The sequence below is a fragment of the Accipiter gentilis genome, chromosome 8, assembly GCF_929443795.1.
Source record: "Accipiter gentilis chromosome 8, bAccGen1.1, whole genome shotgun sequence".
Taxonomy (NCBI): Eukaryota; Metazoa; Chordata; class Aves; order Accipitriformes; family Accipitridae; genus Astur; species Astur gentilis.
The window spans coordinates 37,319,115-37,380,062 of record NC_064887.1 but is presented as its reverse complement, the minus strand read 5'-3'; the positions used below and the strand labels follow the sequence as shown (position 1 = coordinate 37,380,062).

The 60,948-nt window shown below is 53.3% G+C and overlaps 1 protein-coding gene across 1 annotated transcript; it reads right to left on the bottom strand.

The window, feature by feature from the left end:
• Positions 1-1,412: 1,412 nt before the first annotated feature.
• TMEM121 (transmembrane protein 121) lies at positions 1,413-38,626 on the bottom strand. The gene is made up of 2 exons (XM_049808142.1): positions 38,523-38,626; positions 1,413-4,163 (listed from the first exon to the last, which is right to left on the bottom strand). The coding sequence occupies exon 2, from the start codon at positions 3,529-3,531 to the stop codon at positions 2,593-2,595; it is 939 nt and encodes a 312-aa protein (XP_049664099.1). The 5' UTR covers positions 3,532-4,163; positions 38,523-38,626; the 3' UTR covers positions 1,413-2,592.
• Positions 38,627-60,948: the final 22,322 nt, after the last annotated feature.

Genomic DNA, 60,948 nt, shown 5'->3' with positions numbered 1-60,948 from the left:
CCTCTCCTCCCACTCCGGCTCCTAACACAGGGCCTGAGGGCAGCCCGTCCCTAAGGACACCCCTCTCCACAAAGACGTCAACCCCATGTCAGCCGTAGAAAGCAGGGTCTTGCAGTCTTGGGAAGAAGGTTGTGGGGACTCCTAAGCCTGCTTGGAGGTTATGGCACCAGGGGGATAAAGCACTATTCCCTTTCCATGCAGGCTCCACCCAGGGAGCACAGCCAGACACCCCCCCCCAAGCAACCTTAGCAACAGATCAGGCCCAAGGGAATATTAACTTATTCCAATATAAGGCATGGCTGCAGAGCTAGCTATCAGGCTGCGACAGAGCAAAAATACAACAACCTGTCAGAGTAACCCCGGAGTAATTTATTTTATCCCCAGGATAAAGTACCGCTGCGGGTGCAGCCTGCTGCTGGGCGCTGCCTGAGCTGGCACGTCCCAGCCCTGCGCTGCGCAGCACCGCGCTGCCAGCACCTGCAGGTTTTCCTCCGCTCAGTTCTGGGGAAGAGCTGTAAAACAAAGGCTCATAAATTAATTACCTAAAAGAGTGGCAGAATGTTATTAGATACTTGGGAGTTAATTGTACTGATGGTAATCGCATGTATTTTAATGGCACCAGTAGAGATGTAATATGTAATTCCATAGGTATTCCAGAATAATTTAGCAATTTAATTAATTTCTGCTAATACCTTTTAAATCACCTGCCCTCTTCCTCTCATGTTCTCTGAGGGAAAGGAGGAAGAAACTTTTCCAGTTGGCTAAATCTATTGCAAACTCACTTTTGTTGGCAAAGATATCATTATATTTCTCAGCGGATTTATTCCCGGTAGAGAAACCCCCCAAGGTCATCCTTGGGCGACAGAGTGACCAAGCAAGGCTGTGATAGCCTGGTGCTAAATTTGGAAGGCTGGATCAGGGCTGGGTGAAATGTTTTGGACAGATCATGATGGGCTGAAAAGATGGAGACTAAAATGATTTGTGGATTTAGGTCAAATTCAGCGAGCAGAGCCAGGAGAAAATGTGGAAGAGAAATGTAAACAGCATCAGGCATTTTATTCTGTCTCCGCAAAACGAAATGTTTGGTTTAGAAAAAGCAAAAATATCCCGTTTCAGCATGTTTGAGATGCAGCTTTTCTGCTTGTCCCCTCGCGCCACCCCCCAGGTGCAGGCAGCTGAGAGGCGCCCAACCCCTGGGGCAGCATTTCAGCTGGAAAAAATGATTTATTTGCTTTCTGTGCCCACCGCTGGATGAGTGCAGGGCACAGCATCTCGGGAAGGCACTTGGGGATCCAGGGGAGGTGGATATAGGAGGAGAGAAGTGATTTGGACCATACGGGAGCTCATTCCCAAGCTGCCCCCCTCCCTCCCCACGCTGGCAGAAAAGAGACCACCAGAAGCCATTGCTCTCACGGGGCTTTTATTGTCCGGCTGGCCCTCGCCTCCCACCCTGCTGCCCACGGGCGGCCGAGCCCCTCGCCACAGCACCCACCGGCGGAGGAGACCCCTGCCCAACCCCGAGCCCAGCCGCCTGCCTGGGGCAGCACATCCTTCCCGGCTCTTTTTTGGGATTTTTTTTTTTTTTTTTTTTGGAAAGATTTTATTTTAAAAATATAGTAGCTGTGGAAAGCAGCCCTCTTTATAAACGCTCGATGCCGGAGTGAAATGCATCGTCGCCATCCTTATTACTAAGCCCTCCTGGGTGCCCGTGCCTGCCTGCAGCGGTGCCCGTGGGGCCAGGGTGGCTGTACCGGCTGCCGCAGGCAGGGAGGCTTGCAACGGCAGGGAGAGAGACAGAGAGACCCTTCTAAAAATAGAAATATTGTGCTGAGTTGTTTGGAGTGAACGAAAGACATAAAACACCAGCATTAGATTAGCTTTAGCTTGCCAAATATTGCTCCCGGCAGAGTCGGCGTAGCGCGCTGGTGGAGGCGCAGTCCCCCTCGTCCCGGGGCAGGGGACCCGTGCCGGCCACTGGCCCTGCTCCTCGCCACAGGGCTTGCTGCTCTCGCCCACCACTGACCGCAAGGACACCGGCCCCCGGGGCAGCCCGGGAGCTCCCGGGAGCCGTTATAAATAGGAAACTGTAAACACAACCATTGGAGATAAGAGACATCTACAATCACAGGGTTTACTGGTTCAAATGTCCCACCTTCCCCCCCCCCGCCCCCCCCCAACCCGTACACCTATGACCCTGTCCCCACTCCATAAAAAGGTCTCCGGTAACAAAATCTTCATTCCAGGCTTGGAGTAAAGGTGAGGTGCTCGAGGAGTAAAAAGGGACATTGCAACCTTAGTGGTCTTTGCTCAGGAGGGGAGATGGTGGCAGGAGGGAGAGAGAGGGTTAGCTGGTTCAGGTCCTTTGCAAGTTCATTTGGTTTGTCTGGAGGGCTCCTAGGGTTATACCTGAGATGAAGACGTCTAGGGGACACTCCATAGCTCAATTAAAACATGGTCGGTGTTTTGTGCCTAGAAGAGCCCTCGCTGCCGGGATTTTGTCCATCACGCTCACCCCGCGCAGCAAGAGAGCAGCATCCCTCCTCCGCTCGGCGCGGGGCTATCTGAACCAACGCTCGGCTGGGGGGTGATCCCTCATGTGTCGAGGATCTCGCTGGTGGGCGACGGCTCGTGGGGGATGCCCTGCACGCTGTGGATGGTCTGGTTGTGGGAGAGGGAGTTCTGCTGGAGCTCCAGGGCGATGGCATTCTGGGGGAACTCCTTCACCTGCCGCTTGTACTCGAGGAAGGTGCACGCCTTGGTGGCGATCGCGATGATGTTCTTGCCGATAAAGATGGTGGAGACCCTGCTGTCCTGGAACAAGACCATGTTGATGGCCCGGATGAAGATGGTGACGATGTTAATAGTGACCAGGCTGAGGACAGGGTAGAGCATCATTTTTTGCGGGGCAATGTGTTCCCCTTGCATGCTGATCTCACTGAGGGACACGCAAGGCAGGATCAGGAGGAGTATGTAGCAGTAGAAGAACATGAGCCCCTCTGCCCAGATGGGCAGGCCAGTCCTGTGTGGCTCCCACAGGTTGGCCTGGATGTCCAAGATATCCAGCAGGTCGAGAGCCACCCAGAAGAGGCGACCCCGCAAGTCCTCCTTCTTCCGAAAGGTCCGTATGTACTCCATGCTGTCCAAGGCCACCAGCACCAGGTAGAGCCCCGGCACGCAGATGGAGAGGAGCAGGGTCAGGGCTTTCCTGGCCACCGTCTCCAGGTTCTTCTTGTCTGCTTTGTAATTCTGAAAGATGAAGTACAGCTTGATCTCCAGCACGAAGATGTAGAGGAACCACAGGATCATGGCGTAGCCCCTCTTGGCCGTCTTCACCTCCGCCCCCACCCACACCGCCACGTAGCGCAGCACGATGAGGAAGCAGATGTCCCCCACTAGCACGATGATGCAGACGCCGATCTTGCGGGGCCCCTGGTTCTGCTCCACCAGGTAGGCGTCCATAAAGGCCATGCTGGTCATGATGACGATGGTGGTCAGACAGACGTGGCGCTTGTCGGGCGGCGGCAACACCATGGTGAGACGAGTGGCCCTCCCTCCGCGCCGGCACTAGGGGAGCGGTCCTGCCGGGGCACGGGGAGACATCTGCGGCAACCCCGGGCACCAAGGGCTGCTCCGTCCCCTAGCCCCAGGAACTGGTCCCCGGAGAAGCAGCGGCTCGGCTGGCAGCCCCGCTCTCCTGGGGCTCTGGGCTGCCCCTGCAGACCCTGTCCCCGGCTCTTCGCCCTTCGCTGGCCGTGCCCCGCAAGCACCACGGCTCTGCCCCCGGGCTGGCCGAGCAGCCCAACCTCAAGCAGCCTCTGCCACCAGTAGCCAGGGCTCACAGAAGTGTAGGGACTCCTCCAGGGATGTCCCTCCTCCGTGGCGGGTCCCCCATTGTTGTCAGGGTCTCCAGTGATCCTACAGCACTGGGCTCCGAGCCCCAAATCCTGGTACAGATCTCTGGAAACGCAGTCGGTGCCCGGGCAGCAGGCAGACCTGGCTGGCAGGGCAGGAAGGGGAGCTCTCCTCTTCCCAGTGAGACCCCACGCTCCTCTGGGGTCTGGGGGGGTTGCGCTTTGTCCTCACGGGGAATCACCTTCACACCTATCCCCGTGGGGCCGCGCCATGCTCCTGCTGCTCCCAGCTGTACGCGCATCCCTCCATCCCTGGAAAAGAGAGCAGAGAACGAGCGTTAGGGTCCCTCCACGTGCTGGCCAGGGGATGCTGAGGATGACAGCCCCCCTCAGCTCCTACCACACTGCAGCATGAGCTGGGCTCCCACCAGGAACTGGCCCACTGCCGGGACACCATGCCCTGTGCGTGGCTTAATGCGGAACAGCTTTTTATTGAGGATGAACACAGCCTAGGGTGTCCTGCGGGCAAACGTGGCGCGCTGCCCTTCCTCAGGCGCTCTCCATCCAAAACTCCGCAACAAGCTCAAGCCCTGGGTGCTCCTGCAGAGAAAGCAGGAGCGCAACCCAGGTGGAGACAGGCAGATCCACGAGTGTCCCCTAACACTGTGAATTCCCACTGGGGCTGTGGCACCCCCAGCTCCGGGTATCCCAGCCCGGCTGTGTCCCAGCTGCAGCGGGGAGAGGGACCCACACGCTCTGTGGAGCTCCCAGCCTGGGGGCAGTTCTGCTAAATTACGGCCGTGGGATTTTACCAGTTACTGAGGAAAGGAGCGCTCAGCTTCCAGCAAGGAATAAATAAAGGTGAGCTCTCCGGAGAGGGCTCTGGGTTTTTTTTTCTCACCGCTGGAGCAGCTGATGGGGTGTGAAGAAGCGCTCGGCACGACACGCTGCCAGACCCCTGCCCGTGGCTGCAGCAGGGGAGGGGGTAAAGCAGCTCGCAGGGTGTGGGGCACGTCCCTCCTCCAGTGGGGGTGAGGTTAGGGCTGGCACACGGGGCTTGGACTGTCCCCAGCATGGCAGGGGAGGGGGTAGCAAAGCTGTCCCCGATGTGGCATGAGATCCCAGCACGCCGTGTGACAGCTATGCCATAGCAGCTCCCTGACCCCAAGGACCCCCCCTATAGATCACCCCATCTCATCCTGCGGAGCCTGGCCACCACGGTCACATCTGCCCACGGATCCTCGTCTCTCATGTAACCCGTGCTTCGCCAGCCCTCGGCACCGGTCGGTGGAAAAGATAACATCTCCGGGGTGACGCAGCCAGGCTGCTGGGACTGAGAGCGTTCCTTACCCAGCCCGCCGGGGTTAGGCTGAGCCTAGACCTGGATTTGGAGGGCTGCAAAGGTGCTGAGCTGAACCCCGCAAATGTATGCAGTTTGGCTGCCCATCGCTTGGGGCCGGGGGGCATCCCTGCTTGCAGGAGGGGGACCAGGAACCGGGGAGAGCCCCGGGAGCTGTCTGAGGGACTCGGTGCCAGAGCCCACCCGGGACTCGGTGGCATTGCTTCTGCTCCCCACCGGCTGGCTTAACAAGGACACACACGCATCTGGGCTCTCTCATCTTTTAGGGAGAGAGACAGAAGTGGAGGTTGAAGGGAAGAAGCCAAGCCTAAGGAATTGTAAGCCATTAAAAACCTGGCCTACTTTGCACAGGGAAGTGTATTGCAGCTGCTTATGTTTATGGGGCCTCATTTAAATAAAACCTGGATTCTCTCCTGCTTCGGGGAGAGAAGAAGAACAAAGAAGAAAAAGTGGGAAGCCAGATGAGTCAGAGCCAGCCCCGACGTGCGCTTGAGTAGGGGGACACCAGGGATGCACGTACCTGTGCCCTGGTTCCCAAAGGATGTGGCAGGCAAGGATGTGGTGCTCAGCAAATGTTAGCAGGGAACTTAAAAACTGCCGCACCAGCCGGGACCCCGAGGCTGCTCTTCTGAGTTCACTGTTAGACTCGTGCACAGCAGGGAAAACCGGTGTGTTAAAATAATTGCTCAAGCACGAATTGCTCAGAAAGAAACCAAAAAGATGGGGGCGGGGGTTCATGTGTACCCCTAAACGGTGCTTCCCAGGCAAGACACTCACTGCAGCCCCGCTCTAACCAGCACGGCTCTCTGCGACGTCTTGTAGCTGCCATTTAGGGCTTCAATTTGTTCTTTCTTGAGGTTTCGGATAAAAATATACAGTCATTGCTGTAACTGCTTTTAAACTCATGCCAAGTTTTACAGGGGATTTATAGCCAAGGATGGATAATTCCAGATAAATTAGGTCTTTCAGGAGGGAATGGTGGTTTTTTTCTTTCCCCCTTAAGTATTTATGCCTTCAAAAGACAGCGGTTATTTAAAGGGCAGTGGGTGCATCACAGCACGTTAAGGTTAGGAAGCAGCTTGCTTGTAAATCATGCCCCTCTGCCCCTGTGCATTACATGTGTGGTCTGGGAAGCCAGGGGAAGGCACACGCTCCCAGCCCAAGCTATCCTCATGCCTACATGAAAGCACACAGAAGAACCCTACCCTGCCTCATGGTGAATACGCAGGGCACCAGACAATATTAATTCATGGTGTTTATATCAGCAGCAAATAAGTCTTTCACCACCAGTGCTGAGCAGAACGTTTTCAGCAAAATTGTGCTCAAATGGTGGATTCTTCCCTCCCGTCTGCTCCTGAATGATTTGCAGCAGCTTGGGATGGGTTTGATAAATATGTTCATTTATTATGGTGACCTTTTGGAGCGGAGGAAGGGGATCGCAAGGCTGAGCTGAATCACGGGGCTCGAGCGCTGCTTTCTCTTGGGTTAAATCCTGTATTACCCAGGGCGAGCATCTCTCTTGCCTTTTGCAAATAGTTTCCAAGCATTCACTGCAGTGCAAGCTCTTCTTATTTTCCAGCTGTGCAATAATTGGTATTTTCCCCACCTCTTGCAGCCCCGGTGCTGTATGGCAATATGGAGGTCTCTGCCTATCTGTGGAGCAGATCTTGCCCATTTGAGTGATGTGTGACCATCTTACCAGGGAGGGGGCACATAAAACTCTCCTCAGAGGGCTATCAAAAAATGCAGGTAGTTTTTAAACAACCATTACTCTGGGAAATCCTGATTCATACTTTTTAAGTGACTGCCTTTGACAGTACATTCAGAAAATGCTTGAGAAATGTGCTGGTTAAACAAGAAAATGAGCATGTCAGATAGCCACAAGAGCATACCTGAGGCAAATATTTGTTTAGACAAGAAATTTTTCTTCCTGCAGGAATTCTTGTAAATAAAAGGCAGCTCACCTTAATGTAATGAGCTCAGAGTGTTACAGATGCCAGTGAGCCAGGCTGGCAGCTTCCTACGGGAAGGGATCTAGCAGCCTTTGCATCCCACTTGATGCCAGGGCTCCCACGAGCAGGTATTGCAGCGATGCTTCACTCTCGGCAACTGTGGGCCTCCTTACTGGGACAAAATTCAATCCCTAATTGCATATTCTCCTCTACCACTATGCTACGCAAACAGCTCCGTTGCTTGCATTGAAGTGAGCAAATGCACTCGACAACACCCACAGCAGCTTGTGATCAGCTGGCGAGAAGCGGCCCAAGGGCAGTGTCCAGTCGCACCAGTGAAGACTGGCAGCACGCCACGGGGACAGGCAGCAGCGGCGTGTCCCCCCTCCATCTCCGGGGCTTGCTTGGGGACACCCCATTTCCCAGCCCAGCCTGCCCCTTCCCAGAGTCCCTGCAGGGTGGGAGAGGCTGTGGTGGGAATGGGGGGGCTGTGATTTCCAGGAGAGACTCGGGGTCCTGCCAGTGGGTCCAAACCCAACTGAAGTGCAGGGTTTGCACCCTCATCTCTGCCCTGCTTCCTCTGGCCCCGAGGGAAAACGAGCAGCAGAGGGGCAGCCAGCCCTGCCCTTATTACTCTGGTGCCTCTGCTCTGGCTGCGGTGTTATTTCTTGGTCTTGTACCTGTTTTTCCCAGCCCTCCCAGCTGCTATCCAGCACCTGTGGTTACCTGCGAACATGCGGTCACAGCCTTGCTTCACCATCAGCCCAGGCAGTTTGGAAGAAAATTAAACTGTGCTTCCCACCGCAACGCCCGTGGCTCGTTGCGGTGTGATTAATTACCGCTAGCTCTGCCGTTACCGGCATCTGCGACCCACAGCCACTCACCACCAGTGCTCTCCCGCATCCTTTCCCACCTCCGCTCGCATGGCACCAGGCACAGCACCCAAGAGCCGCCGGCATCGCCACGCACCCACACAAAACCCGACTCCCAGGTCTGGGGAGCAAGCAGCCGCAGACAAGCCTGGAGGGCTTGTGGAGCCACTGTCAAAACGCAGCCTCATTAATGCCAGCAGGCACTTCCCGAACCCTGGCTCTACCTGGCATATTAGTTTAAATTATTTAAGTGATTTGAATTCTGTCTATAAATAAAAGAGGGAGCGAGCAAGGCAAAAGTATACACAACGTGCTTCCCAGGTAGTTAGGATGCCGCATTGCATAAAGCTTCATTTGCACTTTAATTGCTTTGATTTATTCCAGCTTTCCTGAGTGTAAATCCAAAGCTCCCCTTCACTTAGTCCTTCAGCCCTCTGAAGAGCTGCTGCTCCACAAAGCCCTTTCCCCGGCTGGCAGCGCTCGCCCCGCCGTCCCCCGAGTCACGTCACGGTCCCCAGCGTGGCGCAGGGTGAGGCGATGGCCACGGCCACCTTTTGCGGGGACTAAACGCCGGCTGCGGCAGAGCAGCCCGGGCGATGGCATCGCTCCCTGGCAGCCGGCTGTGCTTCAGGGAGCGACCGAATTAACAGCCAAGCGACCTGCCCTCAGCAGAGGTCGGGGCTGGGAAGCGGCTGTTAATTGCTTATGCTTTTTTGTGACCCGCTGAATTATTTGCGAGGATAGGGTTTACAGGGAGAGCAAATTCTCCTCTGACTAAGAAACCGTAAATCATGTCGTCCCCGTGCCATTGCATTTCCCTGCCTCGCCTTGCTGAAAATTGGTGCCAGTGGGTGTCTCGTTCAGCCTCGCTGACCCGCAAGCTGGGGTTTTACCTGTCCCCCCCCCCGCCCTGCCCAGGGCAGTCCCTGGGGACTGATGGAGGGGGGGATGCTTGTACCCTGGGGAATGGGGAAGGTCGCTTCTGGGCAGCGGCTGCGCCCTGCCTCCTCCTTCAAGGCAGTACCGGCATCCCAAGTGCATCCTGTGAAGGAAATGAGATTGAGGAAGATTTTTCCGGACCCTGCCCACTAATTGTGTCTGAAGGAGGAAACAGCCCACTTGCTAATGATTACAGATAATTTAGCGTGTAGGCACATTGAGAAATGGGGAAAGAGCTGCAAACTGGTCCCAGAACCTGCCCAAAATAAACAATCAGCGGGGCTGTCGGACAAAACCAGCTCCTGCTTATACCAGTGACTGCATCCACTGCTCTCTCATGATGCAAACCCCCTCAGTTCCGTCAGGGGGTTCCTTTCACCTCCCTTTCCCAAAAAGAAACCTAAGCAGAAAGTATCAGACCTGTTGCCCAAGCAAGAAAAAAATAAAACTACCCTCTCAAGCACATCATTTTTATGATGGGATGGGGAACTGCTCCTTGCCCAAAGCAGAGCCCTGTGCGGGATGGATGGCCTTTTGTGTTCGCAGCCCTGTCCCCCACGGCCGTCCTGGCCAGGGTTCTCCCACCAATGCAGGCGGCTGGAGCTGCAGGGAACATGTCTCCATTCACAAACATGCCAAGTTTGATGATATTTGACAGCCATGTCAAAAAAAAAGAAGGCTTTTCAGATATTTCGGGTGTTTAAACATAGTGTTTAAAGAAGGTAAATGATTCATTTTGACTTGTACATAAAATGTTAAATTATCATACTATGTTTTGACACTACCAAAACAATTTAACATTTTCCCAGCAAAACGTGCTGTTTCTGTAGAGGAATTGCTTGGTGTTTCCAAGTCGGGTAGATTTTCAAGATTTCATTCTCATCTGGACCAAACCCCAGATTCAAAAGTGTCAAAATCCCCCACGGTTTGTTGGTTTGGGCGTGCAAAACAGAGTGCATTTACCAAACATCTGGTTGTGTGTGCATTTGCCACAGTGGGAGATGCACGTGGAGCTCAGTGCCCGTGGCGTGCAGGTCCTGGTCACGGAGGTGTCCCCACCCTCGGTTCCTTACTGCAGGCTCCCTGCACCCTCTTCTCACCCTTCAGCAGGGCTTTCCCCACAGGTCCTGGGGGAGCTGTGCCCAGCATTGCCTCTCCCAGTGGCGATATGAGTTGCCCCTGCCAGAGGAATTTGACGCAACTATACTTTTTTTTTTTGTTTTCCAGGCTGTTTCTCCACTTTTTCGAGACGCTGTTGGATTTTAAGTGTTGCCTCCAGCACGCTCCCAGCCCACCCCACAGTGTGCCGTCAGTAGATATAACCAACACCCTCGCTGGTCCCCCCTAGCCAGGTCACCCGTGACAGTGCCACTCCTTCTCCCCCTGGCACTGCAGGATTGACAGTATACCTGCAACTTGCATTCACACAAGTCATCTAACTAAAATACAGCAATACACCGCCAACTTTGACCTCTGCTGGTACTTTCTTGGACAGATAGGCCTAACTCAACTGGTCACCAAGTTTCACCTGCAAGCCAAGCACAGAGCTTTGATTTTCTCTGTCTTACAAACAGGCATAAATGCAAACACCAGGACCAAACCAGGCCAGGAGCGTAAAACTTGGATCCGATTTTGGTAGCTTGAGGCTGTACTTTTGTGCGTGAATCACTGCCAGATCCTGAAATAACCTCGCATCATCAGTATTAGGGGAAAGGAAAACATGGAGCCAGCGCACAGTCCTCACATGGACGCTTTCCCCCACTGCCTGCTGGAAATCCCTGTAGACGGAGGATGGAAAAGCTCCCTGCTCCTCCTCATCCTTGTCCTCACTCTCCTGGGTGCTGGCAGGGAGGCACAAATTTTCCTGGGAGCACTGCTCCCAGCACCCTCACCCAACGCACCAGAGCGCTCTCGGTGCTGCACTGGCAGCATCAGGTACCCGAGAGCCAAACAGCTCTGGCTGCCCCTCACCTCATCTAGGCGGGATTGAGAGGGAGTCAGCTAATTAAAAGAAAATGGAAGCTGGTGTGTGAAGCTATAAATAGGAGAGTGCTGGGAGTTTCCCGGTGCTGAAAGCATGCTTGTGGAGGAGGGGGTTGCTGAGAGCTCTGGGCGTTTGGGGCAGAACTTTAGAAACCTCCCAGGGAAGATGGATCTGAGCTCTGCAGGCATCCCCTACTTACACGAGACAGCATTTAGGTGGGAATGATTCTGCCACATGGCACAAGGAAAGGTTGCGGGCAGCAAGTGGGTGATGCATATAAAGCAGGGCAAACTTAAGAGGGAAGAGCTGGGAGGACAGAGGGGCCTGGCTCTCAGACTGCAATCCTGGAGACATCTGCTACTTGATGCTGAAGGTATTGAGCACTTTCTGCGCTCAATGGCTTTTGGGAGGTGCTGTGCCAGCTCCCAGAGGAGGGTCTGTGCTAGGGTGAAAGGATGGCAAGAAGAACCGCGTGTGTCCTGCTGCCATGAGAAAGCTCCCCACCTTGTCTCCCAAAGCGAGCGGAGTGTCTGTGTGCATGAGGAGTTAACTTCAGCATCACATCGGTGGGGAGGCACCTCTGGAGACCCACCAGCTGCCAGAGACAGCTCCTGAGCAAAGCAAGGGGTCATCTCTGCCCTCCCTGGGAGCTGCCTCGGGCTTGTCCCTGCTGCCAGGCTGTGGTGGCATATTGCGGCTGGGCAGCAATCAGAGAGAAACAATTATGCCCCTGTTATTTCCTCGCTGCCCTGAGCATGGGGTTAGTGGAGGTGGGATGAGCCAGGCAGTATGCAGAGCATGAGATGGGCAGGCTGCTGCTGCTGCTGCCATCAGTCTGGCCTTTGATTAAGAGTGATTGTTCTATTCTTAATTAACACAAGGCAGCTGCTGGCCACTCTGGTGGAATGAAGGAGCAGAGCCCAGTGATGGTGATAAAAGGAGAGTGTGTCTGCTGGCTCCCACCAAGCCTGGCAAAGCTGCCCTCTCGCCTGCCATGCACCTGGGCTGCATACGATGCTACCTCCAAACCTCGCTGGGGAGCTTTCCTCCTCCTGCGATGCCAGGATTCAGCTGCTGTATGAACTAGTGGCAGAGATGGGGGACTCGGTTAACCCCTGGGGTAATTTTGCCGCTGTCTGTTCTGCTAAACTACCTTGAGATGGTGTTGCTGACGATGCCTGGCTGGCTCCCACAGGGTTTATTCCTCCATCTACTCCTCAGAGGAGACCTTCCTGAGACAGAGCCTCTCCTGTGACAACAGGTCTCATCCTCTGGTGATACCTGGCGTGCTGCTGCTCACCCACGTCTAAGGCAGCCATCTGCCCTGTATGGGGCAAGGGGTCCCCCAAGAACAGGCGTGGAGGTGCTCAGCCTGTGGTGTCTCCAGCTGAGCCAGTTCATCACAAGCTGAGAGGGCATCTCAGCTATTTTTGTTCCCTAGTGAAGCGACTTGTGCAGCAAAGCTCACCTCAAACCTCAGCAATGCAGGGACAGCAAGCAAGAGAAAACTGGTGAGTGATATGCAAAATCAAGGAACCTTTGCCTTGCCACAGACTTGGTGAATTTATTTTGGCAAGGCTGGTCCAATGTTAATTATTGATGGCAATATCTCACTGCTGGTCGTCATGAAATCTTAGCAGGACAAGAACTCCCAGTGGCACATCCTCCAGCAGACAGCTATTAAGTTGTCTGGTCTTAAATCACGGTTGAGTCATGGTAGGGTGCTGGTGATACTGCAAAGCTGCAGTTGGGCCTCCGTGGACTCTGCTCTGTTTGCTCTCTATCATTTAAGTCCATGCCACCACCAGATCCTTTCTGGAAAAGCTGCTCTGCAGGATGGTGTGCCGGTGGGTCGCAGTGCTTTTTAGGGTCAGGAGGACAGCAGGCAGATGTGGTTGGCCCTCCGTGTAGGCACCAAGCTCAGGGTCACCCTCCCCACCCTGTGTGTGCATCAGCCTCTGGGGTGCGAGCAACTCTGGCATCTGCTGCTCTGACATCGTTTGGGAGATAAACATTGCACCCATCTCGATGCAGTGCAAGAAAAATAATGCCAGTCCCAGAGGTCACCAGGAGACATTTCTCTTCCTCTGGTTTCCAGCCTTCCTTCTGCCAGCCATCTAATAAATCTAATAAAATCTGTCTTGCTGGTGTCTAATTCAATTCCGGCATCCAGAGACCAGACTTCTTATATCACTCATAGACCTAACCAGCTACATCCTTGGCATACCGGCCAGACCAAGGGGCTGCTGCAGGCTACTCCAGAAGAGAGCGATTACCTGGGATCAGAACTTGCTTTCCCAATCAATTATAAGTTTATAGGTTCTCCTTGGGTCACACCTAATTGAATTATTTAGATGCTTGAACACCATGGTCAGAAGCAGCTGACAACTTCTAGCCTGAAGTCTGGGTGCTAAATGAGGTGCCTTGTACTTCATCTTGAGGACAACTCTCCACAGCACCTCCTGTTTATACCCTCATGCGGCACTTGGCAATCTGCAGTGTGTTCAGCCTAACACCACCTCCAGCAAGCGGCTGGGCTTTGACTTCTGCTCTAGAGGCAAAGGATTTCCAAGGTCGTATGGAGAGTTGTGACCAAGCCTGGTTTCCCAGATTTGCTCCAGCACCTGGAAGCACAGAGGCAGGAAGGTGGCTCTGGTCCATGGAGCATCCTCTGGTCCCTGGCCCCAGCGGCTGCAGGGTCACAATTCAGCAGAGCTTGAAGGCTCACAGAGCCAGGGCTGCAAATGCCCTGATTTTCAGCAGCTTTGCCACCTGTGGGGTAGGCAGTTTCTTCTTCTGGGAACGTAAGCACAGAGGCAGACGATACGTGGCTCAGAGTGATTTGCACTCTCCTGAGCTCCCAGGAACATGTCTGACAAAGGCTTCTGGTCTCATCATCTTCAAAGGAGGATCACCTGTGCTGCGTCGCGTGCTGCTGATAAACTAGCACGCAGCTCCCAGCCGGAGGGATTTGTGTTTCCCCAGCGCTGCCCTCCCAAAGGTCCTCCAGCCACCTCCCAGGCAGCAACACGACGATGCTCCAAGCCCTCCGGGAGCCAGACTGGAGCGGTGCTGGGAACTGCCGCAGCCCCTTGCACAGGCACCAGCAGGCACGCAGCCGGTAAGGGGTCGGGGTGGCCAGAGCGAGCGTGCATTGCGGGATTTGAAATAACAACCTGTGTATCTTGGTCAGAATCTCTGGTACCTTCTCCTTTGCATCTGTCCTGCAGCGCCAGCCAGTTGGGGACACTTTGTACGCCTCGGGCAGCTCAGACCACCAGTGACCCAGCCAAAACACCCATGTGGTGACCCCGCAGGGGTCTGAGCTGCTGGTTAGGCAGCACCCCATCCTGCGAGAGGGGTATGCTGCTTGTTTGGATTTAGCCGTTCGTTTGCACGAACCGTTCGTTTTTCAGGCTTTCTTTGCTAATGTAAATTCTTTCCCTCCTGCAAACAAAACTCTTCATTAAAAAAAAAATAAAAATTTGAGTCATCGATCCTTATTGAGGATCCGTGCTCGTAAGGACCCGCGTGTCACACCGGCCCGTGGAGCAAGGTGAGCCGGGGAGGGTGAGCAGGCAGGGGCAGGAGCCCCGTCCCCGGCAGTGGGAAAGCTCCCGGGCTCCTCGCTGCCGGGTCCCAGGCAAAAAGGGCGCTCAGCGCGGAGGCTGCACGGAAATTGGGAGATGCTGTGGCTTCCCCACGCGACAGCGTGAGCAGGCGTCCTCGCCCCCAGGAGGATGTGACAATTTGCTGTGCTGGAGCTCATTGCCAAGGATATAAAATATTTATGGCTGCTCTCTCTTGCTTCCCGTTTCAAGCCACGGTGACTTATTTGTTACAAATTTACATACATGTTTAAAGACATCTTTACCTTCCTTCGAAGTACAAGAGGTTTATTTCTCCATGTAGCGTTTTGCCAGTCAGAATCAGCTACCCCGTCTACTCTGTGCCTGCATTTGTCCCTGGCTTCAGTGCTCATTTTCCTCTTGGTAATGATTATCATTATACTAAGAAAAATGGGTCATTTAGAGTGGTTTCTCCCCAAATGAAAGGTTGTGGGATAGAGGATATCATTAAAATTCTAAACCTGACTTCCAACCTCAAAAGCAGGCTCTTGCTATTCGGGTATCTCTGCGGAGGGAGGAAGGGAGGGAGGGAGAGAGGGCGCACGATGAATGCGCTTTGGCCACAAAATGACTGGCTGAGTCTGCGTGGCCTGTGCCGCCGACATCTGCGCTGGCATTAAATGCCCGCGGGCTCAGGCCGTCGCCTGTGCTGCTGACACACGGATTCCCTGCCCGGCGGTGGAGGGCAGAGGCTGCCTGCCATCCTCTCCGAGGCTGCCTCCCGGCCGGCGCATCCGCACGGCTCCCGCTGCACCCGCATCCCAGCCACGCTGTGCAACCAGAGCAGGCGACGGGAGCTAATTCCTATCATAAAAAGGGCAATTTAGGTCCTGCCAGGAGGGATGTGGCCGGGTCAGGTTCCCTGCAGAAGGGGAGGCTGGCAGGCTTAAAAGCCCGTGCTTGGACGAGGGAAGAAAGCAGGCTGAAGTGCTCGGACGCAGCATCCCTGGAGGCAGCGCCTGCCTTGCCTTTACGCATTGCTGGGGCTTAAGTAACCCCCATCGGAGAGTGTCAGTGCTGTTCCATGGGCCAGCTGGCCACGGGCTAGGACGTGCCACCAGTCCCTCCGACACCCCTGTCCTCACGACTGCCGGTGCCTGGGGACGCAGGAGATGCTTGCCCAAGGTTTCTCCTCAACCCTGGCTCCTGGCTCCCAGCACCGGCATCCCTGCCAGGCTCTGGGCTGACTCCTTGCCTCCTGGTTTCCGATGATAGGAAAGCGTGCCCTGCCCAAGTTCAGTGCTAGCTTTGTGACAGCAGCTCTCCCACCTGCCTGGTGTTCTCCGCTCCCCGATTTCCAGCATGCTGCTGCCCCAGAGTCTCGTTTCTATCTCCTGGTATCCCCAGAAGGGGCTTCATGGGGAATGTTTTGCTTGGAAAGGCTATGCAACTTCTGTGCAAGCCTGAAATTGTTGTGTACAGAGCTGTAAGGCAAAGCTAATCCGTTTTGCAGCTTAGCCAGCTGCTGAAAGATGCTATTTAGGAGCGGGGAACTGCTAACTGTTTCTCTTCCCCCTGTGAAATGGGAGGGACAAGGGATATTCAGAGGATGAGAGATGGAGACTGACCCAAAATGGCTAATTTAGAAACATCTTTTAAGAAGGGAGACTTGCCCCAAATTGTCAACTTTTGAAGTCGTTTCTTTTAACCGTACTCAGAACGGACTAATTTTTCATTCTCTTTTTTCACATTTTAAATCAAAATGCACCTGGAAAGCCCTCTTGCTGCCGATCACAGCCAAGCAAACGCACGGCAGCTAACGCCACGTCTCGCACGCGGGGCGCGGGAACAACTGCATCAGCCCACTGCGGTGACTACATTAAGCAGCTCCACGTCACAACATTGACCTTGCACGGTCACAGCCATGGAGTTATTTAGCGTGCATCACTTCCAGGCTTGCCGTGCCTGGGTGTGCAACCCTCCCCGTGCTACGCAGTCCCCAGGCACCTGAAAATTGTGGCAGCTGCAGAGCTGAGAGTCCCACCGGGGAGGATGGAGGCAGGGGAGCGTGGGGGGGGATGCAGGGCAGGGAGAGCAGCTCTCCTCCTCGGGGCCACGTCTCCATTAGGGGTGTCTGACTGGTAAGTTAGTTTTGGTCCAGCAGACAGGCTGAAAATCCAACGTAAATTATTTCTGTTTGACCGCCATTTAATTATTTTCACTTGGGTTTTTGAGCGAAATAAAAAACTGGGAGGAATGGTCAGGAGTCAATCTGTGCTGTTTTGTTCAGCCTCAGAAAGATGTCCTTTCTTGCTGGGGTTATTTTACCATTCTCCCCCTCCTCTCTGCTGCTAACTTTAGATTTACTTTCAAGTAGTAAACTGTTTGGACTTTTCAGGAACAATAAAGAAGATAAACACCGTGTTGTGTGGTTTGCTAGAAAACATAGTTCCAGGGGAAGAGGATTCAAACCTCATTCCCAAGTAATGTCAGACAAGGAAAAGAACAGTAAAACCTCTTTCTATCCACTAACAGCCACAGAGCCATCAGGCACCTTTGCTCCTTCTCCCTCAGCAGGAGGGGAGCTCATCCCTGGGCAAGTGGCAAGAAAGTGTGGAACAGATCAGACATTTCCCAGTTTTTCAGAGAAAACATGTGAAATGTGGTAAATGCCTTTCTGGCAGGTATTTCTCACTGAATTTTCAACTGTAAGAGGCATGGGAAAATTGGTGTTTGTAGAGCAACAGGCATCCCTCCTGTACAAAACAGGCAATCATGAAACCCTGCTAAGAAAGCAGGGAGACTGGGGGGTTGCTGCAGCCTGGGTGATGGCTGAGCTGGCAGAAAGCCCACCAGGCTGCAAAAGCACAGCGGGTGCACTTGCAATCAGCTTTTATTTTAATTTGCATTCTGAAACTTGCTTCTGGAGGCCCTCCTGACCTTCCTACTTGAGCACTTCGCACAGATTTTGGCATGACCATTTTCCCTCTCCCACCCTTGCTCAGCCTTACCCTTTGCCACCCTCCGGCTGGACACACCACTGCCCTCCCACAGGGTTCCCCACAGTCGCAGCCCACCCCTCCTGCCTGATTTATCTCGTTAGGCAGCCATTTCTCATTAGGATTTCTGGCAGCGCACCTCCCAGCGCGGGGGTACCCAGGGGACTCTCCACCACCGCGACTCCAGGGGTGCTTGTCTGCTCTGCAGCACCGTGCATTACAACGACGCTTCCCTGTATTAACATATTTGCATGAAACAAGCTGTCTCCTGCTCTGGGTAGTTAATTCCTGTGTAATCAGGTAGCTAACATCTGTCGCAGCAGCACCACGAAGCCCACACCTCGTAGCCACCACCGCGCTCAGCTCCTGCCCACAGGGACGTCCCCATCTCCCGTGCAGCCTCTGGGCACAAGCAGCCCAGAGGGACTGGGTATGACCATGGAGGCCAACCATTGGACAGAAAACCACGAATTTCTGTTGTCCGAGGGATGCAGCAGAAATGTGCAATTGAGACCGGGGGTCCTCGCACCTCCCAGTCCTCGCCCGGTGCCTGGCTGGCCCCTCTCACCCGATGGAGCAGGCACCAGGCAAAGACTCAGCTCACCCCAAAACCAGCTGTCAAGCATTCCCCCCCTGAAAACAAGAGGTGCTAAGGACCTGGATCTGTGCAGCTGGGGAATGGCTTTCAGACAGAAAAGCCACTGCAGCTGAGCTCTTCTGGGGGAAATAGCAGTAGTAGTTCTTTGCTCTTCCCAGGCACAAAGCAGCTCTAGCACCCTGAGGGCTGATTGCAATGCAATTTCTGCTATTTCAGGCTTTGGTGAACCACCAGCGTGTTGCTGTAGGACACGGGGATGGTGGGACCCTCGTTTCGCCTTGGGCTGTGCCCTACAGAACCCTGACCCCCTCCTGATAAAAGCATGGCTCGAGCCGTTCATCACTTAGCTCAGCGTCCTGCTTACTCAACTGCGGGCTCCTGCCAAAGGAGGGACTGGCCTCCTGGGCTGCGCTTGGCTGACACCACAGCACTCGTGCTTCCTTCCCTGGGGACAGCCATTAGTGCCATTAGCTCTGTCCCGCTCTGCTGCTGTCCCCGACGAGCGCTGGCCCAGGGAGGGGACATTGCTCCGAAGAGCTCTTGGCCAGCGGGGATGTATCCCTGCTTCTGTGAGATGCTCTTTGGGCTGTTTCCCCCTGCGTTTTGCTTCAGCTCAATTTTGGGGGGTTTCTTCCCACCTTGGGAGCCCCACAGCCCTTCCCTGACCTCCCTTCTTTCCCAACCCCTCTTCCCAGCCCCATTTGGGTGTCACAGCCGTCACCCTACCCCTGTGTGACATGCTGGGGCTGGTGGCTGGCCACCTTGCCTGTAGTGATGGCCAAGTGTTTCTAACCACGTAGCTAAACCCTGATGTCCTGCTGCAGGAATGGATTGAGCTCACCCAGGCAGGACATGCTCCCTGTCTCCTGTACTGCTTTGCTCCCCAGAAATAAGGGCAGCTCCAGCTCATGGGGGCGCGTGGGGTGTGCAACCCCCTGCAGCGCCCAGCCCCGCTTCCTGGGTGGGGAGGTGGGTCCCCTGACCCTCCAAACCTCCCCTGGTCCTGGGACTGAGCTGGATGAGGAGCACGCTGATTTGAGTGTTCTTACGTGAATACCGAGCCATCTATGGCTTTTTGGGTGCATCTTTGTGTTTTCTTCCCATTGAAAGCTGATTTCTTTGTGCCGTACTCCAAAATAGCTCAAGTGTACTTGTAGGAGAAACTGTGGAGAGCTGGCTTTTCTTTCCCCTGAGCTGAAATATAAGTGCCATTCTGCATGATGCTTCTGTGAGCTGCATCCTACAGGATACCCTATAAGGCTCTGGCCCTGAGCAATGGCAGGATTGGGAGACACAGCTAGATTCAGGCTTGCACTAGTTTGACCTCAGGACAGCTTTAAACTGATTAGGACACACCCAGTGCAAATCCTGAATTAGTCCAGTTTATAACTAAATAATAACTATACACAGCTTCCCGTTGAATGAATCACATGTGCATAAATATACCCCTTCTGTAAATTTAAACAAGGTCTTGAAACGCAACTAGCCATTTATCACCATACACCTCTGCCACTGTCACATTGCCGCTAATGCTAGGATCCCCTTCTCTGAGGAGCAAGGAGTCAGCCCTCCGGTTCATACACGGTTTGGCCCACAGCAGTTGGCTGAGCATCTTCAGTAAGAAAACAATGCAGGTAAGGAGGAAGGAAGGAATGAATATCTTACAACAAACACAGGGCACATCTGTCCCCTTTCTGCTAGCTGACAGACATGCTACACCGAACACCAGCTCCTAGGAAGTCATCACTTATCCCCGTGTCTTGCTAGACAGCATCCGCTGCAGGCGAGATTATAGATGGACTGTTAGAAGTGATAGTAGATGCTAAGATCCCATTACAGGTGTCATTTCTTCTGTCAACACATGGGGAGTTTATATCTGCAACTTCTGTTCGGTGACGGTGAGCTTCCAGAGACAAGGAGGTTCCTCGGTGTCAAGCGATACACATTTCCGTGGGCTGGAGATAACCCGGAGTGACAGTAAGTGTTTTGGGACTCTGCAGTGAGAAAGAGCATTGTTTGTTTTGGGCAGTGCTCACCAGAGAAAGTCTCCATTTTTTGGTACAAATGCTACATACCAGGAACATGGAAAAGATTCATGAAGTCTAAGCTGAGCAAGGCCACCCCACCTTCCATTCCCTTAGTGCACTGAAAGTAATAGAAAACAGATCTGGTTTTTTTCATTATTCATTTGGAAATTCATCCAGTTGGGAAAAAAAAACCCACACCCAAACCTAAACAATCCATGCTTGGGTCACATTCGGATGCGAGCCCTGAACCTGAGCCTTGTACTCCGTCCCCAACTTAACCAGGAATCAGCTCGCCGCCTGAGAACGCCCAGCAGCGACAGGGTTTTGCCGGCAGCTGTTGCCTTTGGCTCTCTGTACCCCCACATACCAATACAAAGGAAAATGGGATGGGTAATTTAATCCTATCCCGCTAGAAGCAAAGCAACACACAAGCCTGCTCATCCTCTCCTCTAAGTTTAGCCCAACACTGTATTAAAGAGCTGCTACTGGATTCTCGCCAGCCCCTACTTAGCTAAACTACCTGACTCTGCAAAATAGCAGAAAATTCTCCATTCTGTGTCATTTCTGATCCTTGGGAGAATGACCCACGTCCATCAGGGAACTTGACCCCCCCTGGGCCTGCAGGAAGCCAGTGTAATTTGGGAAAATGGGTGGAGCGATGAAGGCTTTCCTGTGACATTGGGCATTTTTCCCGTGGACATAGTGCTGCCTGGAGCGGGGCTGCTGGAGTCTCAGCTCAGGGCTCCTTCTGTCCCTCCACTGTAAGCCCATGAACAGTAATGAATAAATCTGTCCCTGCTCACTTATAAATAGTTTATAAAAGGTTCATAAATGATTTCTAGATGTTTTAATGAATAGTTAATCAATTGTTGCAGGGCCCAATAGGTCAGCAGATTGCTTATAGCCATCAATTACAATGTCTGCTGATGAGCTTATGAGCATCAGTAGGACTCCACTGATGTCTGTGATGAGCTTGTAGCATCTATAAAGAGTTAATAAATAATTAATAAACGATGCGAGTGCTTTTAATTAAAAGCTGCAGAAGGTCATCAGAAAATGCATTCTTGGAAAGCTATGGGCAACACAGTAAGCAAACTTCTCTGCCTGAGTTTGAATCCCTGCCTCCGAGGAGCAAAGCTGGCGGAGACGTGCCAGCCCAGCCCGGCAGGCAACCCTGCTGCCCGAAAAGCAGCAAATTTCCTTCGCTCACGGCAATGCGGCTGATTCAAGAGAAACTCTGTGCCTGCCACGGGCTGGAGCAAGGCAGATCGCTCCTGATCCCCTCTTTGAGCCTGGCAGCGGGATGCAGCCGTGCCCGCACAGGGAAGCTTGGCCACCTCATCCCCAGCTGCTGCAGAAGCATCCTCCGTGCGCTGGCTGCCACAGGGAAGGCACTGGGAAGCCAGGAAATATGGATGCTAGGGAAACCGAAAAAAAATCCCAATTTCGTGGAGCTCTGGCCTGTGCCTCTGGAAACCAAAGCGCTCTACTCTCCTGGCCAAAGGGTGATTCGGGGTGAGCTGCTGCTCCCCTGGCCACAGCATCCCCCTCTGCCAAGGGGGGAGGATGGCACACAGAAATGCAGTACTGAGGAGCTGTGCACTGTAGCACCATGAGGCATAATGTATATGGTGTTTGGCCTCCTTCGCAGAAGTGCTTTATTATCATTAAACGCTGAATATTTCTGGATGATAAAAGCAATTAAGTGTAAAAAAAGGTAATGATCCATTCCATATTGCGTCCAAAAGATATGAAAATCCCTCATAAAATTATCACCCTAGCACGGAATTGGACCTAAATATCTTTATAATGTAAGACAGAGAACTTTGCTTACAGTCAGAACATTTATAAGGCATTCAATTAGCCACTGGAGGGTTTCTTAGTATTCCCCAATTCTCCATGAGCAAAGAAGCAATTACAGGAGATTCTAACTTTTTAAATTAAAGACAAAAGACAGGAGTATTTGGATAAAACCTGTTCCCAGGTTCACCCTGGAATGTACATGCGGAGGAAATTTCATGCACATCAGGCTTAATTTACTGCACAATTTAGTTCGGAGCCAGAGCGAGACTCTTCCTGCGCATTTGCTGGAAGATCCTTCTGCGTGGGAAGGGGACCGGTATGTGATGTACTGCTCCGCGAGCGGGTCCTCAGGATGCTCCAGCGAGGGGCTCGTCCCTCGTCCCCCTCCTGCTCCCTCCGCAGACCCCACCACCCCTGCAATGTCCCCGAGCCCTTCGGCAGGGGGTCCCATCCCCCTCGCAGAGCCAATCTGGGGGTGTCCGTCATGGGGACCCCCTCCCCCTTGCTCCTGGCCCGTGGGTGCTGGCAGCGGCCGCGCACATGTGGCAGTGGGTGTCCGTGCCTGCAGCCCGTGCTGCCCCGCTGCCGCTCAGCCCCTGCGTGCTCCTCCAGGCATCATCGCGTGGCGCAGCCATGCCCAGGGACTAATTTAGGTTGGAAATAAGGTGTATATTTGTAACGGGCAGTTAATGGTGAGGGTAATTAATCACAGCAGCAGATTAGCGAGGGACATGATGGATTTCCTGATTCTGACATCTTTAAATCACAATCAGTTTCTCCTTCCAGACCTGCTCAGGCTGAGCCAGAAGCGATGGGCTCAGCGATGCATCGCGCGGTCAAACGCCCCCACAAACTGGTGCTGCTGTGGTGGGTGTCCCCGTCCGCATCCACCCCGCTGCGGGGTACGGGGGCTCGCCCACCCTGGGAGAAGAAGAACCTCCCCCCGCAGCGGGGGCTTCGATCGCTTTCCCCCGATTATGATTTTGAGACCGTTTCAATGGATCGAGATGTCATATCTGTAGTGCTGCCAGGAAACACCGTTTTCTTTTCGTATGCAGCGAGGATCAGGTCGTTTCATCTCCTGTACCTGCTCTGCTCCTCCAGCAGAGAGGTAGGACTGCACCTTCCCAGGGCAGCAGCACCTCTCTGTTCCTTTCGGGGTGGCTCTGGCAGACCTTACCCCACTCACCGGGGGAGCAGCACCCCAGCACAGCCCCTTCCCCGCAGCTTCTGGGGATCCGCACCCTCCTACACATTTGCGTGGGCGTTTGCTTCTTCAGAGCTGCTCCGCACCGCGATGTGTGGCCTCACACAAGCACCGGGAGCCAGTCCCAAGCATCTGGGCCTCCCACGACAGATTTTTTCATGAGTGGCTTCACGATCACGGCAACACCTTAAAAAGGAATCCGAAGCCATGCCTTTCGCTTTGCTTTCTGGCTCCCGAGCCTGCAAGACTCGCTTGGCTCACGCGTAGAGCCTTGTTCTCCAGCCACCAGCGCTAGACTCTTCACGCCGGCTTCCAAGGGAAGCCAAAAACCTCCTGCAGCCACACGACAGCCTGCCGCCGTCCCAGGCGGTGAGGACCGCAGGGCTCTTAATGCAACCGTAAGGGTCCCCAGCCCCGCACCCCAACCTCCCCGATGGAGAAGACTGGGCTGTGCATAGGAAAAAGTGTGCAGGGGAAGGAAACGCCACTGAAAGGTGAAGTGAAAGTTAACACAGCTGCATAAATGAACTCAGGCGCTCAGTACAGGGAGGATGCAGGAAAGCATAATGCTGAAAAGTACTTTTTTTTTTGCTGAAAAGCAAAGCTCTCTGCTACTTTTTCCAGAGCACTTGAAAACCTGAGCACATCCTGACTCCCTCGGGGCATTCCCTCGAAACCTCTGGCATTCCCCCTAACGCTCTCCGTGGGTATCAGACAAAGGGCATGCGAACCATTTAATCCCATGCTACAGCGCATTTTTGACGCTGCCGTTTTTGCCAGAGCTGAGATCACTACAGTGGGGGCCAGCTGCGGCAGGCGAGGGAGGCAGAGCTGCAGTCAGCATCCCCTGCCAGCATCCCCAGGGCCTGATGCCCGTCAGTGTTTTGTTTTACCCAGGGCGGCACATTGATCCCAGCGACGCTGGAAGTCGGCGTTAAAGCCATGCTTTGCCGTCTCCCAGCTGCTGCTGCCCAAAGAAATAACGCTAACTGCGTGTTAACGTGGCAGGGATGGGCGCCCACGCTGCCTTCCTTGTGCCCAGGTGAGGAAAAGAAGGATTGCGGGCGTGCAGAGAGATTCCTCACCGAGAGAGCAAGTGCTGGCTCTTGGGGCACTTCCATTCAGCAAAAGAAATGGAGAAAAAAAGGAGTGTGTTTACAAATATATCTGTTTATATATCTGTATGCGTATCTATATGTATGTCATTATGCTAAGTCATGGTGAGACAAAGTGGATCGGCTACAGTCTTGACATTCTAAAATTTGGTTTTATGTAAAATAAGTATTTGCTTCATGTAGGGCAGTTGGTATTAAGATTTATTTTCATCCTGACTTGTATTACTGCTTGATATGATTGGGTAAAGCCCAGGGCACATGCATATCGTTGCCATTCATAACATATACATGGATTCATGACCTAGCTAGCAAGCGGAATTGCCTTGCAATCTTTTTTCCACTGCAGAAAGCTTAATAAGCATATAAGTCTTAGAGCAAAAAGAGTCCCGATGTATTTGCTCTGCAAGAAGAGCTCTTGAATGGAGTTGTAGGAGCCAGAGAAAGCATTGCACCAACTGCCTGACATTCATTACCCACGTGGACTCATTTCTAAGAGCAGGACCCATCGTGTCCATGGGACTAGCAGTAGGGGACAGGGCAGTAAAAGCGAGTGGAGCAGTGACTTCCCTTTCCCCAGAAGAAATTCCCAGTGTGTTTATTTACTTCAACTCTTTAACCAAATGCCTTTGGCAAAGGCACTTTACTGTTACTAAGAAAGCATAAATTGAATGCTTACAAACATATATGTGTGAACCCCATGCTCCTGCAGGAATAGAAATACGGTTACCATCAACAGGCAGAAATAGTGATTTTAATAATGACTTTTATGTCCCCTGGAGCTTTCCTGACACAGTGAGGAACGTGTCCTTGCTGTGGCTCAGGTGCAGGGCTGGGAGCAGTTACCCGAGCCCACAGGTGGCCGTCATGGGGATACGGCATTTATTCCATGGAAACAAAAGGTCCATCACCAACAGGAGCCAGGGAACTAAGGCTGCCCATGGAGAGTGAGGAGAGGAGACATGAACACGAGGGGAAGAAGTACCCGCTTATCCACCCCGGAGAGGAAAATGGCCACGGTTTGATTTCTGCCGCAGAGGAGCAAGGATGATGGGAAAGGCACTGCGTGCACCAGGGAACCTACTGAGAAACAGCCCTCTTCAAGAGACCTCTGCTAGTCCTTACAGAAAAAAACCCTGACAAAAGATGGAAAACCCACAGCCAGCTAAGGAGAAGGAATATTTCGGTTTATAGAAAGGTTTTCTCACAGGGAGAGAGAGATCCATAAAAGACTGGTTTAAAAGTCCTGGGTTTCTAGGGTCAAGGCTGAGCTGTGACACCCTGAGGGAAAGAAACAGCTTGATGCAAGCAAGAAGATGGAGATGTATCCATTGAGAGAAAGAGCCTGACCAGGTATATGGAGGAATTAGGATCACCGGCGCCAGCTGAGAGACCAGGTAGTTTTGGAATAAAAGGACCACGTTAAGGGTTTTGCTATTCATCTCCCTGGGAGTCATTTTGGAGCAATGCTGCTGGAGGCAGCGGTACTGCTGGGACTGGTATCGTTTTGCAAGAGGCTGCTTTCCAGGCAGAGACTGAAGCGCAGATGCTCAAACTGATTCTGCTTGGATGTGGCTGGAGCAGGCTTTTAACCTGCCAATTACAGAACTGACACGAGGAGATGCTGCTTTTGTTTGCTTTTTGAGTAGAAAGCACATTATAAAAAAGCCAGCTGAAGAAAGTAAGCTTGGAGTAAGCAATCAGCACTGGGTTCGGTATAGCTAAACAGAAAGGTATGAAAAACAGACTGGTGGCTTCAACCTGAAGAGGAGAAACCGGACCAAGGGATCTCCAGCCTCCTCCACACGGGTACTTTTGCACCCTTTGGCCTCAACTTCAGCAGGGGCTGTTGGCAGCCCCAGCCAGCCCAGGAGTGATCCCGGCTGGGGTTGCTGAGCCACCGTGCCGTGCCGTGCCGTGCCGTGCCACGCCGTGTCCTGCCGTGCTGCGTGGGGAGCACACCCCGCATGAATCCTGCTCACCAGCCTGGCGAGACAGGGTCAGCACTGCCAAATGCAGCGGGGCCCTAAGCCCCAGCGAGCGGTAGAGCTATTTAAGCCAAAGGACAGTGCTGTCACAAGAACAGATGAGGATAAACCGGCGATGAATGAACTCGGGCTGGAAGAAGGAAGGATGGAGCTTTGGGACAGTCCCGGAGCAGAGGACACAGAGAACGGGAGTCGGGTTTTATTCCCAACTTTTCCAAGGAGATGGCAGGATGCAGCACCCAGGCACCAGGGCTGTGGGCTCTACAACCCCAGAAGCCCTCAGCCCACAGACCCGCTATCGCCTGCCATGTCCCCCTCCCCACCCACCCTGCTGTCGTGGGGCTGGGGGGTCCCTGCAGGACACCGCGCCCTTGCCTCCCAGCTCCACCGGAATGCGTAAGCCCTGCTTTATTTCACACACGTGGGGTTTTTAAAACATGTGGCATTTCCTTACAAGTGTCAGCATCGACCTTCATAGCTGCCACGGTGATGAGCACCACAGAGGAGCCTATAAATAACATGAATGTGCCACACGCTGGCCCTTTTATGGGCCCCACTCTTTTTGATTTACTTATATGCAAGATATTTTACAGGACAACCCAATTAAGCTTGACAGCTGGCTGACAATGAATTCATGCCCAGCGACGGCTTGCAGATACTTTATATTAAACCAGATAACGTGATGCAGAAGACCAGTAGAACCTACTGGTGGGATTTTGCATTTGTACTTGCTGATCCCACTGCAGGGTCCCCTGTGATCTTTACAGCAACAGCCACTACCGGACCCCCACGCCGCAGGAGACTGGCAGAGCTCGCCCCGTTCAGCGTCGAGCAGCGGCACAACGCCAGGCTGCAAGTTTTCGGAGGGACCCTTGACTCCCTCTGCTGCGTGCGTCGGGCAAGCGTTCAGTGTCCCAGGGTCCCAGTGAGCTTCTGGGATGTCTACAAGAACACTGCATCCCTGACTGCATACGTTTTGGCTATGACTCGATCTGAGCAGGTCGCTCTGCTGTGAATGTAATGCAAAAGTGTGGTCAGCCACTCTGGGCTGCACAATGGCTACAAATTTTGTAGGAGGCCACTGTGGAACCGAAAGCCCTGGATCAGGGATGCCTTGGTGGCATCAGCACCCGCTGCTGATCGGAACTCAAGTCACTTCGCCTGCAGCCGGGCTGCTCACCCGGGCTTCCACCGCGTCTTCCAAGACGGGCACTCCTCACGTGGCATCCGCCATAAGTAACGTCTCACTCGGCAGTTTTCATCTGATACCTCTGTCATTCCAGCAGTAATTCCTATATTCCAGAGGGGCGAGGCAGAAATAAAACAGCAGACCCGGGGCTTGCACGGCGTGTCTCTCTCAGCCTCTGGTAAATCGTAGTTATTCAGGGAAAGCCTCTTTCAGTCTCCAGACCTGCTTCCGCTTTTTCTCCCAACCAAATAAACAGCCGCGATGGACATCCCTAATCCCAGAGCTGCTTGAACCGGCCGTCCTTCCCAGCTCGATGGTGTCTTTCTTACTCGGTCCCTGCACATTCCTGTGCTGCCAAGCCACAGGAGAGCATCTCCAGCAGAGACAGCTGAAAAACAAGGTTAATCACTGTGGAAATCATCAAAGTTGCTTTCTGTCTTGCTCTCCAGGCAAGACAGTGCCTGGATCCTGCCCCACCTCTTTGGGGACGTGGGGGGAAGAAAGGCCCCATAGCATGTGGGGGAAAATACAGATGCCTCACTTACAAATAAATGCAACAGCATTTTCTCAGCTCTTCTCAGCTGCAGCCCTGTACTGGATTTCAGGCTCAAATATCCATTTTCAGATTTTTGATCTTGGATGATTTAACAGTATTGAGGATGGCAGGTGCCTCACAAAATCACATTCAGTCACTTGAAAACCCAATTTTCCAGCAATTTTTCAGAAGGAGAAAGTTTTGATCTGCTGCAGTTTGATGTTGAGCTGACACCTGAACTTGGGTGGCTGAAAGGTTAATGAAGAGTAATGAGTTCCAATAACATGACCTTAACTACCTGAGCTCTATGATTATTTGACTTCAGGTTTATAAATTCCCCCCAAATTCACATTCAGAGTGTCAGTTCTCCCCTTTCCTTCAGCATTTTCTCCTTTGATGTCTGCTGCATTTTCCTCTATTCTTTTTTCCTTCTTCCCTGGATGGTTTTATTTTGCCTTTGCCAAGGAAACCGAGCACAGCGCAACTTTGCAAAGTTCTTTTGCAACTATAAATTTCCTCTACTCCTTCTGCTAGACTTGGGTGCGAAGAGGGAGTTCAAAGCAACGCTCCTCTCTTCCCGTGAATTTGAGGCAAGATCCACGTGGGACAGCGAGGCTTCACTGCCAAAGCCTGGTTACACAGGAGGACAGAATTAATTAAGAGGTGATTAAGCCCCACCATAACCTCCACCCTGAGCCAGGGAGGCACAAGCACTGCCCGAAGTCTAAGGGCACATGATGTTACGTGAGGTGAAAAATTGTGCCGGCTATTAGGTGGGACGAGTTGTGTAGCTGCCGAAAACATGGGAAGATCGGAAAAGCTATGAATCAGAGGAGAAAGCAAAGAAAACACGAGATTGATTTCTATCAGGGAAATAAGAACTGAATAAACCAGTGATTATAATCCTGTAACTGCAGAAGGGATGGGGAGGCGTGGAAGGAAGCCCTAGGTGGCTCACTGCTGTGCCAAACACTGAAAACCAGCAGTCATGCTCACCAAAAGTTAAGATACCTCAAGGGAATTCAAACAAGAGCAACCCAGAAGGTGGATATTTTGCAAAGGGATTAAAAGAAAGCTTTAAACTAGGAGTCAGTGGCTCCACAGGTAAATTAATTCTGCGGAAGCTGCCCAGGAAAAGGCCGTGTAGCAGCAACGAAAGTTTCGTTAGCACCACTGGTGTGCGGTACCAGCAGATTGGGAAGCCGAAGTGCAGGCAGGCAGCCTGCGCGGGACACGGGGAGGTGTTGATCGGCAGAAGCACTATGCAGCAGGTTCTCCTGGAAATGCAGAAAACCAGGGAAGCTGTTGGCAGCCAGGATCTTGCTCGCAGAGGTAAACTGTAGCAGGAGCTTAAAATCCAGCTCTGGGAGAGAATCGCAAGGTTACAGTCCGCAGCAGGGAGCAGTTGCTTGGATGCAGAACTTGCCCAGCCTTAGCACGAGGAAATCGCTTACGTGCTGCCAGTAGATCTACAGGAATTCCTTGTGGTTTTTAAATGCAGGCATACAAGTCCACAGGGGTCAACCCAGGCTGTCCTAACTTTAATAACGCAAGAACTCAGGATCTTTAATAATAAAGTTTCTATCAGACTACACTTTAACCTCACAACATAAATGACGTACAAGGGCAGGGGGTGGCTATAGAAAACCTAACCTAAATCGCCCGGCTCTGCTACTGTTGCAGAAATGAATCCGCAGGGAACAGAAAAGCCATCCCAGGGCAGCGGCAGCCGGCAGCCTGAGCTATCTGCTAATTGCTAAGGACAACCAGGGACCTGCCATTTGTTTGCTGTCTTGCTCGGTCTGGTGTGTGGGAAGGGCGAGGGCACGTTCGCACACTGTGTGGTTTGCAAACAGCATGGGCGGGAAAAGTTCAGCTGAGATGCTTGAGTTAGGAAAAAGCAGCCACATACAAGGATTAATAATAGCAGCTTTCTTAACTGGAGTTACTAGCAAGACCCCAGACATGTGCTTGCCTAAGCAGGTAACGCTATAAACTATGTAATAGGGCTAGTCTGAAAGCAACTACCCAGAGCTTCCAACAAGCTGGGTAGTGCAGCAGCTTTCTACTACTCACCTGAGCAAGGCCAAAGCGCCTTCAGGTGCGCACAGCCCCTATGCCCAGCTGTTTCGCTAAACAAGATTTAAAATCCAGGAATGCAGCGCGGCCTGCGAACGCACGTGTCCCCCATCTACTTGTGCAGCAGCTGTTGCAGTGGTAGGAAATGGAGAGACTTCTTTCATTTTGCGGGCCACAGTGTTTCTCTGACCCTCCCAGCCCTGAGACAGTGGGAGGTTTGGAGAGAGCAATTTTCCAAGGAGCTCGTCTGTTTGCTCCCTCCAGCCTCACAACCTGAGGAAGAACCTACTTGGCCCCAGGGGAACCAAAGACTCCATGGGTGCAGGGACCTGGATCCGCTTCCAGATGCTTCCTCTGGGAGAAGGGAAAGGTGTGATGGGCTCATGGGAAGGGATGAAGATTTCCTGATGTATCTTGAGCATCAAACTAACGTTCAAAGCAGGCTCTCTGTGGATGCTCTGCACAGCTGAGCTCTCACACGGGTTTATCTGCAGAGCTGTCACAGTCCGAGCCTCTGCTTTGCAGCCAGATTTTTATATTCTGCGCTGATTTCCCAAGGGTCTTCATTTGGGCTCATCATCCCCACAGGGATCAATAGGACTGCAGCTGCCATCCTAGCATCTGCAGCCAGCTTTGTTAAGCAGCAGTGTGGTCTGCTGGATAAAGCAGGGGCTGGGAGCCAGGAGCCTCCACCGAGGGCTCGGTCGAGCTGATCAGTGTCTTTGGAGACAGCCAAGGCACGTCCCAGCCGGGCATCAACACCGGTGACCTCGTGTCTGGCTGATGCTCAGGGAAAGTACCGAGAAGCCCCGTGGGTCCCGCAGGCAGAGGAGGCCAGGCGGTGGTCCGCTCCGTCCACATCCCCACCCCAGCCCTTCCCTTAGCAGACGGCTCTGATTTGTGAAGCTGAACGCTGAAAGGCTACAGCATCCGTGGCTGGGATCAAGTGAGAGGAACGTAATTAAACTAGCTGGTGTAGTCCTCCATCGTGGCAGTAGGGAGGTGGTTGGAGACATCTCCTCTGCCTTGGCTCTACGCTTTGGGTAATGCCGGGGGAGAAGCCCTTCTGTGGAGAAGTCCGGTGTATGAAGCTGGCTGCAGAGCCAAGCTCTGCTTGCTAGCAGAGCCTTTCCAATCTCCCTGAGTGCTGCTGGCCCTTGCCAACCTCTTCTTTCTAAAAACCCTGTGGAATTACAGGTCCAAGAGCAGGCTGTAACAGACATACCAGAGACCAGTAGCCATCTAAGACGATGTGGAAAATATACTCGCATCTGTGGGCTAAAATCTTGTATAGGATCAGCTGCATTCCTTTTCGTGGGAATCCTGTGATCTGCAACTTATGCACACTTTGTGTTTCGACACTGCCTCCCAAACATCTGTAGTAATGCCAGGTATAACCTACCTTCCTTCACTCTTTGCTCTGTGGTCACTGTGCTCAGATGTGCAATGCAGGCATTGCCCAGCACAGGGATTCAAGCCTGATTAGCAGCAGCGAAAGCTCCGCTGACAGAACCGTACAATGACGCCATCCCAGACACTCTGATCTGGAGGGGCTAGACCTGCAGGGAAACACGCTCGTCCCCCTGGTCACCGCACAGAGCCGCGTGCTCAACAGTATCGCCTTCGGCTGCTGCCGGAGCCGGGCCTGACCCATCAGCACATTTCCCTGCTGCGTGTTCCTTCAGCTGTAATAAAGCTCCGGGGGAAAAATTAAGGCTGCAATTTGTCAGGTGTCTTTGTATGCAGTGATGGATTCTGCATCTAGTTATTAACCTCTTGCAAAAGCTCAGTGTTATCTTGTATGGGAGTAATATTAGGTTAAACAGCTGTTGATAACTTATCTCCCATTATCAGCAACTTCATTCAAAGCCAATATTTACTCACATCCAAGAAGTGTGCTGTATTCCCAACGGCATTCTTTATGGAGTCAAATGAGAGCAGCTTTTCATAGATCTTAGGTACATAGAAGACCCATTTTACCCAAGCGCCTCTTACGTGGCACAAGAAAACTCCCGGAAGGGACAAAGCCTGGATGTGGCACATAATCTGGGGAGGAAACCTGATCTGGGGGAGGAAACCTAACTTGGGGAGCATCTCCTGTGGACACAGAAGTGCTGACCCAAGTTCCCCACCTGCTGCGTCCTGCACCAACCGCTCGCGCTGCTGCTCCTTCCCATCCTTCCTCCCTCAGAAGGCAGGTCAGCCGTGGGCTAGCAGGTCCCAACAGGTCCCAACCGCCGTGTGGCCCTTTCCATCCCCTTTTTCGTCCTCTAATGACAGCCCTTCAAGCGAGGGCTCTGAAGAGACATCCTCTGCCACTCCGCTCCATCATTCAGATCTAGTATAGGTAGGTTCCTCTTCGCTGAAAAAATAAGTCTTTGTGCTCTCGCTGTGGACACCGGCAAGAGCATGTCAGCGGTTTGCTTCATGGTATTCTACCAGGGAGTCCACCCTCTTCATTACTTTTGCTGATGCTGTAACAGTATCGCAAAGCCTTCGGCAGAGACTGAGACCCCGCTGTGCTGGACATGGTAGAAGCAGAGATCAGAGAGAAGAATTTGCATCCCAAAAAAATGAGATCCCTGCAGTCTAACTTCTCCCACCACTGTTTACTGGGCTTGATCTTGCAAGTCAGGCCTGGGATGGGTTTCTGGGTTCAGATCCCAGGCGTTTCCCATCCACGCAGGCGCTGGAAGCCCCCTGCCACGCTACCCCGCACGCACAGACGGCCCCCCTCGGAGCGCTCCTGCTTTCCCTGCTTGAAGTTAGCAGGCGTGAAGGCAGAGTTTCCCAGCGAGCTACCCAGTCCAGGCCCCGCTCATGGCCTCTTCTCTCCTCCACACCACCGCTGGTCCACGCTGCAATGAGAAATTATACCTCGGTGATCGCCGGGCTGTTTTATTACGCCATTGCTGTTGGTGGAGTCAGCTGAACTGAACCCATGATCTGTAAGTAAGCAGCAGCCCTAGGAATGGCCAAGGGCTGGCGAGAGACCATAGTTAATGCTTAGTCTAAGCTGCAAGTGGCAGGTACATTGTAAGTGTGTCCCCTGACTCAGTAACCAACTGTGGTGAGTTTATAGCCTTTGATATTGTTACATTAATCATAAGGAATCTCCCAGTTCCTTGGAAATACAGCGACAAGCTCTCCAGGGCTGGTTTCAGTAGTTTTATTCCTAGGTAATAGCCCTCTCCCTCATTTATAGCTATGTCTAGACGCAAAGTGAGGAAGGTGCTATAAACACTTGATGTAAAAACCCTGTCTACCTCCTAATTCCTGCATTTCACATCCCAACTGTGCACTGAGTGCACGGGTATAAAGTCTGTGCTCACACACCTTCTCATCCACCAGCCCTGCATGACAGCAGCTTGCTGTCCCCGGCACCAGAGCACGGCGGGTCCCCAGTGGCAGCCCAGAGGGTCCCCAGGGGCAGGAGGCTGTTTGCTCGCATCCTACAATCTGCCTCGAGAAAATGGCCAAGCGGGAAGGAAAGAGGCAAGGTGTGCTGCAAATCTTCTCGGGAAGATGCAGTAGGAGCAGCTCTGCTCCCGATGGCATTTCTCAGCACGGCCAGTTCAGGCACCCTCTGACCACATAGGACAGCGTGAAGAGGAAGAACTCAAACTCACCCATGAACAAGAGGAAAGAGCGGAGCTATTTAATCCTTTTTTTGGGAGATGCTAATTCATTATTGATCAAAACCAACAAAATTAGCATAATGGGAAGAAATCCTAAAATGTTCCAAGGCTTCTATGGATGTCAAAAAAGCATTTACTAAGTTTAAATATTGCATTTATTGCACCCATAGCTCCAGTGACACACCCCAGTTACACCTTGTACAGAGGGAGCCTCTCTCCCTATTTTAAGTCTCCCCAGGGCACTTGAAATAACAAAGGCCTCTGAGGCAGACAAGAGAGTGGTCAGAGAGGATCCATGCTGAAGCCTGGGGACAACCCAACGTCACCGAGACTGGGCACATCACAGGGAAGGAGAATTAAATCACAACCCTACAGGAGATGATGGTGATGCTGCCTGGGACCAAGCATGCGAGGGAAGGGGCTTGGGAAGGAGTTGATTAGCACCATCACACCTCAGCCATGCCAGACCAGTTCAGGACCGCACGTCCTCATGTAAGTGTCACACAAGTGTGGCATCCAAAACGTTGGCCTAGGGTCTTCCAGAATAGCTGGGCTGAGCCAGCTCACGACACCGGTGACAAATCCAGCAAGCAGAGCAAGGAGGGAGGCAGTCAGGGACTGATGGCAAGTGAGCCGGTGACCTGCCTGTGGCGAGTCTGCTGCCCGCAAAGGTGGTAACTTCATCTCATGATGCTGGTTGTTGTCAATTGTTTTCCACCTCTTGTGTGTATTCATGCACCGCGCAGCACTTTGGAGCCTTCAAGATGAAAGGTACTTTCACCAGCACTTCAGTGGCTTGTTTCCTATTATAGGTCTGGTTTTGACACTCCCCCACCCTCTTATCTAACTTTCTCTACAAAGCTCTTCTCACTTTTTCATCTTTCTTCTGTGGTCTCTAGCCATGGGGAAAAAGAAAAAAAAAACCAACCAAAACAACAAAAACCCATATTTATTTCCTTTTTGGAAAGCTTGAGATTAATCAGACACAGTGGTCTGGGGACAGGAGACTTTCACAAAGGTGATTCTCTAACAAAGAAGTCTGCATACTTTTCTGTAAACTCCTCTCTTCAAAATGGCTTGGTGCTTAAGGAAAAAAGGCCTTTGTTTTTTTGCTTTTAACGAGCCTAGTGGATGTTTTAATTAAGTTGGATAGGAATTTTCAGAGTTACTTGATGTGAAAATGTGAGCCTGTAAGAGCCGCCTTTGATGCTTGAGTTATGTTTTAAACACTTGATGAGTCCTGCAGAGCTGTTAATCCTTTTAGCATAGCTAATAGCTATTGCTAGAGTGCTCATGAAATCCTGTTTTGTTTGTGTCTCTGCTGAGCTGGAGGCTTCCTCCGAAATGGCAGCAGTCCACCCTGGAGCTGTTTGCAGACCCCAGCCCCAGCAGCCCCCCACACCACTGGGGGTGGGGGGAAGAGGACACTTGGGGACCCCAGGGCAGGTGGCTGTTAGATGGGAGCCACGGGGGTCTCCCAGCACATCTAAACTGGGTGATGCTGGACCGCTCCGAGCACCCGCTCGCAGGACCACGTCCTGATGGCATCCCGGAGTTGTGCTGGGGCAAGGTCAGAGGCGTGTGTGAGCCCCCCTGTCCCCTCCCCGATGGGTCACCCACATGCGGTGGCCTGGTAGGACTTTGGGAATGGTCCCCGTCCCTGCGCCCCATAGTGGGGCACACCGCAGTCTGTCTGGGCTTGGGAAGGAGCCCAACTCTGCCGTGTCCAGAGTTGCTACCTTAAAATAGGAGCTTTCCTTCTCAAATATTGTGAGTTCACCTCTCTCCAGATCTGGAGAGCCTCCCCTCACCTTGTAAAAAGGCTTTCCTCTGCTCTGTAGCTCTGGATTTGCTTGAGGGACAGGTAGGGAGCAACTGACTTTGGGGAAATGCAAATGCCTTCCACAAAGGATGCTGCAGGGAGAGATGAAAGCCAACTCCATTTGCATTAGTTCCGTAACTCTGGATGTTTTCCCTTTCCCGTTAAGACTGGAGTTACACACACACACACATATTTTTGCCACAGAGCTATTCCATTGCCAGCTGCTCTTCCCAGAAGTTTTGAAGAAATCCCCGTTTACACACTAAGCTACTTGTCAGAGCACCAGCAGCAACCTGCGAAGGCAGAAGGAGCGCCCAGGTAGCTGTGATTCAGCAGAGCCCTGCCGTGGCTCTTGGGGCCAGCTCAAGCTTGCTCCCGTCCCCCCGTGCACAAACAGGGGACACCCCGAGCCTGCGGCAGGACCTGTACCCCGCTCCTGCCCCCCCCCCCCCCCAGGCAGCGTTACAATCTGAGCAGCTACAAGAAAACCAGCAAGACGATGAGCTCCACCACAGTGCAGGGGCTGTGCTGGTAGGTGGCCCATAGCAAAATACCATCAGCAATCTATCACTTTGTTAAAGCAGAAAAGCAGGCATAGGAAAACACTCTCTCTCTGGATCTATGTGCTAAATAACTGAATAAGCAGGGCTGTCTCCCAGGTCGGTATGTGTACATGGTGCTCCTGGGGGACATCCCGCTGCTGCCACCGCCTTTTCATGGCAAGGCAGCAGAGGAGCTGGGGCCCAGATCCTCCACTGGGTTTCCTTTGAAGAGCTCCTCGGAGTGCCTGCAGTGCGCAGCAGGGCACCTGGAGCCGGACGGGGACATGGGGACGCGGCACCGGGGACTTGGCTCCAGACTACAGCTCCAACCGCGATGCTGCGCCAAGCCACGCTTGCTTCCTCAGCTCACCGCTCTGAAACCCTCCTCCAGCATTTGCACGGTGTTTTGTATTTATTTCCCTTATTATTTTTTAAAGGGAGCAGGGGGATACCTCTCTGGCAGCAGCCCTGGCTCTGCCAGGTCCAGGGGAGTTTAAGAACACTTACGCTCAGGCAGGCTTTGAAGCCAGGCAGGTAAACGGGATGGGACTGGAGATCCTAGTATTGCTAGTGTCTTAACCAGCGGCTCTTTTCTGTAAAACTGGCTTAAACAGGCAGCCAAACATCTGTTTTCATTCTGACAGCAAAAGCTTTGCATTGGGAAACAGAGGAAAAACCCATTTTACATTCTGCCCGGTCTACTGTTGGTTGCAGCAAAACCTGCAGAGAGCCCTAAAATTGCAGGATCTGTGCTTATTTCATCTTACATCGGCAACGCTCAGGAGAAGGGGATTTCTGGAGGAGGATTTTGCATGCAGTGATCAGACTCTTGCACTCACATCCATTCTCGCCGACGAACCCAGGGCACCCTCTTCCCCCAGGGGAGAAGTCAAGTGTGCGGCCACGGGGTGGACATCCCGCAGCCTGAATGCAGCCTGGCACAGCGTCAGTGGGGGCAGATCAAGGAGCTACCCAGGAGCTACCCATGGGGCTCAGCAAGATTGGCAGAGGTGGAGGGGATGGTACCGGGACTGGGCATTATGGTGGGCCCAGGTGAAGGCAGCTCACAGCTAACGAGGCATTCAGATTCCTGGCATAACCCACCATGGGACACCCAAACCCTTGTGCCAGCTGCCCTGCTGCCCGACGAGAAGTATGATAATGGCACATCCAGAGTAAAGACTCCAGATCCGACCGACCTGCAGCCCAGAAGCATCGGATCAGGCTCCCCAGGTGATGCACCGGGCTGAGCACAACTTCTGCACAGGCTCCGGTGGAGCCGCCGATCGATACCCCATGCCCATGGGAAGTCACAGCTCAGCTGCACAGCCTATCTGCCCGACGGATGGTGACGGTCTGCCACCGTGCAGGAAAAAAAGAGAAAAAGGCTGCAAACGGGGATCTTCCAGGCGCAAGAAAGCCCCCCCCCCCCCCTCGAGTAAAATCCACACCCGACAGCGCTAGCGACGCAGGACCCCCAGCGGTACCCACGTCCTCCCGTGCACATCAGACCCGCGGGCGGGCAGCGCCTCTGCTAGCTGGGTAGGAGAGGGAAAGGTCCCACTCAAAACATGTTCAGCAACCCCAGGGGAGAGCTGACCCCCTCCCTCCCCGTGCCCCGGGGCGTGCGGTGACCACCGCGCTGTGCCACCTCTCCCACGCTCGCTTTCTGAGGTCGACCGCAAAGGGGAGGGAAAGGTTTCCAGCGTGGAGACCGAGAGCATCCCTGCCCGCAAGGCGAGCCTCCCGGCACACAGCCCCGCTCCGAGGAGGGCTGGAGGGACTTTACGTTCCCTGGGGAGGACGGAGACCAAGCACAGCTCTCGCATCCTCCGACTGAGGCCTACCCGGAGAGCGTCCCTGAGACCGGGATGGCCACCCACCGAGGCGAGGCACCCAGCACCCTGAGCAGCAGGATGCTCTGGGCAATGCCCCTCGGGGACACCCCCGCTCCCACGCGTCCCACCCCGGGGCTCCGGGGCTGAAGGCAGGTTGCCCGCAGCCAACTTTGGTCCAAAAGCAACAGAAGCTTCTCCGGCATCAGCCCAAGCAGCCAGCCCTGCTCTCCCCTCGCCACCTGGCCGCCCACCCTCCTGCTTGGGGGGCGCGTTGGCCGCAGCCCCCCCCCACCCTCTTACTGCGTCCGGACGGTGCTCGGCGCTGCCCGAGCGGGACCCCGGCCCATGCCGCCCCCCCCCCCCAGCCTGGAGGGGGGGGTTCGGGGGTGCGGAGGGGAAGGCGAGCGGCTGGCGGGGGGGGTGGGGGTGGGGGGGCAAGCCCCATCCCTGCAGCATCCGATACCGGAGCGGCGGGGGAGGGGGTGGAAGGAGATGGTGGCCGGTGGGACCGCAACCGGGGGAAACTTGTGCCGCGTCCGGGAGAAGGGAAGCTCGGAACCGCGCCGCGGGGGCGGCGGGGGACCCCCCCCCCCCCCGGTTCTACCGGCGGTGCCTTACCTGCGGGAGCCGCTCCGGAGCCCTGCAGTCCGCGCCGTAAATCCGTGTGCCGGCTGCGGCGCCGGGCGGGCGGGCGGGTGGACGGACAGACACCCCCAACCCCCCCCCCCCCAAAACCACCACCGCCACCCCACCCCCCCCCACCCGCCCCGGGGCCGCGGAGCCCCCGGCCGCCCGCCGCTCAGCCCCGCGGCGCCCGCCTCCCCCGCCTCCCCTCCTGGCCGTCCGCCGCCCCGTCTCGCCGCATCGCCGCCGCCTGCCGTCGGGGGCTACGGGCCGCCCCGCCGCCGTTCAGCCGCCCCGCCGCCGGCCCCGCGGCCCCGCGCCGCGCTCCGCCGTCCGCGGGAGGCGCGCTGGGGGCGGGCGGCGGGGGGCGGCGCGCCGGTGCGGCGGGGAAACGGGGCGGGGGGGGCGGGGGGGGGGGAGGCGTCCCCACCGCCCCTTCGCTCCGTGCTGCCGCCGGTGGAGGGGGGGGGGCGGGCTGCGACCCCTGTGCCCCCTGTCCGTCCCCCCCCCCCCCCCCCCCCGCCCCGTTCCCGGGAGCTGGGGTTTTCTCCCCCGCCATCCTGCGGCCGGGGATCCCCGTTCCCGTTCCCGGCATCCGAAAGCAAGGCGGGATCCCGTGGCTGGGGGCTGGGGCTGCTCCCAGACCTCGGGACACCTGGCCCCAGCGCTGGGACCTAAGAGTGAGATGAGGGTGCAGAACGCCTGTCTCCATCCCCCCGCCTCCATCCCCATCCCTGGGGGCTGCGGTGGGTCCGAGAGCCCCGGACTCCTCAGCACCAACCCCTGGAGCTGACAGCGGTGTCAGGGCCCGGGACTCCCTGTCACCATCCTGGGGAGCTTTGAGCAGTCCCAAAGCCCCCAGGACGCTGTCCTTAAGCCCCGGGGGCGGCTCGGCTGCTCTGCTGGAAAATGGGGAGGGGGGTCCCCGGTCTTTTCCCCCACCCCGCAGCCTCTCCCCCCATAGCAGAGGTTCCGCACCATCCCATGGGAAGCGCAGGCCAGGCACGTTGCCCTGTCTCAGTATCAATTTTCCAGTCCCATTCCTGCCCCTGCTGCGCCTTCCAACCTCTCCCAGCCCTGCCCAGCCACAGGCGCGATGCTTCGGCGGGGTCGTCGCTGTGGCAGCCCCGATGCCGACGGCACTGAAGGCACCCTGCAATAGGTGGGCTTTGCATGTGGGTGACAGGGATGGGAACCGATGCCACTAGAAACCTCTTAACTCCACAGACCTTGGCTTTTGACAGCAGCAGCTGAAGCGTGGTGAGTCCTGTTTGAGACACCCAGCCTCAGTTTGGGTGTCTCCTGGGGTGCAGAACCGGTGAGCCAGGAGAACTGGCTCCTTGGTTTGCTGTCTTTGTCACCGAGGACGTGCAGCACTGAAAGGTGAAGGGCAGAGGGCCTCCAGCCTGCAGCCCTGCTCACACCCCTCTTACCTGCAGGCTCACAGTGCTTTGCAAAGAAGGACCAGTTGCACCTTCACCGTTGGCAAAGGAAATCACCACCCCTTCGTGGCATGAATGGGCGACCCTTGTGAGATGCAGAATTGGCTGGCCCAGAGTCTCCCACTGCCTCTTAAGCCGCAGTTACCCCTGACACAGCTGACCGGCTCAGCTCCCCGCCGTGGCTACTGTTCCTCTGCACTGGGATGCTAACTACGGGAAAATTATCGAACCCAGAGCCAACAGTTTCCTCAGGTAAAGGCTGGAGGCTTGCTCTGCAGCAGGTCACCACGCCGGGCTGGGCACGCATCCCCAGATGAATGAACCCTCTGCAGTTACGGATGGGACTATGTGGGAAGGGGGCCCTCTCAGGCAGCTGAATGGAAGCAGATTAAGGCAGCAAGTGTGTTTATATGAATATGAGCTTAATCCACTAACCAGATCAATCAAAGCTGCAAGTGATGCTTTTCCCCTGGAGTGCCTTGCTATTCCTGTGCCTGTTCCTACATCGCTGCAGGAAAAGCAGCTTTGCCTGGCACATACAGCAGCTGCCCTCCTACATCTGGACCTGCTTTATCTGTGCAGGCCAGGCACAACCCTGATTTCCAACCATATTAATGAGCAATACTGTAGATTGCTATGAGGAACCTGTGGCCATGCCAGGTATGGCAGGAAGGCCTCACTTCTGAGTTGAAGCACCAATATAGCTGGGATGTGAAGTCCTGCCAAGCAGGGCAATTTAGAGATCTCTCTGTGCAGTCCTGGTCACTTATCACACTTATGCTGAATTATGCTTCACTTACACAACCTCTAAGATGCTGCTCCAGTGAGGCAAAGCCAGCTCTTATGCTAATTTGACTCTTTGTTAGTCTAATAACTCTTACTTGCATTTACTGTGCAGCTTAATATTGTCAACACTCCTTAATTTTGGTGTGAGAGGGCTTTTACAGTGAATAATAACAGTAGAGGTTAATTTGCAGAAACGCAGCTTTCCAGCAGGCCCGTATCTGTGGAATTTATAGCTGGAGAGATTTGTACGTCATCACACCCAACCTCATGCACACCGCAGGCTGCTTACCCAGTTACTTCTACACCAGGTCTTGGATTTGACTTGGCCATATCTACCCGCTTCTTTGTCGTGGAGCACGTCTGTTTTTCCAGATCACTTGTGAGCCCTGCTGAACCTCCCGAGACCGTGTGTCTCCATGCCCCGTGCCCACAGGTCCACGCTGCCTTACCTCCCAGGTATGCTGGGTGGCAGGAGACGTTCCAGAGCAGGCAGCATACAGGACAAGAGCTCAGAGAGTTTAACTGTGAATCAAAGCGCTGGGTCATTTGAGCCAGTTCAGAACGAGGTTTAAGGATTTTAAGGGTCCCTGTTTGGAAATACGCATTGGTTGGTTGTCTGTGTCATAAATCTCCCCACTTATCCTGCTGGAGCTGGATGAATAATTGAAGAGAGGTTTGTGGCTAATTGATTTGCTGATCAGTGGAAAGAAATCATGAATAATTTATCTGACAAATATTATTCAACCATCCGTAAAGCTGGTCAGTTACTGAAAATAATTAGTTGCAAACACTCAATTTTTCAGCTGATGGCTTTGTCCGTTTGCAAACACACCTCACACTTCTCACCCTCCAGTGTAGTTCCCTATGGATTTCCCCCGGGCTCGGTGCAGAGGCCGCTCTTGAAAACAGCCTGAGCACTTCACCATGGCTCTTCTGCTTCATCTAGTACTTCGCGTGCCGCTGGCAGGAGTTCTTTTCTGCTTCATCCTCACATTGCAAAGCTTCCCCTTCCTGCCTGTGTCCTTGCAAGTACGGGCCCTCTGGGTTGCACCGAACTTTCAAAGTTGCATTCAGTAAACATCCTCCATGCGGGATCAAGGCTTTTAGCAGCTTTGCTGGTGGAAGGGGAAAATGCAAGCACATATGTGCATGACACCATCTGCTTCTGGCCCTTTTCAAGTGGCGACTTGGCTGTGTTGGTTTAGTCCCATAAAGGTACCTGTGCATCCAAACTTCAGGGCAGAGATGCCGCCCCTTGCCTGCACGGCTGGGCCGGCGAAGGGACAGAGCAGAGGGCTGGGGCGAGCACAGCGGAGAAGGACTATCCCACATTGGCTTCCAGACATGCCAGGGCAGAACTAGGCTCCAATTCTGGGTTTAAGTTTAAACCTTTAAGAAGGACATAAAAGCCTGTCCTTTTTCCTGCATCTGTATGAGTCCTGGTCCTCCCTTTGCAGGCATCCTTTGCAGCACCTAGCCCAGTAAGCAGGCAAGACCTGCACAGCCACCTCCAAAAAAAAAGAGGAAAATAAGAGACTTTGGGGTTTCTCTAGGCTTGCTGTTTATTTTCCAGTTCTTGCATGCTAAGATTTCTGAGAAAACAAACAATCTCTGGAGGTTGGTTGATGTGATTTGCCTTCTAGCAGAAATCTTATCAGATTCTCCTGTGGTTCCCAGATCCCGTGGGGGCAGCTCCCCTCCCTCCTCCTTTTCTATCCCCAAGCAACTCACAGGCACCCTCCCCATTGAATTAACATCATCTTTCCCCTGCGGCATCCTCTCCCAGTGACTTCCTGGGCTCACAAAGCAGTCACAAATTTGTTCTTTCTGTGGCTGGGGATACTGAGCAGCAGGGTCCAGGAGCTGCCTGGCATGTGTGCGCTCCTGTGCCAGGCTGCTCTGATTTGGGAATGAGAATATTGTCTTCCAGTTGAACCTACGGCAATTTAGAAACCCCTATGGAAGTCCCGCTATGTTTAAGTTTGATGGAAATAGGACGCTTGTCTGAGCACATGAGCTTGCTGTCCCCATTCGGGTGCAGTGAGCTCCTTCCCTGTGGGAACCCCACGAGTTTGTGCTGGCATCCGCAAGGCTTGAGCGCTTTGGGGGAGTGATTTTGTGGAGAGCTCAGAGGATGCCCAGCCTTGAGCAGGGCCGATGGACAGCCCTAAATGTGAGCTGGCGCTGCTGCTTTAGCCTCGGAGGGCTGCGGCTGCAGTCTGCGCCCGCCTGCTCTGCAGGAAGTTCACAGCCTGGGACCGGGGGGCTAATTTCATTATGCAATGTTTGTAGCCAGAGTCAGGAGTTTAATTACGTCTTTCCTTTTTTTTTTTTTTTTTTTTTTTTTTTTTTTTTTTTGCTGGCTCTCAGCAAAGCCACGTCTGCTCTGCTCTGCTCTGTGTGATGCTCAGCCATGCCTGCGAGGAAGTGGGTTTGTTACACAGCAGGGAGGTGGGGGACGGAGGCTGCAGATTTGGTTTGCAGCTCAAGTCCCTGCTTTGGGTGCCGCTGGTCACTGATGCCAGGCTGGGAATTCGCACGTAGACCTTATGGCCCAGAGAGAGGGGATGTGCACAGTCCTCTGGGTCTGGGACCCCAGTTCCCCTGGTGCCTCGGAGCATCCCCCCGCACTGGGCTGCAGCAGCTCTGTCGCTGCGTGGAGCCCACGAGGGTCAGGATGCAGCCCGGGGTGGCAGCTCTTCCAGGCCACTCACGGCTGGTGCCGAGGGACCAGCCAACACCCCTTCTTCCTTCTTTCTCTCTTGGGGCTATCCTCCCCCAGGACTCCGCACGCTGCCAGGGACAGCTAACCCTGGCTGCTGCGGAGCCGGGGCTGCCAGGGCTGCTCCACCACCTGAATTTACAGTGTTTTAATGTATTCCTCCCTTCCCCTTGCAGCAGATGCTCCGTGTAAATCAGTGCCGCAGATGAGCCATGCTGCTCCACACCAGCTGGGACTTTTGGCCCTGGAAAACTTTGTTGTGGCCTCCAATAAATACCACAAGGTGTTAATCCAGGCTGAGCTGCCTGCCAGCCCACCCCACGCACCCAGAGAGGCTCCTGCAGCCTGTGCCAGGGTCAGGCGAGCCAGGGTGGTCCTGAGAGCGATGGAGAGGAAGATGTCTCGCATGCCTGCATCCCTTCCCCAGGGAGAAAGGGGTGTGAGAGAGATGTGCCGGATGCCCACCCTACCTTGATGCCTTTATCTTCGCAACCAGCTTTGGAGAGCACCTGCCTGGAAGTAACGGCGGTGATGCATGAGTATTTTTCACCTTCAGGTCTGCTGTTGAGCTTGTTTAGGTGGAGGATGGGCTTAATGGTCCAGGCTTAGCAGAAAGAAAGGGGAAAGTTTGCTCAAGACAACCTAATTGATCTTAATGAGACAGGAAGGGCTTTGTGCTGCAAACACCAGTGTTTGTTTTGTGGGTTTAATGCGATCTCTGGCTGGGTTTGATTACTCTGGGGAAGTCCTCTGGCCTAATAAACAGAGCCATAGGGAATTAGCACTGATAATTTCGGATGCTGCTCTCGGCCTGAAACAGCACAGCCTTCCAGGATGGAAACAGAACCCGGGGGTGGGGTGGGGGGGAAGGTAATTGGGAATGGATTCAATTAGCTCCCAATTACCAGACAGTTTGGGCTGCTCTGGTGGGTGGGCAGCACCCAGGGCTGGGTGCTCAGGGAGAGGGCACAGCGGGTGGTGTCCTCGAGCGGGGTGACACCCAGCACACTTGGGCACCCAACGGGGGGGGGGGGGGGGCTGGTGCTCCCAAAGAGCCAGGAAATCGTCTGTGGAAAGTCTTGTGGGGTTTTTTTCCCCAGTTGATAATGGTGAAAGTGGTTGTTTTCAGAGGGAAATTTCTTTTTCAAACCCTGGGCATTTGGACTGTGACTTTCCTAGGGAACAGCGTAATTCCCGCTTTCCTCTAAGCTGAAAAATTGGGCTACTATGTGGTTTTGTGCTTGTTTTTTATTGGTATCTCCTTAAATGGAAGGGGAAAAAATGACTTTGAATCTTACAGCTGCTGCTGAAAAAGTGGTTCTCCAGAGAGCGATGTTTCCACCGAGCGGTTTCTTCATGCCTGTTAGCGGCTGCCTGTCCCCGTGGGCTCCCTGGGGTGCAGCCACGTCCAAACTTGCCCCGAGCGAGGACTGGGGCGAGGAGGTGGCCGAGCTCATGCCAGCGACGCTCCTTGCTCCTGCAGCCACAGCCTCAGCCGTGGCTGAGAAATGCCCCCGAGATGCCAAGACCTGGCACGCTTTGGGGAAACGAGCACGGTGCCTCCTGCTGCTGTTGGTGCCAGGGGAAGGCAGGCACGGCCCTCGGAGGGACGTCAACCATTTGAGTCGAGTGATGCCTTCTTATGGCGAGGGGAGGAGCTGGTGAAAACACAGCAGTTTCTTAGCACTTCCCTTCTAGACAAGCAAAACATGGAGACGAATCACCGCAAGCTCTCCTTGCTTCCATCAGTAGGAGAGAAAAAAACCCTCTCATTTGCCTTTTTCCTTCCCCTTTCTTTCTTCTTTTTTACCCCTTTGCAAACAAAACTCACCAAAAAGAGTCTCCCTTCCTGAAATTCCTTCCCCCACCTCCAAATCCATCCCTGTGGATGGCTGGGACAAGGCTCTGCACGGCTGTAGAGACAGGGCAAAGCCACCTCCTCATCGTCCCCAGCCCGTCCCCGCTGCTCGGCCACCCGTCAGAGACACGCCAGCACCCCAGGGACAGGCAGAGCCGCGGTGGCAGGGGCTGAGGAGCGCCGAGGGGCTGCGTCGCGGGGAAGCCATGCCTCTGCATCCCAGGGAACGTCATGGGAAGAGCAGAGGGGGAGATAAAGATTATTTATAGCTGCAAGAGCAATTATAGGAGCTGGTGTAGAGGAGCTGGCAGGCTGCCGGCTGTGCAGGAATGGTCACCCCTGGGAGGCGGTGGGACGGGGAGGCAAGGCTGTTCCTGCCAGAGGCGGGACATGCCTGAGCTGGCTGTGCTTCACAAGAAAATCAGGAAAAGTTACTGTCCACCTCTGCCTTTTCCACATCAGTATAGCTCTGGGTTACAGTCCCCAGCTCCCCATCGCCCAGCTTCCTTCAGAGCCTGAAAAATCCCCTTTGCTGTTTTCTTGCCCCCTTGGACCAGGGATTTGTTCTCCTCATCGCTTTTGCTTCCCAGATCAATTTGCTGCATTTCACATTGATTGCTGTCTATTTTCCCACTCTGGCTGTTGGTGGACTTTGCTTTTTATTGCTAATTACTCTTCTTGCTCCTCTGTTGGGGGAAATACTTCCCAGTTCATTTTTAACTGATGTTAAGGATGTTAGACAATATTTACTAGAGATAAATATTTTTAAATCGGTGGCTCTAGACAGGCTTCTGGTGGCTGTTTTGGCTTGCAGCTCTTGCCAGAGGCTGGTGATACCCTGAAATACTCTTTCATACCCAAACCCATCAGGGCTGAGACAAGGCCACTGTCTCACTGTGCAATTTATGGTTGGAGACCAAATGAGAGAGCTGGAGACTGTGCGGGTGAGACAACAGCTCCTCCAGAAGCCCAGGCAGCTGCAAAGTTGGGTTATATTTAATTTCAAACGCCTGGAAGGTTCCTGTTTGATTTCTGGGAGGGTTTCAGACTGGAAAGTAATAGGGGTACAGCTGAGGTACGTCTAAGGCTCTTTGCAAACAGTATATGGGCACTTGCTGGGCTTTTCAGGAGAAGCTGGGGTGGTGCCGATTTCTTTGCACAGTGAGGAGGAGAGGTCCCAGGCAGGAGGAAGGCCAGGGGAAAGGGGGGTTGCAGAGCCTGTGATGACTCCAGCACCGTGCACATCACAGGCAGGGCAGCGGGCGGGCAGGCTTCGGGCAGCAGCACGGCCCCAGGAGGACAAACCGCCCAGAAATGGCTTTGGAGGCAACTGATGACCTTTCAGTGCGCTTTAGAAAGAGACAAATTATGCAGGCCCAGAGCTGCAGAGGAGCAATTTGGGTAACAAGAACCTCTGTCTGATGAGATAGATCTGCCAGCTGAGATTTATTAATCCGAAAACCCGGCTGAAGCTGTCAAGTCGATCAAGGACCAGAGCTGCTGGCCTTGCACCTCACCCTGCAAGTCCGCCAGCTTGGCGAGGCGAAGGCATGGGAAGGCTCTGCACATCATCCCTCCTTTCTCTTGGGTTCTTTTTCAGTCATTGGAAAACTTAACAAAAATAGAGGTTTGGAAATCTTGCCAAAGTCTCCGTTAAAAGGCTGCAAGCACAAGCTTCAGAAATTCGGCAAGGCTAGTTTTATGGTAGTCGGTTTGACCTTCGTTCTGCCCCCATTTACATTACGATGCAGTGTTTAGTTAAGTGATCACTTACTCCTTTCTCCTGGGGCTTTTCTCTCATTCCAGTGCACATGGAGCAAAATTAAAGTTGCGCAAGAACCACAAATCTGGCCTTTCCCAACATTTGAGTACTTAACTTGCTGCCTGAGCAATGTTTTTTTAACAGAGCTTTTTGTCTGTAGTATCTTAAATAATTTGGTATGAGTTCCATTCCCACGGAATTCATCGGATAATTAGCTCTTGGATATAAGTGAGCAGCATATAGCATCATTACCTTGCCTCGTCTAATGCGAGGCTTTGCATGTCACCGTGGTACGGTTTTTCTATTAAAGCAGACTGGTTGGTAAATGCCCCAAGAGGCTCTCTTGATTCACATGCTGCAGACCAGACTTCTATATTAAAAACCCATTTAAAGTTCCCCGGCAAAATGTGTGAATTAGAAAAGTTAAATTGTATTAATTCTTTCTTGAATGTCCCAAGGATAAGCAAGCCCAGGATGCTGCTCTCTGTTCCCATACACTGCTCCGTGCTAATGCGCACTAATTTTCCTGGGGACCTGGAGATAACGCTGTCGAGTGGTGTCCTTACAAATAGGTTACTGGAGCTTTGTGCGGGGAAAATAGGTTTATTTTCTGTGGAGAGGATGGTGAATTTGCATCTCAATGAATACTTTTTCCTTGAAGGAATTTTCCATTGTAGGAGAAGTAAATTCTTCTCCTGGGTAAACTGCTCCAACCGTCTCACCTGTGGGATGTGCATCCCCAGCCCTCACAGCCTCATCACGAAGGTGCTGGCAGGGAAACCCTGGCCTGGCCCAAGGGTGCTATTAAAAGGCAAGGAGTGAAGACAAGCCATCCGCGCTCTGTGGACTGGGTTCGTTGCACAAGTAGATGGGCTGGAGACAACCGGTACGATGGGCAAAGCTGCCCAGTGTCTACCTGAGGCTGAAAATCCCACAGCAGCTGGAGCTGAGGAGGGGCCGTGGGGAGGGGAGGTCATGAATTGTAGCTGCATGGGAAGACACAGCTCTGGAAAGGAGCAGATAATCACGGTGGTGATGAACTGCATGAATCATTTAGAGGGATGTAATCTTGCGCCATATGTTATGTGTCAGTACGTGGAGAACGTGTCACATCCATTAGGATAATAATTGCACAGTTCATCTTTTTTGGAAAAAAAAAAAAAAAAAATCTCTAGACTCAGCAGCACTTGCAGGACAGAGATAGGCTGCCTGTAGCACTGCGTTCCTGCGGCGGAGAGACTGGAAACCAAGGGCAGGTGCTCGGGGAAGCATCAGGCTGTGTTGAAGGAGGGAAGAGGGAACCAGCTGGGTGGGAAGGGAGCTGGGGGTAGCAAATACTGCTTCAGTAGGCCAAGAGGTCTAAATAAAACATGAGCTTTTCTGTGGGCATCTGCAAGGAGGTCAGGATGGATGCCAGGCTCTGGGTGTAGGAAAGCCAAAGGCTTTTGCACGCTCACATCTTCCTCATTTCCAGCCAGAAATGCTCCGGCCTCTGAATTTTGTTAAGCCTTTGCTGTGAGATTAAAAGCCCCCCTGCTGCTAGAGATGCCCTCCTTGCTAGGGCTCTGCAGCCATGGTTGGTGCCTGTCGTGGTTTAACCCCAGCCAGCAACTAAGCACCATGCAGCCGCTCACTCACTCCCCCCCACGCACTGGGATGGGGGAGAAAATCAGGGAAAAGAAGTAAAACTTGTGGGTTGAGATAAGAATGGTTTAATAGAACAGAAAAGAAGAAACTAATAATGATAATGATAACACTAATAAAATGACAACAGTAGTAATAAAAGGATTGCAATGTACAAATGATGTGCAGTGCAATTGCTCACCACCTGCTGATCAACACCCAGTTAGTCCCCGAGCAGTGACCCCCCTGCCCCCACTGCCCCCAGTTCATATACTAGATGTGACGTCCCATGGTATGGAATACCCCGTTGGCCAGTTTGGGTCAGCTGCCCTGGCTGTGTGCGCTCCCATCTTCTTGTGCCCCTCCAGCCTTCTTGCTGGCTGGGCATGAGAAGCTGAAAAATCCTTGACTTTAGACTAAACATTACTTAGCAACAACTGAAACCATCAGTGTTATCAACATTCTTCACATACTGAACTCAAAACATAGCACTGTACCAGCTACTGGGAAAGCAATTAACTCTATCCCCGTTGAAACCAGGACAGTGCCCCTGCCCTTCTGCAGCTCCCTGGAGGGCTGTGCCGGAGAGCCTTACGGAGTAGGACGGGTGGCACAGGGCCATCCCCGAAGGACCCCACGCGCTGCAGGGCGGTGTGGGGGCCGGCAGCAGCGTGGGCAGCAGGTAACCCCAGCGGGCAGCATGTGCAGAAGGGGTGGCCGCACGTGCAGCCCAACCATCCTCCCAATGTGCGCCAAGTGCCGTGGCTCAGGGCAGGAATTAGTTTTCATTAACAGTTTTCCAGGCTTTTAGGCAGCCAAGCAGCCATGCCTGAAAGACTCTGGGGTGAGCTGTCATCATCGCACAAAGGTAGCTAAGCTCCCAAATCCTATTAGTGGAGAGGGAAGAGATGCTGCGAATGGCCTGAGGCAAGACGGCATCCAGCTGTGACAGCCTGGGAAGGGCAGCATCACCTTCCTGCACGCCTCCCCTTACCCCACACCTCACCTTACCCCACACCGGCAAGGCTGATGGTTTTTTTTTCCCCCAGACCAGCGAACCAGGTGCAGCCTACATCCTTCCGAAACTACCCAGCATCCGTGGTACCCACCGTCGCTGCTGGGGACTTCCCATAGTGTCCATCTCCTGCCACCATCCCCCTGGGCTCCTCTGCCTGCTCCCTGCTCCATGAGTGCCTTTATACATCAAGGAGCTAAAATCCAGCCCGCTAGCTCCCCGTTGCGCAAAGCCACGGCTTTGGCTCTCCTGCTGACTTACACTGGCTTGAGGGGTGAAGGTTACTGTGCAAATTAACTGTATTTAGCCTTCCAGGTCTTTGTAAGACACTTGATTCAAGCATTACATGACATTTCGATTTTAAAAAATACTGCTGCCTAACATCAATAAAGCATAAGTTAAGAGGCAGAAAAATTGGCCAGGCTAGAAATTGCCATCAGCAGGGAGTCATCACCCATGGCTGCCACCGCCAACCCGGGGAGGCGTCCGTGCTCCACGCCACGGGCAGGGAGAGATGCCCTGCGGCAGGCAGTGCCCAGGAGCAGCCCTGCAGGCACCCATGGGCCCTCACACACACACACACACGTTCAAGGGGACAGGGCCACGTCTTCGCTCCAAGGGACTGAAGGAGAGCTCTCGCGCACAGCCTTTCTTGTCTTGTGCCGTCCGTCTCGTGCTGCCCATCCCGCCGTGGGAGCCTCCTGCTCATCTTTGTGCAAGTCCGGCTAACAGTGCTCGTCAAGGTGCTTCCAATTCCACGGGTCTAATTTACCTTCCCTGCTCCTGCTCCTCTCCAGCAGCACAAGCCCATAACGTTTTTAAAAGTGCAGCGGCACGGAGACACCTTCAGAGACACATCCCCTGCAGCGAGCGGGCACCAGCAACTCTTCCGTCCAAAACTCGTGGGAGTAAGAAACACTGAATCCCTTCCGAAATGAGAACCCCCATGGGGCAGAGCTGTGTGTGGGTGATGCCAGCCAGCCCTGGGGAGTGGGCACCTGCAGCCCCAGAGGTGGTCCACCGCCTCCCCAGTGACGGGGAGAGACAGCATCATCCCAACCCGGGGTGTCTCTGCTCAGCTTACACGCCATCGCCTTCCACACTCCAGCCCTGATTTTTAAGTCCAAGGGGCTGAAAATAATCACACAAAGGAACGGAGGGCTGACTTTTTTTCCAAGCAATTTTTAGCCTTCTCTGATTGCCTGGAGCGTCCCTTGGATGTTCTGGTGATAAACTGCCAAAAAGAAGCTAGTGGCGTTTGCCATTTCTGTGTCCTTAATGGCAGAGCATTGCAAAGGGCTTAACAAGCCACCCCACACGACATGGGGGAACGGTGGCTGTCCTGCACCTCCAGTTCCCAAACTGGGAGGACTGGGAAATTTTTCATTCACCAGAAATTCCAGCAGAATTTTTAAGATGAAAATGCCATTACCCAGAAGGGACCGTGGCTGTGGCTGGAGCTGTAGAGCGAGGAGCAGCTGGGAGTTTGCCAAGGAAATGCACGCTTTTCCAGCACCCACACCAGGATTTTGGGGAGCAAACACCAAGCTCACACCACCCAGAGCCCTTTTACTTTGCATTTCCCACCCTGATGGTGCAGTCAGGGCTGGGAGCAGGGGAGAATGAAAGCACAGCCAGCTCCAGCGAGATTTCTGAGGCTTTCTGCATGTTATACTCTCTGTCAAGTGATTTTCACCCCATAGCAAGTTCGAGGGAGCATGGTGCGTGGCAAAGAATTACAATAAAATTGAATTATTCTGGCGTGAGAAATTTTTCTCCTCGCCATTTGTCAAGCTTTCTGCATCTTGTTCCAAAGCAAAGAAAAATCACCCAGCCATCCATTAGAAAGGGGAAAAACCATAAAACCTCCGCAGCAGGCGTCTTGGATGACACAGCATCCAAGCAGCCTCCGGGGTGCTTAGGCTGTCTCCCAGGCTGCTGGACACCCCCAGCCCATCTCCCTGGTGTCATGCCCCTCCGACTCCAGCACCAGGTGATTTCTGACAAAATAATCTGCAGCAAAATAGCTGATATATAACATCAGGCAGGACAGTCCCAGGGGAGGCTGTTTCCAGGGGCAGGTTTCCTTTACCCCCATGGGGACTGGAGATGCATGGTATTGCAGAGGTTGTGCTCTCCTGAGCTTCTCCTGTGCTCTCCAAGCATGCTGGGGAAGACTCATCTGCAAAGATGAATTTCATATTGATTTCTATAGCTAGATGCCCGATCTACTGCAATTCTTCATTAGGGAGCTGAGTGGCACACGGCAATGGGAAACTGCAAGGAAGTCTTGAACTGCTGAAGGGTTTTCTGATAATCCAGGAGAAATTCATTTTGGCACAGATCTGCTAGAAATAACTTGGATTTTGTTAGCAATATAGGGGAATGAAGCAAATTGCTGCCCTTCCCTCCTCCACCCCAAAAAATCATTTTGAATTGGTGAAACTGTGAAATTGGAATGAAATGGAATTTAGCTTGCATTTTTTACATTTTTTCCCCCAGAAAAGTCTTGGGAAAAAAATGACTTGAAGATTTGCCAAAGTACACTGAGATTTATTTCATTCAGAAAGCAGAAATCTAAATTTTGACTCTAATGAGATATTTGGCCACTCGATGCCATCCCCAGACCTGCTCCATCGAACCGAAGCTGACAGCGTTCAGAAGACACCTCTGAAAGCCATCCATCTCTCCTTCTGCCTTTGCCGTCTGCGCCTCTGCGCCGCGTCCTACCTACACTCAGGCCCTGAAAACCCAGTTTTAACCTTAGGGAAGTCCAGTTCCCACCACACATCCTCCCTCTGTGCCGTCACACGCCAAAATGAAGGAGACAAGAGGCTGGGAGCTGCCCGGTGCCTTGCTCCTGCTTGGGAAATTTGGGGGCTGCGGAGAGCCCATGGGTGCTTCTGGGTATGGTGGAGGGATGCTCTGGATCCCAGACCTCAGTCTTTGAGCCCTCTCCGGAATCTCGTGCCGTGCTTTATCCCTTTATCCTGCTCCTTTGCAGGTCATCCTCAGGGCAGCGCCTTGCGAGCACCCCAGGCAGCGGGTGCACCCGCTCCTCCTGCAACCCCCGCCGGTTTTGCACAATGCCTATGGGGTTTTTTGCCTACTTGTACTGGGGTTTGTTAAAGTATAAAGGAAAAGCCACTGAGAAGGAGGACAAGTGCTCTAAAAGGAACAAATGGGGAGATGGGGAGCTTTGTAGGGTATGTGTTTCTTCTTTCTTCTAAAGTGAGATTATACCCAAATTCACATCTTCCTCCAGAAGATTTTGATGAAATAGCATTTTATGGATGAAATGACTCTGTCAAAATGTGTCCAGCCAGCTCTGTTCTGCTTTACCACATCTGTTTTATCTGTGAATACTGCTTCTCTCAACAGATCGAGGACTGACTTTCTGTTCCCTTTTTTTACTTTCTGCCTAGAAAAGGTCAGACTTACAGAGTTTGTTTGAACTTCATAGAAGAAGCTGTATTGGACTTAGCGTGTCATTAAGGGTGGAGGAAGCAGCGAGACGTGGCTCAGTAGCTGGATGGGTGAAGGGCTGGGGAATGGGACGATTCAGCCCACAAGGCAGCTTAGAGCAGAGCACCGAGTGGGCACTGAGGTGACTCCAGTGGCGCTGGGTCCCCTCACCGTCCCCTCCTGGCCGGTCACGATCTCTGACCCCCTCCACTCACTAGATGCGCTCATTAGTGCTGCGGGAACCGCAGCGCTGATTGTGGCCGCTGGCCCCAGCGGGGCATCTATAGGGGCAGGTAAGGAGCCACACGCTCACTCAGTCCCATCAATCTCAGTTCTCAACGGCTTCTGCAAACGGTGGGGACCGGCCACGAACGTGGCGTTTGCCCAGGGTCTGTGGGAGGTGAGGTGCTGCTCTCCGGCCAAGGAGCTTCCAAGCCCCGCAGATCTCCTACCCGCCAGCCCCCCCGTGCCCCCAGACCACTGCCTTCGGGGCTGTGCATGGCGCATGGGGGGGCTCCTCTTGCAGACCTAGCACCCCACCAGTTAGTCAAGGGCAGCCCCCTAAAACATGGGCAGAAGGAGCAGAATATCAGCGATGCCAGAAACCTTAATCCTTGCCTTGCAAAGGGTCGACTTTGTGTCTTCAGGGTTTCTTCCCTGCCCTTCAAGCTCCCGGTGCTGCCTGCAGTTCGGTTCAGCTCTCTTTAAGCTGAGGCTGCCTGCACGGTGCCAGCTGGCAGGAGTTCCCTTTGACAGCCTGAATCTGTCAGCAGCCAAATACCTTGAACTCCGGAAGGTATCACTGTAGATATTAAAGAAAAAAAGGGGTCTGTCCTTTCAAAGAATTACTTTTCTTAAAAAGAAAAGAAAGCCATAAGCCTTTTTCCTGTTAAAAAAAAAAAAAAAAAAAAAAAAGAGTTTAAAAGTCACTGCTTTTTGCTTTGTTTTATATAATGCCATTCTTAAAAATTGCTTTTCAGAGAGGTGCTTTGCCCCCACCCAGCGATGGCACCCAGGGCCAGGCTCTGCCTCAGCATCACCCTGTTTTTTCTGGGAGCAGAGCTGGACAAGTCAATAAATCTCTGCTCTTTTGCTCCTCTGACAGTTTTGAAGAGTAGGAATGACCTGTCATGGTTATTTTGTGTCAGTGTCAACACAACATAGCACTTCTTCAGACTTTTGGTGGCTCGGAAATACCAAATAAATTAATAATGTCATTTACCATTATGCAAGAAACCATTTCCTTGAATCTCAAATGAGAGAGACTTTCAGATCTGACTGGTTTGTCACTGGTCTTTACATTTTCCTTTGAATGGAACCGATAATTCTATTGTTTAAAATTAAAAAAAGAAAAAGGAAGTATTACATATAAGGGGGGATTTTGCAGCTGAACGTTTGACTATTTTTTTCTCTTTTTATGAGGATGGGGAGGCAAATCCAGCTTTCCAAATTCTCCACCAAGACATTCGGTCGAAGGTTTCCCTGGCCATGGGCAGCGATGCACAGGAACCCCTGGCTGGGAATGTGATGCCGGGAGCTTCACCGCTGCCTCCTCTGACTGTCAGTGCTGACCCTCCATCCTCTCCATCCCCTCCATCCCTCCATCCCCTCCATCCCCTCCATGCCTTCCATGGCTTCTCCCACGCAGCCTTTGGGCAAATGCTGCTGCTTCTCAGAATTTGCAGGCGCACACACTGTAGGAACATCTGTGCCTACCAAACCTGCTCTCAGATAAGCAAGAAATACGCATTAATCTAATTACCAGTGTCCTGTAAGAGCAAATATTTAGCTAGTGAAATCAAGGCAAGGAAAAAAGAGCTTGTTTAAAACAGAGCCAAGCTGGCTTTATACAAATGACATCCTTCCCCAAAACTACGTTGTTCTCTCATGGAGCTCATGGAGACATCACGTCCCCAGCACGGCACCTCTGCCTGGCCATGTACCTCAGCCAGCTGGAGACTGAGGACAAGGGACCTTGACGCAACTCTGAGCCCCAAAGCCAGCGATTATCTGCTTTAGCAGCAGAAAGGCAGTTTTTGCATCGCCTCCCTCCGCGGACCCCACCGTCCCTGGCAGAGCCAGCCCTGGGGAGGGGAGCGCACGGACCCCGACCCCTTGCCCGGCCGTAGGGCAGCCTCGGATCCGGCTTGCACTGACGCTCGACTCCCGGCAGTGCCAAGTGCTCTTGCTCCGGTCCCCTCGGCCATGGTTCAGATGGCTCCTCACCGGCACTCTCCTTGCATTGGCTCCTGCCCATGTCCCTCATCGCCCTTCGTCCCCCAGGGCTCATTTTCTCCCTCTCCGTGGGTACATGCAGCTCCAGCATAGGACCCTCACGAGTGCTACTGGTGAGAACTGCTTGGGAGGTGTTTATTGGGAAGTGTATGTGACGTTTGTAATCAGAAACCCCCAGTTATCCCATGAAACCTCACACTTTTTCTTGGCACTCAGCCTTTGCTTTACTCTTTGTGCTCACAGAGCAGGACTAAGCAGACTCATGTGCCAGAGGTGATGCTTGGGAGGCATAAACTTTTCCAAGGTTGCCAGAGCCAGAGTGCACCAGCTCCAAGCACCCACGGGCAGGGGCAGAATGGGGTCTGTCCTGGTGCTCAGCCCCCATACATCACCCAGAGGCACCAGCATCTCCCCTGGGGTTATTGCTATTGGGCTGCGCTGGCTCAACTCATTAAGCTTGATGTTTTCTCCGTGCATTTCAGGGCTCTCTGGAGCCCCAAATCACACCTCCCTTAGGGTTAAAAGAGCCATCATTCTGCCGTGTTCCCTGCAGGACCAACTCCCTGCATCCCTTGCGGACCCCAGGCAAGGAATGTGAGGGGCTGTCCATAGGGAAAGCAAGAGCAGAGCCTTTCCTACAGAACTGGCCTTAACTACACACTAAATTTGGGTTAATTATGAACACATGCTCCAAGATAAAACTTGAAGGAAGAGCTGAGCGTCAAATACACAATGAATCTAATTAACGTGAACACAGCTAATTAGATTTGAATCTGCTCACAATATTGCATGTGCACTTGAAACTGCTGGCTTTATGGGAGTAATTAAAAAAAAGTTAAGTAGGGTTGGATTCACAAATTAAGCAGCCCCAATGATTTCCTTTTAAGCATGTGGTCTTTCCATATATTGTTGTTTTATTTGATTTCTTGAAGAAACTGTTATTTGTGGACCATTTATTCCTCTAGAAGCTGACAGATTTGAGTTCCTGGAGCTGCCACCACTTTTGCTCAGGGAGATGGGGATTTGTAGGGAGAAGCCATTTGGCACAAGGATTTAGGAGGCAAAACGCCTCCTGCCTGGGAAATTGCCTGCAGATCAGCAAGAGCAGGAGCCCAGCAGCCACTTGGCCAGCCAGGTTGGGGTGGTCATATCCAAACTTCTCCCAAATCCCCCCAGGGGCTTCCCATGGTTGGGAATGATGGAACTCAAGGCAGGTCCTGCCTGTGCAAGCTGTCGTCCCCGCTGTGAGCCCGCCCCACATCTCCTGAAGCTGGACCACAGCTGCTGAACACACCTGGGTGGCACTGGGAGGCACTGGGAGGCTTCCCAGGACCAGCCAGGGTGGTGGGAATTGACCTAGGGCAGGGGTGCTGGGGGATAAAGGGTAGGTCCAGGCTCATAGGAAGGTTTTGGGAGTGGGAGAGGGGCTGGGGATGTGGCACAGGCACTCAAGAGGAACTGGAAGTTGCTGCGAGGTCCTCCCTCCAGCTCTGGGATGCTGTAGGGAGAGACTGTGATGAATTTATGGCTGAGAAAAGTGGTTTGCTTCTTCCTATCACACCTAGAAATGGTGAGTACCTGTGGGTTGAGCCTGTTGGGGCAGCCCCTGTCCTTGGGAGGGAGCAACCAAGGGATGAAGCCCCTTGGAGCTCTGCTGGGGTGAGCCTGGAGGTGGGGATGCTGGTGAAGGGCTGCGTGGGACAGCCAGTAAATTCTGCTAGTCCTCCCAAAACACAGCACAGCTCCTGGGGTCCCTTGCAGTCTGCTTTCTAGTGATGGAAGGGGGCTCTGTATGCGGTGGAAGTACATACATTAAATAAGATGTATCACATACGTTAGAAGGGCTTAGCCCCCAGTGAAATTGGACTACCCTGAGTCCTTAGAGCTGTCACTTTGGCAATTTATTTGATTTTTCTTCATCAGTGGTAAAGGAGGCGGGAGTTGTGCTCTTGGTCTGCATTTCATGCTTCTAACCCCTGTTGCTTCTCGCTGTCACATAAAGATGTGGTCAGGTTTAGGCTCCTGACAGCCTTTTTATAGCTGGAAATCCACTGCAGCTGAAGCTGTTGGTTAAAGTTTGCCATTGTGTTACCATCTTCTGGTCGGTGGGATGAGGGGGTCCAGCCTGGGCCAAAGCCCTGCATGCACCCTGCAATGTGCACAGCCCCTGACATGCATTTCATGCCCCATCCCTGATGTCTCGGGAACGTTGTGCCTGTTTTTGAGGGCTGGTTTTGTTGTGTCATACCTGGGGAAAAAAAATGGCTTTTTGTTCAACCTAACTGTTTACAAAGCAGAGGAAATGAACTGCAGGGTGGGGGGAGATGCAGTGGAAACTTGCCTGGGAATTTCAGATACTAGCACACCCAGCCGAGGCAGTTGGCTTTACTTAAGTAAAATGGTCGTTGTGCTGAAATACCTAATTAGATTCAGGCACCTGTAGCCAGACAACTGCAGTATTATGCATTAGCTATCGTGGCAGAGACGTTGCTGCTGCACTCAACGGCTCTCGCCTGGCACTGTGTCAGACGGCTGCCCTGGCTCATTGGGCTTCCTCGTGCTGTGTCCTCCTCTTGGGGACGGCCTCCTGCCCCTGCCTGTGGCTCCATCCTGGAGAGACGGGAGAAAGCGTTGCACCCCTTGGTCATGGTGCAGGGGCCTGCTATGTGCTCCCGCAGTTGAGATGTGTCACCTCTGCCTGCTCCATCGAGCTGTGCTCGGCTCTCGGTGTTCCCCCTGCCCAAGCAGTCTCTGCCCTTCAGGCGAACCGCTTCTCAGGCTGAAACTTGTCACCCAGGTTGCACGTTGTTTCACCTCCCAGGGCATATACCTGCTGCAGTCCTTGGTACACCAGGTCCAGGTGGCACGCCCTGCAGAGCAATTTTCCAGCATGGGAAAAAAAAAAAAAAAAAAAAGAGCTTGACCTTTTGCATGCACCTTTCTCTCAGCCAAAGTGCCTGAAGGTTTAGCTGATCAGGAAACATTTTCTGTTGCCGTCCTGCTAGCAAACACTCAATGGGCTCTGAGACAAGCCTTGGCGACAGCCACAGATTTCAGGAGAGCTGAGTTTTTAAAGCTCCCAGCTCCAAGATCAGAGGCTGGAAAAGTTGGATCTGTGGGATACATGCCTTGTTGGAAATGCTCAGCTCACACAAACATCTCCAGGGCTGCGAGGAGCTGGAGCAGGCAGCGGTTACATCCTGGCCCACGGTCATGCATGCTGCGTGCATGGTCCTGGGAACAAGGGGGTGGCTCTGCTCGTGCTGCAGTGGCCATGGCACATGGCTGCATGCAGACCCTTGGGTTTGTGTCTCTGCCTGCTGGTACGGTACGGTTTTCTTCCAGGTCTGGCAGCAAATCCCAGGACCTGCCACTTGCAAGCTGCAGCGGTGTCTCTCTGCTGTGGACGATGGTGCACAGAGCATCACAGCACCCGGTGTTGGACCCCGCACCCCCTCCAGACCTCCCCCAAACTGGGAGAAGGGTTTCCAGGGCATGGCTCGAGTGGCTGAGCTCAGCCAGCTCTGTCAGGCCATCTGCGTGGGATCTTGCTGGGGTCGAGGCCAGGAGAGTGCCAAGCGCCGACGCGCAGCTTTATCGTATGATTGATCCAGTGACGGAGGGAGCTGGGAGTTAATGAGGCCAGCCGCGGAGTTAGACAGGTGAGGATTGCTTGCGTTCCCTTAACAGGGATGAATCACCAGTGATGCCTCCCCATTCCTTACTGTCGGGGTGAGATGGATGGGCTCCCCCGCAGCCCCCAGCCCTGCTCAGGAGGTGCTGTAGGGGCACGAGGCAGCAGGGTGCCTGGCCCAGAAGCTGCAAAGAGGGACAACCACACACCCTGGGGAGATGGGACGCTGCACAGGGAACAGCAGCCAGGCCACAATTTTGGGTGCCGGGAGGGAGAGTGAAACCCCTGAGCTGCCGGAGCAATTTCATGAGTCACCGAGTCCTGAATTTCACTCCAACCCACCCATCTGTCATGACTTGGCTGCAAGACAGAGCCATGAATGAGTGATCTTCCCACACAGAACAGAGCAGAAACAGACGGGAATACGCCCTGTATTTTCAAAGTGGAGGTTTTGATTACCACAGAGCACAATAACTGACAAGCGCCTTGTAGAGTAATTATTGTTGTGAAAGTAAAACCACCACCGCTTGCTTTTGGATATGCTGCGAAGCACTGCTTTGGCAGCACAAGATGCAGCACCAAAAAGGGATGTCTCCTCGCAGCGTGGCAATGAATGCGTCTTGGGAGGAGCAAAATGGGATCTAATGGGGAGAGGGAAATGTGGCCACAGAGCGTTGAAGCCTTTGCCTCTGCAGGGCGTGCGAGCTCCTCCGGGAACCCAGCCAGGATGTGGCAAGGCTCCAGCCAAAGATCCTGTAGATCATTGTAATGTGACTATGTCTTACAAGCGCACAGTGTGTGCAAGAAAGGGGTGTTGAGATCAGCTGAGCTTTGTCCTTTTAGAAGCGGTGAGTTGATCTATTTCCCTGTTTGAAGACCTCTGACAGCTCAGTGATGCTCATAAGCCCCTGTGCCAGCGGTGGTGGATGGGGAGGCTGGAGGAGATGGGTGTGTGGGCTGCTCCTCGTGCCAAGCCCTCTCCCTCCTGTCAGCTGTGCAAATTGGAGTTATTGCCACAGCATTTCCCAGTCTTCTTGGATCCAAAAGCACATCAGTACTTATTTTGTTTAATTTACTCTCAGTCTCCTGCAAGGAGCTTCTTACAGTTCTATCCCCAAAAATGTGTTCAGAGGAAAAGGTCAGCTCTTCAGGGTCCAGCACTTTATAAAGCCCATAGCGAGGGGATATAATATTGCAGCTAGAGTAGAATTGGTTTCTCCGTTGCTGAAAACCCCTCAGGTCACTGGCTTGTTTGCCAGGCTCTGAGTAATTCATTTCTCTCCATTTCAGCCATTTCCCAGAGCACTTCCCACAGGGTGGTGGGCACCCCCACCGCCCAGCTCACAGCTGCGGAGTGCAGAAAGCCTTGCTGCCAGGAGGACTCCCAAGCCAGACGGTAGGATGCAACCGCGTTTGGAAATGACATTTGACCCTTCTTGCTCACAAAGTCTTTGCTACTGGCAAAGTGATATTTCTGTGGGGGGAAAAAAAAACCCCTCTTCGTTGCTCGGTGAACAGCTCACTCATTCAGCTTTTACTGCTTGGGTAGTACCAGGCAATTTTGGAACCAGTCCCTGTCCAAAGTCCATTTCATTTCAGAGCAAATCAAACTCTGGTTGTTTTCTTCCAATTGTGTTTCTGGCCTGTGAGGAGCTGAGGCAATTCCAAACAAGGCTCTTTCTCTTGAATGCTAATGAATACTGAGTTTTACGGAGCTATCGGAGATCTTCCCAGCAGACCCAATGTACTGGCCTTTCTTAAAGGGGGGTGGGGCAGGTGGGGAGATTTTTTTTCCTCTCCTAGCTTTGGTGCCCTTTTCAAACCAGCAGTGGTTAAGATGGTTCCCAGGTCCCTCCATGCTTCTGCACATAGTGCTGA

Bases quoted from the DNA above. Each gene is read 5' to 3' on its own strand.
- TMEM121 (XM_049808142.1), bottom strand. From the start codon at position 3,531: ATGGTGTTGCCGCCGCCCGACAAGCGCCACGTCTGTCTGACCACCATC.